General features: G+C 46.0%; 3 protein-coding genes across 3 annotated transcripts; all 3 read left to right on the forward strand.

Annotated features, from left to right (window-relative positions):
* Positions 1 to 7,038: 7,038 nt before the first annotated feature.
* On the forward strand, positions 7,039 to 13,990 carry LOC103714349 (profilin-2). Its single transcript, XM_008801557.5, has 3 exons — positions 7,039 to 7,230; positions 13,022 to 13,159; positions 13,642 to 13,990. Exons 1-3 carry the CDS (start codon positions 7,108 to 7,110, stop codon positions 13,774 to 13,776), a joined length of 396 nt encoding a protein of 131 aa, XP_008799779.2. The 5' UTR covers positions 7,039 to 7,107; the 3' UTR covers positions 13,777 to 13,990.
* A 9,927-nt stretch (positions 13,991 to 23,917) lies between these two features.
* Positions 23,918 to 27,405, forward strand: LOC103714350 (uncharacterized). Its single transcript, XM_039125368.3, has 2 exons — positions 23,918 to 24,874; positions 26,381 to 27,405. Exons 1-2 carry the CDS (start codon positions 24,249 to 24,251, stop codon positions 27,042 to 27,044), a joined length of 1,290 nt encoding a protein of 429 aa, XP_038981296.2. The 5' UTR covers positions 23,918 to 24,248; the 3' UTR covers positions 27,045 to 27,405.
* Positions 27,406 to 32,739: 5,334 nt separating this feature from the next.
* On the forward strand, positions 32,740 to 34,156 carry LOC149768764 (uncharacterized). The gene is made up of 2 exons (XM_089925926.1): positions 32,740 to 33,406; positions 33,504 to 34,156. Exons 1-2 carry the CDS (start codon positions 32,740 to 32,742, stop codon positions 34,154 to 34,156), a joined length of 1,320 nt encoding a protein of 439 aa, XP_089782052.1.
* The last annotated feature ends 37,472 nt before the right edge of the window (positions 34,157 to 71,628 follow it).

Here is a 71,628-nt window from a genome sequence, read left to right on the forward strand (position 1 = left end):
CACTGAAGCCGTCATCCCGCTAGAGATCGGCCTTCCTTCTCCAAGGGTGGAGCACTACGACCCTGACACCAATTTCTCCCAGCTCAGGGGCAACTTGGACCTCGTTGAAGAGACACGAGAGGTCGCCCGGGTTCGTATGGCAAGATACCAACAGAGAACGGCCCAATACTACAACTTCAGAGTCAAGCCCAAGCTCTTCAAAGTGGGGGACCTCGTCCTCAGAAGAGCCGAGGCTTCTCAACCGACCGAGCAAGGAAAGCTCGCCCCAAATTGGGAAGGGCCGTATCAAATCGCCCGGGTACAACGACCAGGGGCGTACAAATTGAAGTCCCTGGAGGGGACTCTGATCCCGCGAAGCTGGAACTCTGAGAATCTACGAGTGTACTACCAATGAAACCCCATGGGGTTTAAGATGATCGGGACCATAGATTCAATCTCTTTTCTGCGAATGAATCGCCTATTTCAATGATTACAATTCTCTTCTAATGTTGGGTCGTTTTGTGATCCTCAGATTCCTCGACTGAGATCGGGATGCCCCGAGGCTCGACCGTAGAGTCCCAAACTCCCTCGACCTCGGAAAGTATCGCAGGACAATGAGACATCGGCTTGGCGCAAGATTCCCTCGACTAAGGTCGGGATGCCCCGAGGGTCGACCGTAGAGAACCAGACTCCCTCGACCTCGGGAAGCGTCGCAGGTCGGTAGAGCGTGCCCAGACCCGCCGACCTGACGAACGATCCCTCGACTAAGGTCGGGATGCCCCGAGGGTCGACCATAGAGAACCAGACTCCCTCGACCTCAGGAAGCGTCGCAGGTCGGTAGAGCGTGCCTAGACCCGCCGACCTGACGAACGATCCCTCGACTAAGGTCGGATGCCCCGAGGGTCGACCGTAGAGAACCAGACTCCCTCGACCTCGGAAAGCGTCGCAGGTCGGTAGAGCGTGCCCAGACCCGCCGACCTGACGAACGATCCCTCGACTAAGGTCGGGATGCCCCGAGGGTCGACCGTAGAGAACCAGACTCCCTCGACCTCGGGAAGCGTCGCAGGTCGGTAGAGCGTGCCCAGACCCGCCGACCTGACGAACGATCCCTCGACTAAGGTCGGGATGCCCCGAGGGTCGACCGTAGAGAACCAGACTCCCTCGACCTCGGAAAGCGTCGCAGGTCGGTAGAGCGTGCCCAGACCCGCCGACCTGACGAACGATCCCTCGACTAAGGTCGGGATGCCCCGAGAGTCGATCGTAGAGAACCAGACTTCCTCGACCTCGGGAAGCGTCGCAGGTCGGTAGAGCGTGCCCAGACCCGCCGACCTGACGAACGATCCCTCGACTAAGGTCGGGATGCCCCGAGGGTCGACCGTAGAGAACCAGACTCCCTCGACCTCGGAAAGCGTCGCAGGTCGGTAGAGCGTGCCCAGACCCGCCGACCTGACGAACGATCCCTCGACTAAGGTCGGGATGCCCCGAGAGTCGATCGTAGAGAACCAGACTTCCTCGACCTCGGGAAGCGTCGCAGGTCGGTAGAGCGTGCCCAGACCCGCCGACCTGACGAACGATCCCTCGACTAAGGTCGGGATGCCCCGAGAGTCGACCGTAGAGAACCAGACTCCCTCGACCTCGGGAAGCGTCGCAGGTCGGTAGAGCGTGCCCAGACCCACCGGCCTGACGAACGATTCCTCGACTAAGGTCGGGATGCCCCGAGGGTTGACCGTAGAGAACCAGACTCCCTCGACCTCGGAAAGCATCGCAGGTCGGTAGAGCGTGCCCAGACCCGCCGACCTGACGAACGATCCCTCGACTAAGGTCGGGATGCCCCGAGGGTCGACCGTAGAGAACGAGACTCCCTCGACCTCGGGAAGCGTCGCAGGTCGGTAGAGCGTGCCCAGACCCACCGGCCTGACGAACGATCCCTCGACTAGGGTCGGGATGCCCCGAGGGTCGACCGTAGAGAACCAGACTCCCTCGACCTCGGGAAGCGTCGCAGGTCGGTAGAGCGTGCCCAAACCTGCCGACCTGACGAACGATCCCTCGACTAAGGTCGGGATGCCCCGAGGGTCGACCGTAGAGAACCAGACTCCCTCGACCTCGGGAAGCGTCGCAGGTCGGTAGAGCGTGCCCAGACCCGCCGACCTGACGAACGATCCCTCGACTAAGGTCGGGATGCCCCGAGGGTCGACCGTAGAGAACCAGACTCCCTCGACCTCGGAAAGCGTCGCAGGTCGGTAGAGCGTGCCCAGACCCGCCGACCTGACGAACGATCCCTCGACTAAGGTCGGGATGCCCCGAGGGTCGACCGTAGAGTCCCAAACTCCCTCGACCTCAGGAGGCACCACAGGTCAGCAAAGCGTCCACAGACCCGCCGACCTGACGCGAGATCCCTCGACCAAGGTTGGGGCGCCCCGAGGTCCGACCATAGGGTCTCAAGCTCCCTCGACCTCGCAAAAAGCTACAAATCAATAAAGTCTCCCGAAATCCTCTCAACCTCGGCGGGTGCCGTTGGGTCCGTGAGAAGCCCGAGCCCCCTTAAAGTCAAAAATGACTCCGGAGGTCGACGAGGAAGGGAGGCAACCTACTCCGCCATGTGAAGCACAACTCTGAGAAGGCAAGAGGTACATCTAATTCGATGCCCTCCTTGTCAAATTTTATCTACATACTGCTAAGCGGAATCTCATCCAACGTTGGAGTCTTATCTCGCCCCAAAGCCGGGCTTCTCCAATGGGTCGGCTTAAGACCGATCTCCTAACCACATTATGCATGCTCCGCTCATCAAGTCTCCACAATTTGTACAAAGTCTTCATAAATTAGGGCCCAACACGGCCCCCATGCGTAAACTCCGATGTTTAGCTGAGAAAGCGGTCCCGGCCGTGAGTGTACCAGCCAAACACAGATACCAAGGCAATCTTTGAAAATCCCAGTCTTGCTCACCGAAATCTCGGCAGAGTCCGAGAACGATAACTATGAAAACCTTCGGCAATAACTTGATTATTAGCCCACGTTCCCCGCGAAGGATCCGGAGTTGAGTTCGGGAACCCGACTAGACCCCCCGAATAACGGCACGCACAGACCTAGCCCGATCTTACTTGAAGGGCTAAGGCCCGACTCTCATGCCTTAGTAGCCTAAAGGCCAGGCATGGCAGATTCTGCGATTCTAAGATCCGAGTTATAGGACTTAGAGAAATTTTCTAGAAACCTAAGCTCGGAGCTCCCTTTGGTCGGAATAACTAAAATCTGAGAAGGCCAAGATATAACTCAGGAAAAAGGGCAACTTCGTTAAGCAGCCCGAAAACTAAAATACAAAGTTAGAGGTCGTCAAGGCGGTTAGCTAAGGCTCTAGCCTCATTCACGACAAGAAAGGGAAAGACGAGCACAGAATGACAAAAGTATTTTTTCATTGACAAAGGGCCAGAAGGCCAATTACAAAATTGGAGGTCGGCCATCCAAGAGCCGTCCTCGGATACAATGAAAAAGAAAAAATACGCCAAGTCTTAAGCGGCGGCAGCAACATCCGCGGGGTCGTCCACGGTGATGACCTCGGGACCTTCAGCCAGCACAGGCTCGGGGTCTTCTCCAACTGGCTTAGCACTTCCCAGATCATGCCATCCCCCTTCCACTCATGTATAGAGGAAGGGGCCCCGTGAAAGAGCGACATACCGCCTCGGAAGGCAAAGTATAGCCACTCCGCGTCCGCTGGGTTCTTCTTTAATAAGAAACACCGACGGAAGACGCTCACGGTAATCGGGATCCCATGCCCGAGACACAGGGAGAGGAACCCGATGATGGTTCTCCACGAGTTCGGAGCGAGCTGTGCTGGGACGAGTTGGTACTCGACCAGCAAGTTGCTCACGAACTCGTGAACAGGGAACCGTAGGCCGGCCCAAAGCGTCTCGCGGTAAACCGCGATTCGACCTGGGGGCGGCTGCATCACCCTGTCTTCCGGCCCCGCAGTTTCGAGACGAAATCCGGGCTGGAAGAAAAACCGGGAGCGGATTAACTCCAACTCCTCCCCTGATAGACTTGACCCTACCTCCTCCGGACCAAGACCCATTTCACAGGAGAGCGAAATAAAATTAAAAGCAGAGGATGAAAACTGGGAGGAAAAGAGAAGAGGAACCCTAGCAATCACAGGGTAGGGACCTACTGGACATCGCCGGAAATCGCTCCGGGCACCGACGGCGAGGTTCGGTTGAGGAAGGAAGCAAGGGAGAAAGACAACAAAAATAAGAGGCAGCCAAATAAAACCTTTAGGGCAAACTCGAGGGGCTTATATAGACCCCCTTGACGGCCCAAATCGGCAGGGTCGGTTCCCATCCCCCGACCGGATTGCGCCACGTGTCGACCTCGGAGGCCGAGGCACCGTATTCACTCCGGATCAATAAGTCGGGTACGAAATCGAAGCCCTGTCCCATCGGACCTCGGGGCCTCATTATGGGTCCGCAGAATCGAATCGCCTTGAAGAACGAGCGGACGACACCTCCGCTCCCCTCATTTAATAAGGCCCTGGGGCACGTGGAGCCCCGATGTAGCCTCCACCTCGCCGGATCCATGATCCAGTAATACGAGATCGGAAGCGTCCGACCCTAGGTCATGCCGCGTGTCCGTTTTGAACCCCGTAACGGCACACTCATTGATAAGCGGGGAGTCTCGATTACGGGATCGAGGCGCCGCCTCGTTGAGCCCGAGGACCCTCATCATGGGTCCGCCGCACGAAGCGATCTTGGCGATCCAGGAGACGCCACCCCCGTTACATCCGCTCCGAGAAACGTAAGGATACGAGCTCCACCATAAGTTCGCTGAATAAAGCAACCTCGAAACGCCCAAGGGCGCAGGTCTCGCCGTAAAAACTCCGAGAAACACGTGGGCGCGGACGAGATTCGCCCCCCAACTTTAATGATAGACTTTACTTCCCACGTCTGAGCCCGCAAGCCGCTCGAACTCGGAAGTCGGGGGGTAGTGTTGGGGGAATAAGATTTTTCCCCCCAAGTGATACGAATGCCCCCAAGAAGCCGCACAATCGCCGACCCTGAACAGCCAAAGTCGGCGTCCGACCTCGGAACGCCCGACCTCAAGACATCCGACCTCGAGACCTCCGACCTAGGAAAATCCTGATGCTCAAGGTCTACCCTTGTCAGCCACCTACTACGGTCGTACTCCTCCGAGGTCCAACTGAGGACCATATCCTGCTGCTGCTTCAGCATTTATTGCGCATGGCTACTGTAAACCTCCAGTTCACTCAACAATCAATGCGGATCTCCGGCTTACTCCACAATTAATGCGGATCTCCGGCCTACTCTGCAATTAATGCGGATCTCCAGCTTACTCCACAATTAATGCGGATCTCCGGCCTACTCTGCAATTAATGCGGATCTCCGGCTTACTCCACATTTAATGCGTATGGCTCCTGTCATCTACGGACTCTCAGCTCTCCACGGCAAGTTAGCCCAGCAGAGTCTGGTCAACCATGATAAGTCTCTGATCTCGGCCATACCTCCGACACCAATGCAATGATTCGCCTGGTAGCGTACTGGTTCGGGTCGTACGACGCCCTCACCGCCGACATCAGCACAATGATTCGCCTGACCGTGCGCCGACCTGAGCCACATGCCGAGCCGTACTATGGCCTCGCCCTGTTACATCACAGGTAAACCGACCCCCACCTATAAAAGGGAGCCTTGGTTTCTCAGGAGGGGGTTGGGGGAGAAATTCCGTGCCCTACAAATACTGTTTATCTCCTCTCTACACACTTTGCCCCCTCCCTGACTTGAGCGTCGGAGGGCCGGCGCCGGAAAACCCGGCCACCGGCTTGCCTGCAGGCACCCCAGACGGTGGACGCCGCCCGCTGACGGATCGCCGCCCCGCCGTGAGGACCCCCTGCTCCCTCTCTCCGGCCACCCCAAACGGAGGACGCCGCCCGCCGACTGGTCGCCGCCCCGCCGTGGTGACCCGCAGCTCCCTCTCCCTCGACCAAAGATTGCCCCCGGGTCCAATTTCCAGCAACAGTTCTCTCGGAAGCCCTACGATTGGTTGATTGGGTTGCTTTTTTTTTTTTATTGCCCATCATTCCGAAAAAATCTTATAGACATAGACTGATATTATATCTTTATTTTTATTCCACCTATTGTATCTTGACTCAGTTAATTGCATTCATGTTAGATTAACGTGAGTAGTTATTAGAGATCATGACTTCAAACTAGTGGCGATGAGAGACCAGTAGATCTTCGATTCCTCGGTGGTGTGTGCCGAGCTCAGAGCCGCCTGAGAGAACATATCCTATGCCCAACGGATACTCGGTGCTGACCGGATTATCCTCGAGGGTGTCTTGGCCACAGTGATTAATTAGATCAAAAGTCGGAGATGTGCAGACGAGGGCAGGCCGCTGCTACCTGACATTCGCGGGCTACTGTAGGACTGTAATGCCTATCAGACTACACACATATACAAGAAAGTAAATAGTATAGCTGACTGGGTTGCTTCCTATACGGTTCATAATTTTAGAGATTTTGTTTGGAGAAAGCGTGATATAGTGCTATATTTCTTTTCTGCTTTGATGTTTTTGTATTTTGTTGGCTATATCCAAGCGAGCAGGGTGTGAATTATCGGGGTACCCAAAAAAAAAAAAAGGAAAAAAAAAAAAACCGCCCTCCCAGATCCTGACGTGGAGGGCGACGGGGACATGCATCGTTTTCTCGATGGGGGGAATCGGGCCTGTGGGCCGTTGGCCCCACCGGTGAGAGCTGTGTCGCTGCTGTCGCTCGTACTGGGTGTCCTCTCCTATCCTCTCCCGCACTTGACGACGGTCTTAGCCTAAGAACGCTGAATGGCTTCGAGGCCCAATTCTCGCGCATAACAAAGATCTCCACGTTACGCTTCGCGAAACTATTGGTCATCAAGCCACGAGTGCTAAAGTTCTGACCATTGACATTATGCCATGTGGCTATTAGCCTATTTGGTATATTTGTTTTTTTTATTTCGTTGGGTTCCATAGGATTGGACCTTTGGATTTCGGACGCCTGCTCCTCCGCGTCCGGGATATAAAGGAAGGACATAATAACAGTCGAACCATTTCGGCGTGCTCGCGACGCAGAGTGAAGGGCGGTGAGAGAGGGAGAGACGATGTCGTGGCAGACGTACGTCGACGATCATCTGATGTGCGAGATCGACGGCCAGCGTCTCACGGCCGCCGCCATCCTCGGCCACGACGGCAGCGTCTGGGCCCAGAGCGAGACCTTCCCCCAGGTATCCAGCTAGGGTTTGACCGATCGATCGTAATTCCTCACCTAGATCGTGCTAAAATTTCTATTGAATCTGTTGTTGATCTACCGGTGCTACTTGATCCGGATCTTCTGTTATAGTCTTGTGTCATGGCTAGGGATCGGATTGTTTTTTTTTTTTTTTAAAATTTCTTGGGTTGATCTTATAGATAGATCTAGCAAAGATTTCTGATATGTTCTGTTTTCTCTGTTGGAGTTTCCTGTAAAACTCATTGTTTCTTGATTTTCGTTTCTTAGTCTAGCGCTGCTTATTCTGCTGGTATTAGTTTTTTTTTTCTTCTTATTTTGTCGTGGAATGAAACTCTCTCTCGTTTTCCTTTATATATATATATATATATATATATATATATATATATATTGGATATTTGTGGTTTTCTCATGTGTGGCCTTATACATATTCAGAGAAAAATCTTCGATTTTTTTTTTTTTTTTGGATCAAGAATCCTGCACCACGGTTCGTAGAAATCATCTCCAATAAACCATCGAGGATCGCGGTTTGGAATTAGAGGTTAAGCCCGAGGTAATGCTCGAGTCAGCGTTTAATGGAAGCTCGATAACATTTTCTGTACTACAGTCGCTCAAGTTTCGGGGAACTGTCTCAAATAACTGCCATGAGCGAGTTTGACAATCAATACTAATTTGAGGGCTGGTTTAAGGGAGTATGGAAGATTTGCGACGGTGATCCTCCATTGACAGGAGGTTACTGGTGGAAACCGAGTCTTGGGCCTTCCCTTGTGCGGTGCATTTTGCTTTATGAGGGGCAAGGCGATCCAGGTTGATGGTTTTCTTGATCATTGTTTTCCCTTTAGTTTAATCACATAAAACTAAGGGGACGGCATCAAATGGTATGCTGGCTTCAATAATTCCATAGAGTTCCAAAATGAGAGGAGTCCAATAATCCAAAATGAGAAGGTCTTCTCATGCTAGAGGCAAGTTCGCAAGAGTCCTCTAAATGATTGCTGTTTTATACTAAAAATATTATGACTAATAATCTGGTTATATTATTGTGGCAGTCCAAGTGATAATTAGTGAAAAGAAAGTAATGTGCTTAGGCATTTTCCATGAGATCAAGATGTATAAAACTAACATGATTCATATTGATCGCCTCCTATGCATAACCATTGTAATGAGGCTTAGTGCTGATGCAAAGGGGTAGAGAAATGGCCAAGTAAGGCATTTCCAAAAGCTTGCACTGAGACGACAGGGTCCATATTGCATAATGCTCCTGTCAAGTGGATGATGTAAAGGACTATCCACTTGTTGCAGTGCTGGATTGTTAGTACAAATCCTCAGGATTTGTTGGTCGTTTATATATGCTGTTGGTCATACATATTGAAAGTACAGAATTGTGCTTTAAAAAGCATGTTTTGAAAAAAAATTGTAACAAAATGTTTTCGAAACAAAATATGTAAGATGAGGAAAAGTGGTAGACATGCTTGAATCTGTGGTGTGACAAGCATTGTTCTAAGAGCTATATTTTTCCCTTTTGTGTGATTTGTTTGATCATACTCACAACTTTGATATATGGGAACAATTAGCCTAGAGGTACAAATTTGGAGTTCGGAAAAAATCGGGCAACCTAGTCAAAAATTTAGATTATGAAAAATAGGAACAATTAATAAAAAACATAGACTTTTTAAAATCATATAAATTTATTTACTTGAGGATAGATATGGGCGAGACATGAATAATAAACAATAACTAAAAACAACTGCGCAGGTCAGAATATCTTTCCAAATTGATTTTTTACAAAAAAATTTGTAGCAAATGCAGCATTTGGAATAATTAAATAATTTTTCCTCAATTTGGAGAATATTGTTACTATATTGGTGAGTAAGCTCTCAAGGTACAAGTGATCTCCAATTTGGTCTAGGAAGCCTCTAAGTGCAGCACAAGCATATGGTGGCGGATGGCTTGATAACTCCCTTGATATGCTTGAAAGAGATCAATCAGAATGTCACAAAATGATAAAAGGAAAGGATAAATTCATTGTAAGAAAAAGGAGAGAGAGAGAGAGAGAGTGAGAGGATAAAATAGGAGAGTTGTATCACAGGTTAATGCAACAACACTTGGAACATAAGGAGAATAGCTTCTCTTGTAGGGAAACTTAAATCTAGGCTGTTTATATAGAGGTTCAATTTGGTAAGCCACAAGCACTCATAATGGGCTCTTGTGGCTAGCCTTAGACCAGCTTATCAATGATCTAATTAGGCTGGGCGGTTTGTCTGGAATTAGCTATTGTTTACGGCTAACAATTAGCCTATGCCGACAACCAAGTATATAGGTGTTTAGACCACATCCCAACTGATAATGACGTCTGAGGATGAACGTGTGCACGTCCCCATGTTAGCACTGGAGGAAAGCAATGATGAAGGGATCTCGAACTAGATACCCGGAATTGATGGAGCAAGATGACAACTAAGCTCCTGAAACCGCCAGTGAAGTGGAGGTGGTTATCTGACCATGTAGGATATATTGTACAAATACTAGAATGGAATGCGGGAAAAGGACCTTTGGGCTAATGAAACATTTATCGTGTATCTTATCTTTGCATTTACCTTTATTTAGCTTGCTTTATCTTAGTTTATCTTTAGCTCAATAGTTCTTAGCTTAGATCTGTGGCCTCGGCTACCTGCACCTCATTCTCCGAGAATGTAGTACCTTGGTAATGAAAGTCCTTGAAGCTCAAGGTGTTAGGAGCCATACTACCATCTTTACCTCTTTCTGGTTTTAGACACCGGTGGATGCTGGCTGAATTGCACGATCCAACTAGAGATGCATGTCTTGATGGCTAGTTGCTCATCAAACTTGCAGCTATCTTGGGAAATAATCCAAATAAGAAAATTGGCCAAAAAAGGAAGATAAGAGTGTGTCTCAGATGGGCAACTTGTTGGACTGTGCTGCCATTCATGCCATATATGTGCATAGCATATCCGAGCCAAGATGGCTGCATGACTGTGGTCTTTGGCCCAAAATCTATAGGCCCAATTGGGATTCAAAAGTTAGGGAAGTAATAAATGCAAGACCACTTGCATTTACACTTCCTATGTGGGACTAAAATAAGAGAATGGGTAGATACACTAAAACTTCGATGGTTGAAATTTTTAGCCTGATCCAATTTTTTGACAAAACAACAAACACCAAAGGATAAGGCTCATAAAAATCAAAAAAATCTGAAAAATTATTAAAGATTTGAAACATCTAATGTAGGCTATAATAACTCAAATCTTAAGAAAGCAAGTCTCAGTCTAAACCAATTATTAGATTAGATTAATCTTGATCTTTAATATTATTTATACGTCTAATCACATCTCTGCCGCTTCGGGCCAGTGGAACATTAGTTAAAACAAGTTGTCTTGATGCATTTAGCAGTTCCAGAAAATAAGCTCATCAAGAAAATCATAAAGTATTTTTAATTTGGCCAAAATGAATTCCAGAATCCCAGGTTTAGCATTGGAAAATTATGATTGCTGTCACTAATTCAGAGATAGAAAAAGACACAAAATTAAGTAATAAAGATAAGATTCGTCAATTTGTTTATTAACTCGCTCCATGCTACATCATATGTCTACCTGTAATATATGTGGAAATATATCCATGGGCTCTTGTGGATGGATTGCCAATTTAGGACCCTGGATTGACATGTATTGTGCTCATTTTTTGCACACCATCCATCTTAAATCACATCAATTATTTTCAAGTTTCTGGTGATAATACTATCAAGTTGCATAGTTTGCATAGGTTCATAGGAAGTTTCTAAGATATGATTTTTGTCAGCAATTTCTGTGACGGTCCTTTTTGAGCTTGCAGTTAACTATTGTACTATTTGAACCCTTAAACAAAGACCCGACCGAGGTGGTAAGTTGGTGCTTGCAAAACTACCTGTTTTGAGCTATTAATGGTAGTTGAAAAGAACATTGCTACAATGGTATTTATCATTTAGCTATATAATTCATGCCCTAAGCCTAAATAGAACATGGAGTGGAAACACATCGAAGTGAATGACTACTTGAAGCGGGTGATTGTTTCTTTTTAACAGCTTTCTAGGCAAGTATGATGAATGTGGTTTCCATAATCATGGTGTCTTTATGACTATATGGATGATACAAAGTCAAAGCGTCTCAAGTGTATCAGTCCTGTTGCTGAAGAGTTATTTGAAAGGGGTGCTGTCTCTCTCTTGGATAAATTTATTGCATAATCATGTCTCCACACAAGTATTTACCAGCTTTGGCATCTAGCTTAGAATCAATTTTGAAGCACATGCAGTCTGGACCTAGGGTTCCTGAAATCAAAATGGTAACTCTGGTCCTTGTCTGGTTGCCAAAATTTTGTAATCTAAGATGCCATATGGTAACCTCTTAAAGCCTCAAAGAAAAGTGTGGGAACTTATTTCTGATTAACCTTTGTGGCAAGGTTGTAATAGTGGGTGGAGGAATGATACATTTTAGTATATTTGCTTTCCTTGAGATTATGGTGGCATTAAGTAATTTTGCAAGGAACTAGTCCCTCATTGATCATTTCTCTTATATTCCTTTTAAAGTTTCTCTGCCTTCTGGTGTTGTAAAATCAAAGAGCTCCAAATCTTTAAAGTGTAATGGAGCAAATACCTACTTGCCATCAATTCTAACAATGAAAAGAAATGGCTGAAGGCTTTTGGAGGTCCTATCTTTTGAAGTGGTTAATCTCGTCTCCTCTCCCCTCTGCTTAACTTTTTCCTGTAGTGTTCTATTTACCATTGATAGATACCTCAGGTCATATCAGATTTATGATTACTTGAACTTCTATCTGTAAAAATTAACCATCTGTGAAGAAAAGTCCATTTCAATTCTGCACTCTTTATTGTTTCAATATCATAGTCGTTGAATCCATAATTTCATATCTATCAATAACCTTGAGCCTGAATGTTGCAATGGATTTGATCCAGGATTCAAATATCATTGGAAGTTACAGTAGTAGACCTATTTGCTCCAGGAATTTAAAATTTTGTTGGCAATTATAATAGTAGGCTTTTAGGCCTACCACCATATTTTTTTTCCCTAATGTTGGTTTTCATGGTATAGACTTATATTTTCTTGTTTTATTAGTCGTGCTATATTGTTTTACCAAATTTCTTCTAAGATTATAATGTATGGACATCGAAGTTCTGGTGACAAGAGATTTATCTCTTATTGTGACATCAATAGACATGCCCTGTATAATTATCTGAGGTTTCATGTCATAGTGCTTTATTTGACTTATGTGGTATCATTTCGATTATCACTTGGGTATGTTTCCATATATGGCATATATGTTTTCTTTACATTCAATGCAGGAGAAATTCCTCTATGGTAGGGTAGAAAGTTAATACGATACACTATGCTACAGCTTGCTAAATGCTTTTTATTGCCAGTTAGTTTGAGATATTTCGGTGTGCTGCTAGTTCAGTTTATCTGGTGTCGTGCACTCATTTTTGGGGTATCTAAGTTTGTTTTGCACACACGTTATGCTTCGATCTACCTGTTAGATGTCCAATTCACGTAAAACATTTCAATCTGATGCTTGATTGTCTGTTGGATTTTTACAAATCACTCTCTCTCTCTCTGTGTGTGTGCATTTTTGAAACACCGGCCTTTTATGGTATTGCCATTCCACTCCCCCCATTATACATGGCACTTAGTTAACCAAATCAGTTGTATTGGTCCAATCATGCACGAGCATTTTTTCACCCAGATGTTTCTCTGTATATTTCTCATGTTTTCTTTAATCCGTCATTGTAGGTCAAACCTGAAGAGATTTCTGGCATTATGAATGACTTTGCGGAACCTGGATCTCTTGCACCAACTGGTCTATACCTTGGCAGTACAAAATACATGGTGATCCAAGGTGAACCAGGGGCTGTTATTCGAGGCAAAAAGGTAACTGGATAATTCGTTCACCATTAATATTTTTCATGCATGAGGCCATCTACTTGTAATTTTGGCATGTCAATGGTTTTTTAAATGCATGAGATTATTCTTAATGGGTCAATTTTTTGCTAGTGATAGACAAATGCACATGTACAGGACATTGCAAAAAAACCTTTTGACACCCATGACATATTCTTTCTTCTCAAAATGCACTTCCCTGGTATCTGCTATCTATAACATTTTTATAAGTTGGAGCTGTTGTATTGGCATCTTGATTGTCGAGGTGGAGGTTCAAAGCTTTGCATTTTTGTGTTGATTGTCTTTTTTTTATATATATTATCTACTTTGACTGTCTTACACCAAATTTATGAAGGTGGAAAGAGCCTCTAATCTTTAACTTCATATTACTTATCTCTTGGTCCACCGGGAAATGATAATGATACTGATTTAGATAATCCCGACTGTTGATCTGACTCTCCAATTGCTTGCAGGGTTCTGCAGGTGTTACCATCAAGAAAACCAATATGGCTTTGATTATAGGCATTTATGATGAGCCAATGACACCTGGACAGTGCAATATGATCATTGAGAGGCTTGGTGATTATCTTATTGATCAGGGTTTTTAGGTTTGGTATGTGGTCTTGGAAATTTTATACTCTTTTTTGTGTTTGTGTTCTTCAGACATGGACATGCATCTGTATTGCATTGCAATGTTGGGGCAAAGTCAGTTTGAATCTTGTGGATTCTTGTCGGGGGAGTCTGCTAATCAGACTCTATGTTTTATGGAGGCATTGTGACTTGAAAAATAAATGTGATACCTAAAAACCTTTGAATCGGTTATTCCCTTGATATATGTGGATTGACTTTGTTGCATTTCTGTACTTTTTGTTGCTGTATGCAATGTTTAAGCCTTCTTGAATTCGTTGAAAATGTGGTTGCTAACTTGCTATCATAGGTGATACAATCTTGCTCAGGCCATTTCATTATTTGGATATAAATACATGCTCCGGATTTGGTTTGTTTTGTACACTCCTATGGTATCTAGTTTGTTTGTCTGGAGTAACTTTCATGTGCTTCACAAGCTTAAATTTTTGGCGAACTTCCAGGATCTTGTTGATTTTTATGCTTTTTTTCTTAAAGGAATGTTTTCGATGTTTTTTCTAGACCTGCAGAGCCGAGGAATAATAGGATGCTAGTTTTCTTTATCTAAAAAAATCTTGAAAATTATCCTTCCATTTTCTTTATCTTGTTAGCTGCATGCTTCAGTGGGTTCATCCAAATATTGGAAATGTTTCAAGGTCATTTGAACTGCCAGTCGAAGCGATTGACCATTCAAAAAACCATTGCACCTGTTGCTCTCGAGGGAGTGGCGCAAAACAAGGGGGGAAACTACAAGAGAAGCCTGATTCCCCGATTTCTTCTGTGTGGTAACCAAAACGAGCTGCTGCTGCTGCTGCTGCTGCTGCTGCTGCTGATGGATATCAGTTTAGCATCCGGCCAAAAAAAAAATATCATTCATTGAAATAAAATGATTTCATGTGCTTCCAAAATAAAATAAAACAAAATTTGGGATGGGGAAAGATGGACTTCAAGTCGTCTTCAATATTTCTGGATTTAGTGGGAGTGGCAGCTGGAAAAGTAGGCATGCTGTTTTTAAGTTTAAAATTAATTAAATTTGAAGAAATGAAGATATTTTAAGGATAGAAAAAGTGTTTTGCTTTTCTCCTCCTGAGTTAGGATGTCATAGCCTGTCGGTGGGACGGGGATAAATGTCGGATCGTGAGAGTGGGAATGAAAAGAGAAACTTGAGTAGAGTTGGGCCGAGGGATGTTCTTGGTTCCCAGGCGGCGACGGATTTTTTAATAGAAATGGAATAATGTGTTACCTGACCAGGGTACAGGATTCAGGTGGGAATGCAAATTGTTCTGTTTCATTCGTAGGCACCAACAAAGGGTAGTTACCCAACAATCCCACGTAGTGTTTACTCAATTAATTCAGACCAGACAGTTTGATTCATACCAAACTAAACCAACATGAAATAAAATCAGGATATTTCGCTTATAAAAACCATTGAAAGCTTTTGTTGAATTGATCGATTTCTCTCTCTCTCTCTCTCTCTCCTCTCTTCGGCACTAATTGATGTCGCCACCCTTAAACAACTCCAAAAATGATGCTATTATCCTCGATTGATGCTGATGATGATGCTATTGTCCTCAATTGATGCTATGAGAGCCCTCACAAATATTTTGAGTTTTGATCGACAATTAAAGTCAGAATTTGGGACTTTCGGCTATCACCATCGACAAAATAATTCCTTTTATCTCTCCCCCTCCTTCCATACACCTCGGCTCAATATGGTACTACCAAAGCGATTGTTGCATAATCCAATGGCGGATTCGCATGGAGGAAGATGAATCCTTCTTTTATGTGAAAGATACAACTGAACCTTCGAAATGCAAATTCGAGCAGTACTGTAATTGTTGCGCTAGACGAGCTTTGCTGTTAAACGGGATTGGATTGGCTCTTTCGTGTGTAAGACCACCGGCTTTTTTCGCTTACACATAACTGCTCGGTTATGCTTTGAGATATGGGATCATGTACCATCACATTGGATCATGCGCTCTTACATACGATCACTCATCTCAAAGCTTGTCCATAGAGCAACAGGAGAGTCTCGCGTGAGTGAAAGATACCCACGGCTTCGTTTTTATGTCATCTATAAATCCTTTCGAAGGGAATGGTCACATTTCGTTGTCTCGAATGGCCCATGTATGCGAAGCCAGCTCGTTTATAGCAGCGTCTCGCCTGCTCGCCTTTCGTTGTATGGCAAAGTAGGGGGAACAAGGTGGGTAGTAGTGCTTCACCATGAAAGGTTCTTTGTCGAGATTTTAAACCTTGAATCCTATCTCTGTTTTCTTGCTGAACCCATCCTCTCTCCTGGTGGAGCAGGGCCTTCCCTCAAACTTCTTCATGTACAATTACTTCTAGTTGATGCAAGAATTGGGCTATTCTTTGGTTCATGATTGGAGAGAACAGGTTCTCCAATCACAACCGTCTGTGGGTGATGCTATTGCCCCATGCCTTGCATAGAGCAATGTGTCGGTGAGGTTCATCAAATCGCAGCTTCTGATCATGGACAACCATGATTGGAGAACTGGCTCTCGGGGCAAACTGGAGAGGATCCCAACTTTTGATTGAATGTATGATGTATTGATTTTTCCGAGTTCAAATCCTCTACAATTTGGGGTTCAACAAGAGAGGTTAACTTCTATACATTCATAACCATCTGTATACGGTGCAATGGCTGCCGTTCTATCATGCGGAGCCCATGCATCATGTAGCTCATACAGGAGGCTCATAAATGACCCTTATTGCAAGAAGTTGTATTATTTTTAACAATTTGTGTATTGAAGGTTGCATGTAGCTGATGTTGTCAAATTTATCACATTAAAAATGAAGGCTTCTTGAGGTGAGCAATGCAACGGATTAGGTTGCCTCTTATATGGCCAATCATTTCGGAGATCTCGTCTAGGAGAACATTTCGAGTACCTTCTGTATGGCTTTGGCTGTATTCATGCTACAATTGTTTGATGTTATACCATCCAAAAGTATATAAAAGATTTCTTTGGCCAAGAAAACATCCTAAAATCGATCCTAGACAGACCCAATGTAATGCCTCGCCTACAATGGAGAGTAGGATTGCTCTAGAGGCTCCATCTAGCGTCACAATCTAAGGCACTAATTGGAGACTTGGGCCATCACCCAAACACAACACACTCACTTATATTATGCCACCTATCATTTGTTCAGGGCTATGACAAATATCAGAACATATCCTGGACCATGCACCTAGCAACTGGGGTCAAATCCAGCTGCTAAAAGATTAGTCCATCTACTGCCATCCAGATAACTACTTTCAGCTTCAATGGATATATTTCTTTTTCTTCTATTAGTAGTCACTTGAAGGATGAGAAAGCAGAAGGTGAGGAGGATCAAATAATGGTAGTGCAAGTGTACTTAAAAGTAACACAAATAATAGAAATTCTTTAGGAGGTCAAGGAATAGTGCAACTTACATTCTCTCTCACTAAAACTCCACTTACTCCATACACCCCGAGCGCTAGTTGCATACATCAAATCCTAGCATTATTATGCCTATACCTGATGTTATCCAATAAGCTAGTCTATCTCCTGTTCGATCTACTCATCAACATAATTTTGGGTCAATAAAGTGAAAATCTAATGAAGGTGCAACCATGATTGGCTGCCTATATAAGATCACAAAGAGCATTAGACAGTACGGTCAAATCAGTCCACTCATCAATACATCGTAAACCCTAGCTCGCAGTTAATCCAATTTATAGGCTGATTTCCTTCCCAATAAATATCTGTTAAAGTTCATTTTTCATACCCCAAACATTTCTTTTTTGAAAGAAGGCGAGGCAAATTATTAAAGGAAAAAGTGCTGCAAAAAGAGAGTAAATAAAAGCGAAAAGAAAAAGAGAAAGTGAAGACGATATTTGTGATGATATTCCACAACTTAAAAATGCTGGGAGGTGGCCTTTTAGGGCAAAGTATGGATTGGGTGCTGTCCAACTTCGGTCCTGTTTGACATATTTGATTAACCGAAGATCTTTAACCATACAAGAAATTCATTATTGACCACAACTGATCACTTGGCCATGCTCTTTTGGTGTCCTTATATCGAAATCTTGTCTCGAACGCTTGTCAAAATGTAATGGCATATAAATACCCACAAGAATCACCCTTTTCTGTTTTAGATTTATACAGTCGAAACATTTACAATTATTCTAAAAATTTGATACAAGGCATGTCAAATACTTGGAAAAACGTCGACTATTTTTAATTGCAACATGCACGATTATTTGACTACCATGAGTGAATTAGCAACAGCCGGCCGTGCTTCTTTCTTATTATTATCAGTTGTGTGACCTGTTAATTACCAGAATTACGTACTAAGGCATTAGTACAGACTATAACAATCCAGAACTTCACCCAAAATGGCTAATCAGAAGGTATTATTTAGATTCCTTGATACTGTATAAGTACCTAAGATCTACCTAACAGATAACCTATGTAGGACTAAATACACGCCCGCACTGGCCCTCACATACTTCTCCTATTTAAACTCCGACGTCCTCGTCCGGCTAAAAGTTCAAATCCATTCAAATCTAATAACAAACATCACGATTGCCCCGTGGTCAACCCTAATGAATATGTGCTGTCGTATTCCCTAGTCCACATAGGTTATGGGACGGATCTGCTCTGATACTATTTGTAACAACTCAGGATCTCATCCAAAATGGCTAGCCAGAAGTTATTATTTGGGTTTCTTGATCCTGTATAAGTATCCAAGATCTACAACATTGGGACTAAACATATGCCCGCATGGGTCCTCATAATTATAAATTTCAAGTGCCAAATTGATGAAATGTTCACATAAAGATGAGTGCTCGTTGGTAAAACAAATCTCCTGGAACATAATCCAGTTGGGATGTCCTCTAGTTGTCCCCAATGATTGCACATGCCCGTGGCTTGACCACATTTATCCCATCTGTGGGGAAGCACATGTTTCTCGAAGTTGGTGGCTCCCGTGCATGGCCGGAAGCCGAGATGAGCGATAGAAAACAAACTACAATGCCGGGCTCGTTTGGACCAAATCAGGGGCTCCATGTGCAATGAATTGGATACACCACACACTCACATGTAGAGATGGGCACTGGGCCGGGCCGCGGGCTCGTTTGGACCAAATCAGGGGCTCCATGTGCAATGAATTGGATACACCACACACTCACATGTAGAGATGGGCACTGGGCCGGGCCGCCCACGGCCCGGCACGGCACGGCACGAAGCGGGACGTGCCTGGCACGGCCCGCCAGCAGCTACAGTGACGGGCCGTGCCAGGCACGGCCCCTTTGATAGGGCCGTGCTGGGCTAGCGAATCCTGGCCAGCGGGCCGTGCCAGGCACGGCCCGCTTCGGGCCTGGGCCGGCACGGCCCGGTCTAGGCACGCGGGCCAAGCACGGCACGGCCCGCGTGCCAGCACGGCACGGCCCATAAGGGCCTGGGCCGGGCTGGCACGCGGGCCTGGCACGGTCCGGGCCTGGGCCCGGCTCGGTCCGATAAATTTTTTTTCCCAAAATACCCCTCAATTCAGCCGTTATAGGACTGTTGGGAGGGGCAAAACCGTCTTTTTCCCGAAAATAGCCGTTGGAAACGGCTATTTTCTTCCCCCCTCTCCAGACGGGCCGTGCCAGGCACGGCCCGTCTGGAGCCGTTACGGGCCGTGCCAGGCACGGCCCGTTTAGAGACGTTGCGGGCCGTGCCTGGCACGGCCCGTTACCGCCCGTTACGGGCCGTGCCTGGCACGGCCCGTGCCGTGCCGTGCCCGGCCCGGCTCACCAATAGAGGGGCCGGGGGCCGGGCCGGGCTTGCCTTCCGTGCCTCACGGGCCGTGCCAGGCACGGCCCGTTTAGAGTTTTGGCCGGGGGGCCTGGGCCGGGCCGGCCCGGCACGGCCCGTTGCCCAACTCTACTCACATGGGCACACTATCTATCCCGTGGACCCGGATCTCTGCTCTTGGTTATCTAGGCCTTAGCAACCAAGTTTTCTATTTGTTAGTTGCCACGAGACACATGGGATTCCATGAACATTGAGTTTGACTGTACGTCAGACTCGATCCAGAAATTGTTATGCTGTGTGTCACCTGAAAGAAAATTATTTCCTACCGAATGAAAACTTTATCCATCCTTACAGAATTTGTAACAATGATGCGCTCACTGCTATCGGTTTTGTATATTTATAGAGAAGCTACTAGTGTAGCTGATTGGATGATATCTTATGTGACAAATCATGTGGATCTACGGCATATCTTCCTATTTCCTTTTTTGATATTTAATTTTCTAATCCTCGTGAATGTATTTATATTCGATTAATTTAGATCATCCGATTTACTGGCCAAAAAAGATATTATGGGATTTGCAGGAGGATCTAGTAGATTCTTATTCCATCCTGAACAACAATAGAAAGCCAAAAAAAAAAAAGAAAAAAAAGGTGGCAATGCAATACTGAAGTGCAGCGGTCTGAATCCAGAATGGAAGATGCATGTTTGAAAAAGCCAGCAAGGAGGCTACAATGCTCAATCTAATGGTAGCAGAATCACTGCAATGGAGGATGTTAGTGATGACAGCTTTCTTGGATATATTACAGTCGGTCAAATTAATCCTGGGTATCTCAAAGTGCAGGTCTGCAAGTATTTGTGATGCAGTTGAAGGGCAAGACGAGAACGTATATATTCGACAAACCCACAGACGCAGCAGTAGCACGGTAGGGCAAGACGAGGTTGGTCGGAAGGGGCAACGGCATCGAAAAGCAGGGGCCAAACGGTTCTCTCGACCGGCTTTTTCTAGACAAAAGGTTATGAATTAGTCAATCAGCTTCTGAGTAAGCTCTACGTCAACTTTAACAGTCCTACTTTCTGTGCCTTCCCACACCCGCTCCTCACTCCCACTTCTCGTCGACGGCCGGTTCGAGCCGGCCATAATCACAAGCATGGAATGCCGTACTGGCCCGTACCGGCCGGTACGGGCCGGTACGTACCGGTCCGGACCTAGACCGGTACCGGAACGGATAAAAAACCGGTATTTCCCGGTTTTTTATCCGAACCGGCCGGTACGGGTGCGTACCGGCCGGTTCGGGCCCGTACCGGCCGGTTCGGAGCCCGTACCGGCCGGTTCGGAGCCCGTACCGGCCGGTACGGGCCTTGTACCGGTGCGAACCGGCCGGTTCGCACCGGTACGATTTTTTTTTTTTTTTTTTAGAATCACAGCGCCGCGCGCTGTGGATTTTGAAACCACCGGTACCGGCCGGTACGGACCGGACCGGACCGGTACCGTACCGATCCGGCCGGCCACCGGTACGCCGACCGGTACCGGTACGGCGGACCTTGATCACAAGACTAGAAAACCGGTCGGCAACCCACTGCGTACATATTACTCTATAAATAAAGCAACGGGTGGACCTACTTGCCATTCAATCAAAAAATTGATGCAGTTGAAGGATCTCATGTCCGCTGCATACTTAAATCAGGAGTCTAATCATCCAAAAGAGGTCTCTTAAAAATAGTACAAGTCATGATGGGAAGCTACCAAAACTCCAGGGGATTGGATGGTTACGTAGAAAATTGTTCTTGAATAAGCTTGAAAGGCAGATCCTATTCATATTAAAATCTATCGGCGGGATAGAATATAGTCTGAAAGACTACCAGGTTGTTAAACTCTTCACCAGGAAAGAATAGAAAGTTACATTTGACTTACAGTTATACGATAACAATTTATAACCCAACTCATCAAAATGACTTAGAACCGACCCACTCTAAATATATATGGATTTATATAAACAGATTTGGAATATAAACTGGTAAACTTATTTGGATTCTTTCATTAAATAGGTTGAATTTGGGTTTAAATCTTCGACTCGTTTTACCATTTTAGCAATCTAATAGTCAGCTTGAATCATGACCTTTTAACATATTTTAGTACCTGTTTAATTTATTTAAAATCTATTTAACTCGACATGTTTATCCTATTCAAGACTCACTTAACCAACTTTAAACTTATTTGATTGGTTTATTCTGATTTGATCTATTTATTATACCGATTATATAGATGTGATTGGATTACCTGTTTAATAAAAAAAAATATGGTTCGAATTTAGAACATTAATAAATTAAAGAACAACCTTACAAAGAACCCAAAAATTAATATAATAAAAAAAATTCTTAAAGTTTCTGCTTATAGAAATATCCGCCATGGGAGCACGTTTTTAAGTTCCTGCTCATAGAATATCCGCTATACGAGCACGTTTTTCCTTCCCAATTTCAATCAGCAGTTGGATACTCATTTTGCCTCCTTAGGGTTGTCATTTGTTAACGAGGGCTTTCATTTTATCAGCATTTTTTCGTTCTTCTTTGTACCCTTGAGGGCCTGATGGTGTTGCACCTGTCAACTTGTCCTCGTTAGGTCTGAAGCGATAGAAAAGATGCATCAACTGACGTACGTACATGCACAGTCTCCATGGAGTCCAGCTAGCTAGGATGACTGGTCCAAATTAATTGGTTACAAAGATGGAAGGTAGGGCATTAAATCATGTGGAATCTAACTTATCATCTAATGTCCTCAATGGGTGTACCAAATTTATTCATTCTTTGGATATTTCTAGTAACTCCTCAATAGGAACAGTTTAGATTCAATGCTCATTTAACCATTCGGCCACATACACGACTGGTGCATCATGAGTCGCTGCATTGCGACTCTACAGAGCGCAGATGCATACCATATTACCATGCATGCATGCACTGTCAAAGCATTAAAGGGTGTGCAAAGACCAACGTACCATGCAACCCATGCTTCTCCAAAACAAAGATTCATGTCTGGCCTGCAGCGCGGTACATCGTCACCAAATAATTCAAAAAGCAAGCATTAGTTTCGATTCGCTTTCTTCATAACTTATAATATATATCTTTTAATGCATGTACGAAACGTAATAATCTTGTATCCTTGTGTTTTTGAAACTATCAGTTGACTCTGAGCAAATATATGGCTTAAAAAAGTTGAGTCCAGGTGGTGGTATATTGAGAACTGAACTTATGAATCAGCTTCCACATATGTTGGTCTCGCTGAAAAGGAATAACTAATAACAGATATTCGTAGGAGTGGTTATCATCTATATATATAGTTCAAGTTCCCATTTGTTTATCTTCTTAACCAACCTAATCGCTGTTAGAAGCTTCACGGATAAGTTTAATCTTGTTAAATAGAATCTAGAACGTTAAGTCTACATCTTCCACACCAAGAACCTTCTCTTTCTCTAGTGGTATTATTTATCTTTCTAAATTCTATCCAATACAAATTACATATATATGGGTCAAAACATCAAAGTCTATAAAATCAGCACAACCACCACCAACTGGAATCCCATCATCAATACCTCGAATCTTTCCAAGTCTTTGACTTGCCTTGATGAGCTGCCGAGGGGCAGGGTGGATACGATGGGATGGCAACCCGGCCAACCTCGCTTTCTCTCTATCGTGTAATCCCATTCCCAACAACCTGCCGCCAACCCATCATCCAGAGAGCAAATCAGATGACATCGAAACGCTCAAATCTCCGTTCAGAGAAAAGTGGGGGTGACGGCGAAGTTAGCGAGGATTATTAAGAATGCTCTCCGGTCCACCACACAGCAGATAACCATTGCATGGCCCACTGCATGTCGTCGGATGTGGACACGTTCACATGTTGGACACAGCCAGGATCCAGCTGTGTGTGGGCCCGTGACAGCACACAACACCGACCATATCCAGCCTAGCCGAATCCCCTATTCCGGCCCATCTCTATCTCCTTTCTCCTTGGTTTCCTCTATTTGCATGTATTATACGCTACAATGATCCATTTCCTTCTCACTCCTTTAAACTTTTAAAATGGTCCTAATCATGGGTCATCCATTCTTTACAAATTCTGCTGATTGTTCGGATTTCTTCAACCGTAACCAAATCACAGTGTAAAAAAATATATAAGCTTTGCATCTTAACAAATGAAATTCCGACACGTAGCTCAAGTCCAGGAATGCTTACCTGTCGTTAATGGCTGGAAACGTATCCGCTTCATGTTGGTTTTAGAGGAAGTTCGACAAACCACCAATCTCTCTCGTGGACCTACACTACTACGCCTATGCTTTTGGGCCCAGTGACAGAAATACTGGGCGGCCTCTGGGTTATCGAGTGTGTGTTGGTCTGTGACCTGTCTTCCATTGCTGCTCTCTTATATAGCAAATACAACACGGCCATTTTATGCGTCCACTAAGGAGCAGGCCCGTCAAATATCTATCCGCCGGCTCCATTTGAAAGTTTCCAAGGCGAAAAAATGAATGCTTTTATTCCCCAACGACATCAGCAACACTAACCTCTACCACACAACCTTCCTTCCCTCCCCCTGAGAGAGAGAGAGGAAGCTTCCTTCCCTTGAGGGAGAGATAGGGAGAGGAAGAGAGAGAGAGAGAGAGAGAGAGAGAGAGAGAGAGAGATGGATCCTTGCCCCTTCGCTAGGCTGATCGTGGAGTCCCTCGCTTTAAAGCTACCGACGGTGTCCAAGCCAGCCGGTCCGGGCGTCCACCCTTCGACCACCCCGTGTTTCTGTACTATCCGACTCCAAGATCATCTCTCCGCTGCCCAAACTGCCCCTCTCCCCCTCGCCGCCCCCTCATCCTCCGACCCCTCCCTCACTGCCTCCGCCGCCGCCCCAGTCGTCTTCAGCCTCGACCCGGCAGCCCTCCAGAAGCTCTCCTGCAAGCCGGCGAGCCTCGTCGTCTCGGTCTACGCGGGCCGGACAGGGAGCACGTGTGGGTTCAGCGCGGGCCGCCTGCTGGGTCGAGTGCGGATCGGGGTGGACCTGGAGGCGGCGCCGGTGAGGGCGATGGTGATGCAGACCGGGTGGATGAGCGTGGGCGGCCGCCGGTCCGCGGCCCGGCTGCACCTGGTTGTTCGGTCCGAGCCGGACCCCCGGTTCGTGTTCCAGTTCGGGGGCGAGCCGGAGTGCAGCCCGGTGGTGTACCAGGTACAGGGGAACGGCGGCGGACACAGCAGCTGCCTTCGGCAACCGGTTTTCAGCTGCCGCTTCTCTGCCGACCGCCGGCGGAACACCGGATCCGGGTGAGCCTAAAAATATACCCTTTTTTCTTTTTTCCTTTTCCAAACTTTTATATTTTTATTTATTGGCGAATCCAAGAAAACATCTACGTTATGTGATCTCCATTAAGGTCAACGTGTCGAGGAAACAGCATTTGCTCAGCTGCCGCGCGCAATCTAGCTGTATATTTTCTGCATACGCCAAGCTGCTAATTGTCGTATGATTTGAATCTTTTTTCCCGAAAATGCCCTAGAATGAAAACTTTTGAACAAAATCACCAAATACATCGAACTCTTTATGAGGAAATATGATAGGAGACTGTTCAAGTCGCGAGGGACGAAGGGTTTTAAAATTCACAATCACGCTAATAGCGAGGGCAAAACGAGACTGAAATTACAAGTTAATATAATTTTCTTTTCAAAAGAAAAATAAGAAACCGGAAGATATAATTAAAATATTATAATGCCAAGATACTGCTATTCTTCTTTTTTTTTAATTGAAAAAAAAGAGAAAACAGTGAGAATCACCTCTACTTCGCTTAGTAAGCTTTGTTGTTATGGGAGTTTTTGTCATACGTCACTTTTCATCAGAATAGTATTTTTATTAGGGCAAGCAGGTGACAAGTTGATATGTGCAAGTTGCCAGGTCGAGCACATGGTGGGCTAGAGTTTACAAGGTTACAGCTGATACCATAGACATTTAGATTTGAGAGCTTTATGTGTTATAGTGACTATCCGACATATAATCAGAATTTAGAATTGACTAATTTATCAAGATAACTATAGGACAAGTTGCAGCAGATGATAAACATTCCTTGGTGTTACTGAGGATGTTATTCCAGGGATATCCCTCTAGTTATACAGCATCCTTATGTTTTCTTGGTGGAATACAACATGCTCATTTATTAGCAATCAAATATATGGTTCTGAACATGTACACAAGGCCACCATAAATGTGTTGCTGTTAAAAAATTAGAATCTATCAACTATATAATTATAATTGTGAAAAGTTTGCATAACTATTACAACAACCACTATGGCATATGCATAATGAATACTATAATGACTATTATCTGCTTATCCTATGCAATATAGAGTTGTTGGATATAATTGTACTTATTGCTATCACCAAAGTGTGAAAAATTTAATTGATGTGAAGCAGGTTGATATTTTCTTTATTGCCTTTTGTTTTGTGAAATTGACCTTGCCAGAGGTTCATAACCTGGAAATTAGATATATTTTCTTCGATAAGGAAACTAGATTTTCACTCTGAAGTCAGAAATTCTTCTATAGTTGACCTATCAAGTTGAAGAAAATGTTTTTACTAAGTAATACTAGGGAGTTTTGTCATCAGAAAAAAAATGCTAGTATGCCTTGTGACATTAGATCTCCACAAAACCTTACCAAAGCTTTCAAACAAAAAAATTGTTATGCGAATCTCAACCTTATGTTATTTATTGCATTGTTTTATTATGTTGTTCTAATATAACATCACTTCAATATCAAACTTATCGCTCCAATCATTCACAGACCACTGCCGCCCCATTCCTCCAGCAGCTCCATCAGAGGCTGGTTTGGGAGCGAAAGAAACCATCTAAGGCGGGAGCAGCGCAAGGGATGGACGGTCACGATCCACGATCTCTCAGGCTCCCCAGTGGCGGCCGCGTCCATGATCACCCCATTCGTCCCCTCCCCCGGCTCGGACCGGGTGTCCCGGTCTAACCCGGGGGCGTGGCTCATCCTCCGGCCCACCGGCTTCTCCGGTTCGACCCCCAACTGGAAGCCATGGGGCCGGCTCGAGGCCTGGCGAGAGCGGGGCCCAGTCGACGCCTTGGGCTACAGGTTCGAGCTCGTCACCGACTCCGGGCCCTCCGGCGGGATCCCGATCGCCGAGTCCTCTTTTAGCGTCCGCAAAGGTGGTCGGTTTTGCATCGACCCGGACCCCGGCGTCGCTGGCGACACCGTGTCCAGATCCTGGCCGTTCGTTGGGGGTTTCGTTATGGCGGCCGACGTAGAAGGGGAGCGAAAGGTAAGCAAACCAACGGTTCAAGTTGGGGCGCAACATGTTTCCTGTATGGCTGATGTGGCCCTATTTATAGCACTATCAGCAGCCGTTGATCTCAGCATCGACGCCTGCCAATTGTTCTCTCAGAAGCTGAGGAAGGAGCTGTGCCAGGACCAACAAAACCTTTGACTGTCCATCATCCAATGTAATTGTGAGGTGATAACTAATGGCTTCTACTGTAGTCTTGGTTTGATCACAATGGAAAAATTGGCTACTTATATTCTTTTATCGGTTTGCTAATTGTTTTTCTCTTTTTTCTCATCTGTGGTCGTCCCTTGACTTGTGATGAATGCTCGTAATCTGAGAAGGTACAGAGCTTTTGACGTTTTTGTTTTTTTTTATTATTATTTTAATCTTGGCTTGGAGAGTGTTGTAAATGTTAATGGACAGAACATTGTGAGATTTTTTTTTTTTTATGTTGATATACTGATCAAGATTTATATTTTGATGCATTTTATAAAGATTTTCATCCTTATAGTTTGATGTTAAAGTTTACATGTCTGTTTTGGTTTGGTTATCTCTCTAGTGTAAATGAAGGAAGCAAGGCACTTTCCCCAGTCTATCAAGAGAAGCAACAAGTTCGGATTATCTACAAGAGATAATCTTAAAAATAAGTGCTGATTTCCCCCGTCTCCCTCCTCCCCCTTCCTACACTTCCCAAATATATCATCACCATAAATCTCCATGTTATTGAAGAATTACTACCGTGTTCGTAGCTGAATAATTGTAAGTATTCTCAAGCTATCAAGTTAATCAAGAGTCATTAAATTAATCGTAATTTTGTATTATATAATGACTTATTCAAGAAACACTCTGGTGCTGCTATCTTCTGTTGGTTTTAATTAATTATTCCTAGTATTTATTGTACAAGCCTACTATTTTTAAAAGAATAAATATGACTTTACCCAGAATATATTGTATTTAGTAATTTATCATTTGGTTTTGCTGCTTTATTTCAGAAGTTTTAATAAATCTTTGAATTGTTTTCAAGCATGTTTCCAATTCTCTATATTTTGATTAACTGGATTTTTAATCCTGAGTATCTAGCTAACTTGTGACCATGCTCAGTAGAAGTCAAATCAAGCTTGTCTTTACCCAGATAATTACTGCAAAACCTAATTAGATCATATTTTCGTTGTTAGAGCTAGTTCCTGGGGACTTCTGTAGCCGTTAATGGGCTTTGCTTTGTAGGCTGGCCCTGGACATGACAATTTTCAGGCTACGTTGGATCATGTCTCGTTCTTTATTGATATTAGTGTGCGCCAACCACAAGCCTACTTAAATATTAACTCCTTGCACCAACAAAACATAGATTTCCTTCAAACTGGTTTTAGTGCAAAGACGCCACCTAAATGTTCAGGTCTTGCTAATATTTAGGGCATATTTGATTGGGGGAAGTTGGACTCTCGAATGGGAATGAGAATTACTGATTCCCATTCCAGCTTTTTGGTTGGAGGAAACATATTTTTATTCCGATTTCGAAGGAGAATGAAAATGTCCCAATTCTCTAAAACCCAATTTGTACTCTCATGTAGTATTCAAATTTTATTCTGATTCTGTTCACGAACCAAACACGTTGAGAGATATAACCATGTCGATTTCCATTCTAATTCATTCCAATTATGATTTAGGTAGTGAACCAAACATGCACTTATAATTGTCTCTTGCCAGTTTCGCAAACCTTTTGGGGTCCTCGTACTCCGTTGCAAAAAAAAGACTAAGATTATGGAGACATTGAGGGTGTGTTTAGTTTGCAATCAAATTGAAATCAAAATAGGTTGGAATGAAAATCAAAATTATTATATTTTCAGATGTGTTTGGTTTGCGAATGGAATTGAAATCGGAATCAAAATGAGATTTTAGTATCGAGGGAGAGTCGGAATTGAGTTTTAGAGAATTGGGGCATTTCTATTCCGTCTTGGAATTGGAATCGAAATCGGAATAAGATTGCCTCCAACCAAATTGTTGGAGTGGAAGTCACTCATTCTTGTTCCTATTCGAGACTTCAATTTTTGTCGACCACATGTCCTTGGATACCTAAAGAAAATAGAATCTATATTCGGTACTAAAAAATATTTTTTTATCCATTAAAAAGGGTTGAAAGTGTAAATCACCAAATGTATTATAGAGATCTCTTTCAAATTCTTAAACTTCTTGCAAATTCTCCCGTTTCCGGATTCTAAATTTCTCACTCTACCAGAATTTCCGTTGATCATGCATAACTTTTCATATTTGTAAATGTATCTCACCTATAGGCCTAAAAGGCCGAACAAGAAAGGTCCAAACTGACATAGCCCCAAAACTTCAATATTTTCGTTTAATAACGACTCTGTACTTCTTTCAAAAAAGAAATTTCTCATCATTGACATATAGTAGTTCCGAGGAGATCTAATTTTAAGCTTCATAATATCAGATTAGATTTTCTGTACAAAACTCCCAAACCATCCCCCCCAACCCTAATAAACCTTCACAATTTACTTTTTTAAATAAATATATATTTCAAAGTAAACCAAGTTATATGTGTTGGAATAAAATGATAGTCAAAATATTTATTTCTTCATACCGTAAGTCAAAAATCTAATAGGAGGAATATCCATACGAAAAATAAGATGTATTGGGAAATGTGTGTATACATATTGTGTATACATAGATAGAGAGAGAGAAAGAGATAGACTTTATTGAACTTGAATGGATCTCTATTTAGATCTGGTTAGGTCTAGATCGAATGATGAAGGTTTTTTTATTGATAATTAGAGCCGTTGGATGTAATCTGCCCACTTAAATGTAGCCAAGTATGTTGGAGTGTCCATATACATATAGTAATTTTCAATATGTAAATATGCAATAACTATATAGGCAAGGGTATATATGCAAAAACTTAATGGTTTTTGGGGAAACTAAACGGACAAATAGTTTGGTAATGCTAGATTTAGGCCCCGTTTGGAGGGGCTGTTGGTAATAAAGCTTTTGGAAGTAGAGTTTTTATAAGTAGAGCTTTTGAAAGTAGATCTTTTATAAAAAGCTGTTTGCTGTTTGGTAACTATATTTTTAAACTGCTACAACTTTAACATGTGTTTGGTAAACAAACTAAGAAAATATTTTCGGTATGACAAAATGACCATAAAAGACATTGCATAGTGTTGCGGGATTTTCACCCCGGCAACAGCCTTAGTCCCAACCGAGCCGAGCAGAAAGAGACCGCGTCCCCCACGAGGTATTGTCCGCTTTGGGCGCTCCGGTCCGCGCGTCCAGCGCTGACGGAGGGAGACGTTTCCGGCCCGCGCGTCCAGCACTGACGGGGGGATTGCCCTCACGGTTTTGTCCCACAAAAGGGCCCTCGTGAGGAAAAGGCTTCGCCCTCCTCATTATAAGGCACGGAACCTTTCCGCTCTAGCCGATGTGGGACTAAATTCAAGGCCCCCTCCCCCCCACAACATAGCCCCCCCAGCGGGAAGGTTCCGGCCAGGTTTTACCCCAACGGGCCCCCACAGTCCTGGAGGGTAGTCAATGGAGAGAGGAGGCTGGCCCTCCTTCTAGCGCCATCTGTTGCGGGATTTTCACCCCGGCAACAGCCTTAGTCCCAACCGAGCCGAGCAGAAAGAGACCGCGTCCCCCACGAGGTATTGTCCGCTTTGGGCGCTCCGGTCCGCGCGTCCAGCGCTGACGGAGGGAGACGTTTCCGGCCCGCGCGTCCAGCGCTGATGGGGGGATTGCCCTCATGGTTTTGTCCCACAAAAGGGCCCTCGTGAGGAAAAGGCTTCGCCCTCCTCATTATAAGGCACGGAACCTTTCCGCTCTAGCCGATGTGGGACTAAATTCAAGGCCCCCTCCCCCCCACAACATAGCCCCCCCCCGATACGCCCAAAGGACATTCTCGAGTTCTTCGACCCAAGCTTGCCCCGTCCGACCGATTCGCGCTTTGATTCCTTGGAGGATTGTCCGATTTGTGACCTCGGCCTCGCCGTTGGTTTGGGGATGCGACACAGATGTGAACCGATGCTCGATCCCGAACTCCTCGCAGAAGTCACGGAAATGCTTGTTGTCGAACTGTCGGCCATTATCCGAGATGAGGACCCGAGGTACCCCAAATCGGACAATGATGTTCTTCTTCACGAACTTCCGGACTTGCGCCTCCGTGATAGTGGCCAGCGGCTCTGCCTCCACCCACTTGGTGAAGTAGTCGATTGCAACAATCAAAAAATTCCGCTGAGCTGAAGCGACGGGGAATGGTCCGAGGATATCCATTCCCCACTGGGCGAAGGGCCAGGGTGCAGTGATTGGTGCCAAGGGGACAGAAGGGACTCTCTGGACGTTGGCGTGGCGCTGGCAGGCGTCGCATTTCCGTACATGATCCTTTGAGTCCTCCAACAAGGTAGGCCAATAATAGCCTTGCCTCATGATCTTGTGCGCCAAGGACCTAGCCCCCAAGTGTGATCCGCAAACGCCTTCGTGGACTTCGCCGAGGACGTAGGCCGCTTCCGAGGGGCGGAGGCACTTTAAGAGGGGGGCGGTGAACGAGGTCCGATACAGCCTCACGAGGCACTGTTGCTGGTGGTCCAAACCGAGAACGATTGGCACAGCGGTGTGAACGGGGTTCCATTTGGGTTGCCTTGGTTGGTGTTGATTGCGCTCCACTTTCCACCGGAAAACCTGCAAGCAAGCCTCGCACCACCACTGGGGTAGTGGGGGCCCTCCGACGATCAAGTCAGAGGAGATTGGAGGAGAAGGAGAGATAATAGTAGCAAGTAAGAGAATGCACTGGAAGTTCTTGCTTACCTCCCCCCTTCTCCCCCCAGCCGCATATATACCAGGCTGGGGGGTCCTTCTGGGGGGTTGGTCATCGTGTGGCACGATGGAGTTGCCACTGACATGGCCGTTACAGGGCGTCGTGGGGTAGCGCTGGGTACGGCCATGACAGGGCGTAGTGGAGCTCCGCTTTGTACGGCTGTTACAGGAGATCGTGGAGCAGCGCCGGATACGACCGTTGCAGGGAGTAGTGGAGCAGAGGGTCGCGGCGTGCTTCAGGGGAACAGCCTGTCGTTGTCGAGAGATTGCCGACTCGGGGTCGGACTGCTGGATCAAGGGGCAGCCGACTCGGGGTCGGGCTGCGAAGCCGAAGATATCCGACTCGGGGTCGGACTGCTGGATCAAGGGGTAGCCGACTCGGGGTCGGGCTGCGAAGCCGAAGATATCCGACTCGGGGTCGGGTTACTGGATTAAGGGGCAGCTGTAGTCTTCTTGGGCGCGCGTGCCGGTCACGTGGGGCATGGTGGCTGAGTTCCCCCATAACAGTAGCCCCCCACTTCCGAGCCTGGAACCAGAAGGGAAACGGGTGAAGGAAGTGATGCTTCGAGATTGCCGCCATTCCTCGGAGAGGCGCGCGCGCTTCGAGCTCCCCGCCTTCTTTATGGCGTATGGCGGTTGTTGCTGACCTGGCAGTCTGAGGATTTCGGCGGACATCCTTCCTTAATGGCGTCGATTCGCCTTTGGGGCGCGAGCGACCCTTCGGCAGCCAGGCGTCCTCTGGCGTCACCGAGGCGTCACCCACCTTTCCGCCTATTTAACCGGGGGTCCTCCTCCGTCCGCCTTTCTCTTTACAGACATCTTCGAGTTTCTCCTTTGCGCTGCCGTCATCGCCGTCGGACTGTTCACTTGCTCCTCCTTTGACGCTCTCGGAGCCGTTCTTCCTTCTCTTCCGGTGAGTTGCCCCATTCTTTAATTTAGGGCTCTCCATACTCTCCTTTTGTATTAGTGTACTCCAGTCGTTCCGGTCCTTTCCCCCTTCTTGACCCTGTCCTGACCGTAGATTCACTGGCCATTAGGGATGGGCGAAGTGAGAGCAGACCGCATTAAGTCGGAGTTGGTCGCCGAAGACCTAGATAGGTTCGTGGCTCGATACCACCTTCCCGAGGCCTGCAATGTTACACTCCCGGGGCCTGAGGAGAGGATGTCCCATCCTCCTCCAGGGAAGGTTGCCATCAACGAGGGCATTCTTCAGGCCGGGTTCCGCTTTCCCCCCTCGGACTTAGTCGTTCAGGTGCTTCGGGGTTTAAGAGTGGCGCCGACGCAACTGGTGCCGAACTCATGGCGCGCCCTGACGGCCTTTCAGGTTCTCTGCCGCATGCACGAGGTTCCCGCCACCCTGAATGTCTTTTGGGAATGCTACGGCCTGAGCGGCCACCCCCAGGATAAAGGGTGGTGGTGCTTTGCGGCGCGGCGGGGGTGCGGCCTCGTCAAGGAGGCTCCTACCTCCATTCACGGCTGGAAGGGGCGCTTCTTTTTCGTTGACGCAGATCCCTCTTGGGGAATCAGGGCAACCTGGGAGACGCCGATGAAGTCCCCGATTGGCCTATCGAGGTTGTCGAGGGAGGAATCCGATGGCGTCGCCGTCTTGAAGGAGTTGGTTGCCGAGGGCCGGCTCCCCCCGGTGGCTCGCCTTATTTCCGAGGATACCTTGGTGAACGTCGGTCTGAGCTCGGTCCCCGCTGACCGTGAGCCCGCCACCATTTCTTTTTAACTCTTCTCTCCTCTTTCGTCTCGTTCTTTCCTTCAGTTTCTCAACCTCCGACCACCTCGTCCTTTTTGCAGAGATCGACGACGTCATGCGGTCGGACAAGGCAACGGCTGTTGGTAGGACGTCCCTACTGGAAGCAGTCCGGAAGAAGAAACGAGCTCCTCCGAGCGGGGCCCCACCGGCGAAGAAGTCCCGCCGGCAGGCAACTCCGACGCCGACAGACGGGTCCGGACCCACCGATCAGGGGGACGCCGCGGGCGCGGACCGGGAGTTGACGCTGTATCAGCCCTCCGATGCCGAGACTACCGTTTCTCCGGAGGCATCACCCGGACGCGCCCGAGATGGACGGGTCGGACGTGATCGGTCCCCAGCCCAGCCTTCGACTCGGTCGGCTCCGGACGATACGAGGAGGGACGCGCCGAGGCCCCGGCCGAGCGGGACCCTGTCAATTCCAGGGGCGGTCCCCGCCCCGAGCATGGTCAGCATGACTCTTCCCCAAGCGATGGGTAAGGGTAAGGCTGCAGAACCACCGTCCGACTCCGGGGAGAAGTCGGGGTCGGCCTTCACTTTCGCCGGCGCCCGAAACCTCATCGAGACGGTGCTGCTGGAGAAGGACCGCAGGCGGGTCCGGGAGATGAGGGTCCCTGACGTTGGGGCTGCCAGCTGCGTCTGTCTCATGTCGGTGAGTGCTCTTTTGGTCACTTTTATCATTTATAGGCTCTGTTGATCCCCGCCTGACGCCCTCGTTTTTCCTATCTCTTAGCTCGCCCAGTACATGATCCGTCTGGAGGAGTGCTACGAGGAACAGGCGAGGCTTCTGGCGAGGGCCGAGAGCCAACTGAAGGCAGTAGAGGAGGGAGGTCAGGCTGCGGCGGGGAGGACGACTAGGGACCTCGAGACGAGGCTCCAGGTGGCCGAAGAGCGGGCACTCGGCTTCGCCACCCTCGAGAAGCAACTGTTGGAGGCTCAGGAGCAACTCAAGGTTGCCTCGGGTCTCGAGGGCGAGATCAAGAAGGCGGAGGAGCGGGCCGAGAAGCAGTCCCGGAAGGCTGCCGACTACCGGGAGAGGTGGGAGAAGGCTCAGCGGTCAGCCGACAACGCCCGCAACCGAACCCGGTCTCTTGAAGCCAAGCTGGGCGAATTGGAGTCGGCCTTGGAGGAGTTCCGCGCGAGCGACCAGGAGCTTCATTCGCGCCTGGAGGAGGCTGAGGCTGCTCGCATTGCCGCCGAGGCGAAGCACAAGGAGGCTCAGGCTGATCTACTGAGGGTCTCCTCTGAGGCGGACGACCGGATTGTGGCGAAGGTCTTGGAGGCGAAGGCTCAGATTATGGAGCGGGCAGAGGCGGCGCTGGCCGAGAAGAGTGCGGAGATCGGGCGTCAGGCGGTACAGGCTTATCGTCAGTCCGCCGAGTTCACCCGTGATATGTCGGAGGCGGTACAGGCCTATCGTCAGTCCGACGAGTTCGTCCGTGACATGTCGGACGCGGGGTCCGACTCCTTTGTCTTAGGCTTCGAGGAAGGCCTGGCAAGGGTGTCGGCTAAGTACCCCGAAATTGACCTGAGTGGGATCTCCCTTCTCGACTCCCCTCCGACGCCATCGCCTGCTGATTCTCCAACCGTCTCCCTACCCCCTGCGGACGTGCCCGGCATTCCCGACCCGGGGTTTCCTCCAAGCTGACCTTCTGTATTTTTGTTCTTTTCTTTGTGCGTTGGCATTTTGCCAAGTTGTATGGGTCTCGGCCCTGAAACAATGAAAGTTAATGCAAATAGAGTTTCTTCATTTCACTTTCGTCCTTCTTCTTTTTAACTCTTGATAGCGTCTCGCTGACTCCCGACTCTTGAAATTCTTCCGGCGCTAGGCCAGGCATCCGAGGGTTAGGCCTCAGGAAATTCTTCCGGCGCTAAGCCAAGCATCCGAGGGTTAGGCCTCAGGAAATTCTTCCGGCGCTAAGCCAGGCATCCGAGGGTTAGGCCTCAGGAAATTCTTCCGGCGCTAAGCCAGGCATCCGAGGGTTAGGCCTCAGGAAATTCCGCTCGTTGGTCGGCCAAGGCTGGCGCAAGCCGAGGCGACCGGTCGGGGCTTCAGGCTAGTCTGCTCCCGGGATGATCATCGGGTTAGCCTGGCATCCGAGGGCCGAGCCTCGGGAGATTCCGCTCGTTGGTCGGCCAAGGCTGGCGCAAGTCGAGGCGACCGGTCGGGGCTTCAGGCTAGTCTGCTCCCGGGATGATCATCGGGTTAGCCTGGCATCCGAGGGCCGAGCCTCGGGAGATTCCGCTCGTTGGTCGGCCAAGGCTGGCGCAAGCCGAGGCGACCGGTCGGGGCTTCAGGCTAGTCTGCTCCCGGGATGACCATCGGGTTAGCCTGGCATCCGAGGGCCGAGCCTCGGGAGATTCCGCTCGTTGGTCGGCCAAGGCTGGCGCAAGCCGAGGCGACCGGTCGGGGCTTCAGGCTAGTCTGCTCCCGGGATGATCATCGGGTTAGCCTGGCATCCGAGGGCCGAGCCTCGGGAGATTCCGCTCGTTGGTCGGCCAAGGCTGGCGCAAGCCAAGGCGACCGGTCGGGGCTTCAGGCTAGTCTGCTCCCGGAATGATCATCGGGTTAGCCTGGCATCCGAGGGCCGAGCCTCGGGAGATTCCGCTCGTTGGTCGGCCAAGGCTGGCGCAAGCCGAGGCGACCGGTCGGGGCTTCAGGCTAGTCTGCTCCCGGGATGATCATCGGGTTAGCCTGGCATCCGAGGGCCGAGCCTCGGGAAATTCCGCTCGTTGGTCGGCCAAGGCTGGCGCAAGCCGAGGCGACCGGTCGGGGCTTCAGGCTAGTCTGCTCCCGGGATGATCATCGGGTTAGCCTGGCATCCGAGGGCCGAGCCTCGGGAGATTCCGCTCGTTGGTCGGCCAAGGCTGGCGCAAGCCGAGGCGACCGGTCGGGGCTTCAGGCTAGTCTGCTCCCGGGATGATCATCGGGTTAGCCTGGCATCCGAGGGCCGAGCCTCGGGAAATTCCGCTCGTTGGTCGGCCAAGGCTGGCGCAAGCCGAGGCGACCGGTCGGGGCTTCAGGCTAGTCTGCTCCCGGGATGACCATCGGGTTAGCATGGCATCCGAGGATTGTCAGGCCTCAGGAAATTCCGCTCGTTGGTCGGCCAAGGCTGGCGCAAGCCGAGGCGACCGGTCGGGGCTTCAGGCTAGTCTGCTCCCGGGATGATCATCGGGTTAGCCTGGCATCCGAGAGCCGAGCCTCGGGAGATTCCGCTCGTTGGTCGGCCAAGGCTGGCGCAAGCCGAGGCAACCGGTCGAGGCTTCAGGCTAGTCTGCTCCCGGGATGATCATCGGGTTAGCCTGGCATCCGAGGGCCGAGCCTCGGGAAATTCCGCTCGCTGGTCGTGCGCCTGTCGCTTGCCGCCCGATGGGATTTCTCCATGGCCAGCTGCGATCGTGTTTCTCCTCCTCTCCAAGCGTCGCCTGGGGAACACCAGATGGGCATTAAATGCTAATTAAGGGGTTACCTGGGAAATCGGATCGCCAGTTGCTGCTTGCGAGGAGTGTCAGTTAAGCGGCCGCGATACGCGCGTTCTTCAAGGCGGATGCGGCCTGGGGCGCGAGCGGGGATACGTGGACCTAGGGGTACAGGCCACCCGGAGTTTCCTGCACAAAGAATGCGATTAAGGAGAATGACGCTTAGGAAATCGCGGGAAGATACGCCTCGAGAGCCGGATCGGCTCCGGATTCAATGCGCCCGCATTTATTGGAGCCACCCGCATCGGAACGACCGGGGGGCCGCAGTTTGGCTATAAATATAGGTGCAGGTGCGATGAAGCCTGCCAAGCCGGAGCTGTTCAGGTTGCCATGGATCGTGGGCCTCCTCTCCGGCGCATGGTTGAGAGACCCCTACCGAAGGAACGGGAGGCGCGCCCTTCGCGACTTCCGCCAACTAGCCGTTTCATCTGGGATCAACAAGGAGGTTCTCCCCGGCGGAACTCCGCTCTAGGCGTTTCATCCGGGATCACGTCTCCCCTCCTTGAAGTTCGGCCTCCCGATTGAGCTCCGCACCAGGTGCTTGATCCGGGACCGCGCCTCCATATGCTCTTCCCCCTTGTATTCCTTCTCTCCCCTAACACTGGGGAGGACCGGAATATCCCTTGGAGGTGGCGTTCCCCTGGAGGCAACGGGAGCTTCGTCTGCGGCGGCTCCTCGTCTTTTTCGTGAGACGCCGATGGCGCCTCCGGTTGGAAGCACCCACTTCCGGCGGGATTGCAGCCGCTTCGGATGGAGGTTTCGGGATCCCAGATCTTCAGCTCCTCGGAGTCTCCGCCTCTTCTTTACTTTCTTTACACCCTAATTCCCCTCTGGGAATTCCTTGTAATCACACGAGCACGCCATTGTAACCAGAAATTATTGAAATGAAAAGTGTCATACATTTTTGGACTGTCTTTCTGGCATTGTCGTTCTACTGGTAATACATCCGCAGGTTAGCGGAATTCCAGCTCCTTGGAATTTTCCGACCATCTAGGGCCTCCAACTGGTAGGAGCCAGGTCGGTTTACCCAGCGAACCCTATACGGGCCTTCCCAATTTGGCGCTAGCTTCCCACCTTCCGCAGGTTGAGATGCTTTAGCTCGCCTTAGCACCAGATCTCCGACTCTGAAAAACTTCGGTCGGACCTTGGAGTTGTAATATCGGGCCACCCTCCACTGATACATCGCCATCCGAACCTGCGCCATTTCCCTCGCTTCTTCCAAGAGATCCAGGTTCCCTCGGAGTTGCTCCGAATTGGCTTCGGGTCGGTGCGCGGCCACCCGAGGTGAGGGGAGTCCGAGCTTCACGGGGACAACGGCTTCCGTGCCATAGGTTAGGCTGAAAGGCGTCTCCCCGGTAGGGGTCCGATGCGTGGTCCGATACAGCCTCCCTTCATAGAGTACGTAGTGGGCGGACTTCATAACAAGTCGCCGAGCTTGATCTTCGTCTTCAGGGAGGATCCCTTCGGCGAGGTAGGCGACAAGCGGGTCCATCCAAGACGGCTCCGGATCAATCGCCATCACCGCTCCAGCCTCGCCGATGCTCGGGGCATCCAGGGTCTCCAGGTAGATCGCCCTCGACAAGTTGTGCGCGTCTGCGCTCACTAAGCGGGACAACCTGTCGGCCCTGGCATTTTTACTTCTTGGGACCTGCTGGATGTCGACACTGCCGAGGTCGGGAATGAGTGCTTGCACCTTCCGGACGTAATTCTGCATGGTCGGGTTCCGGGCTTCGAACTCCCCACGGACCTGCCCGACTACCAGCTGGGAGTCGGTGAAGACCTTCAGGCGCCGGATGCCGAGCTCCTTGGTGAGTTTGAGTCCCGTGACTAGGGCCTCGTACTCCGCCTCGTTGTTGGTCACTGGAAATCCGAACCTCAAGGCATATTCGGCTATCACTCCATCAGGGCTGGTGAGGACCAGCCCGGCCCCTCCACCTTCGGGGTTTGACGACCCATCGATGTGAAGCGTCCAAATCGGGAGGTCGAGGCTGGGTATTTCCGGCGACCTAGGTTCCGCCTCCTGCACCGTGCACTCAGCGAGGAAATCCGCGAGCGCCTGGGCCTTGATGGCGGGTCGGGGCCGGTAGCGGATGTCGAACTCACCAAGTTCCACTGCCCACTTCACCAGCCGTCCCGCATTCTCAGGATTGCTGAGGATCTGCCGCAGCGGTTGATCGGTCAAGAGGGTGACAGAATGGGCCTGGAAATAGGGGCGAAGCCTCCTGGTCGCGGTCAGCAGCGCGAAGGCGATCTTTTCAGCCTTCGTATACCGCGTCTCGGCATCCCGTAGGACCCGGCTGATGTAGTACACAGGCTTCTGGAGCTTTGCCTCTTTCCGAACCAGTACCGCACTGACTGCGGTTGGAGAGACCGCCAGATAGAGGTAGAGCATCTCCCCTTCTTGCGGCTTGGACAGCAGAGGAGGAGACGCCAAGTATTCCTTGAGCTGGTCGAATGCTGCTTGACATTCGGCCGTCCAGAGGAAGTCTTTCGGGCGTTTCAACACCTTGAAGAAAGGTTGGCAGCGTTCGGCCGATTTTGCCACAAATCGTCCGAGCGCGGCGACCCTCCCAGCGAGCTCCTGAACCTCCTTCACTTTGGCCGGAGGGGACATATCTTGGATGGCCTTGATTTTGTCCGGGTTGGCTTCGATCCCCCGCTGGTTGACAATGAAACCGAGGAACCTCCCGGCCGAAGCGCCAAAGGCGCACTTCGCTGGGTTCAGCTTCATGCAAAACTTCCGCAAGGTGGCGAAAGTCTCCTCCAGATCCGCGATGTGCTGGTCTGCATGGCGGCTCTTCACCAGCATATCGTCCACGTACACCTCCATGTTCCGGCCGATTTGCTCTTTGAAGATTTTGTTGACGAGGCGCTGGTAAGTGGCGCCAGCATTCTTCAGACCGAAGGGCATTACCTTGTAACAGTACAGCCCCCGGTCTGTTATAAAGGCAGTTTTCTCCTCGTCCTGTGGAGCCATCATTATCTGGTTGTAGCCGGAGAAGGCGTCCATGAAAGACAGCAGCTGATACCCGGAAGTCGCGTCGACCAGTTGGTCTATCCGCGGAAGCGGAAAGCTATCCTTGGGGCATGCCTTGTTCAGGTCGGTGTAGTCGACGCACATCCTCCACTTTCCGCTCGCCTTCCGGACAAGTACGACATTTGCCAGCCATTCGGGGTAGCTGACCTCCCTTATGAATCCTGCCTCCAAGAGCTTGTCTACCTCCTGGTCGACCACTCGGATCCGATCCGGGGCACAGTGTCTCTTCTTCTGCTTTACTGGTCGGTGGGTTGGGTCGACGTTGAGGGCGTGAGAAATGACCTCCGGGTCGATCCCAGGTACATCGGCCGCCGACCAGGCAAATACATCGGCGTTGGCTCGGAGGAATTCCACCAACCGAGCCCGAGCTCCCGGGTCGAGATTGGTGCCGACCCGGACCTTCCTCGAGGGGAACTTCGATCACACCTTCGGCCGGCTCCCCGTGCCGCAAGGCCACCTCGTCTCTGGCGTCGAGGGACTCGACGCTTAAGGCTTCTACGGGCTTCTTCCCTTTGAGAGTTGCTAGGAAACATTGCCTTGCGGTCGGTTGGTCACCTCGGACCTCTCCAATCCCGGCCGCCGTGGGGAACCGCATGAGCAAGTGGTACGTAGAGACCACCGCGCGAAGGGCGTTCAGTCCGGGTCGTCCGAGGATAGCGTTGTAGGCCGAGGGAACACGGACGACCAAGAACCCGAGCCGCACCGTGGCTTCTGCGGGTGCAACGCCCGCAGTCACAGGCAGCTCAACGACACCTTCGGCCGAGACAGCGTCACCAGTGAATCCTATGAGGGGGGTGGATGTTTTGTGCAACAATTGTCTGGACAAGCTCATCTTTTGGAAGGCCTCGTAAAACAAAATATCAGCTGAGCTTCCACTATCCACAAGAACACGCCTTACATCATAGTTTGCCATAGTGAGGGAGATCACCATGGCGTCATCGTGGGGGGTCTGAACCCCCTTTACATCTTCATCACAAAAAGTGATTACATTACCGACCCTCTGCCTCTTTGCGACGGCTGCCCCTGATGCTTCAGTCGAGCCCCCTGCGTTCCTCTCGGGCCGGGGGCAGCCCCCAGTGATAGTATGGATCACGCCCGCGACGGGTCGATTCTGCTCCCGAGGCTCCGGAGGGGCCGGGTCGGCCGGACGCGAGTCTACGGGGGGACGTCGGTCGTTCACATATCGACCGAGACGCCCTCGGCGGATGAGAGCCTCGATCTCGTCCCGAAGCTGGAAGCAGTCTTCGGTGTCGTGGCCGTGGTCCCGATGGTACTCACAGTACGCCCGAGAGGGCCTCCTCCCAGGGATCTTCTTCATCTGTCTCGGGACCGGGAGGTCCTCCCGCCCCTTGATTTCCATGAGGATCTGGGCCCGGGGAGTCAGGAGAGGAGTGTACCGGTTGAAACGTCGGGGCGGAGAACGAGGGCGTAGGGCGCCGTGGTTCCTCGCCGGCGACAGGCTTCTGCGCCGACGTTGAGGCGTCGGGCTCCTCCTCTGGCGTGCCTCTTTTCGCCTTTTCTTTCCGAGCTTTGGAGGGATCTCGGCGGCCTCCTTGCTCCGGTGGGCGGCCGCCTCCTCGGCGTCCGCATACTGGTTCGCCCGGGACAACAGCTCCGGGAAGCTCCGCGGCAGGCGTTTGTCCAGGGAGAAGGTGAGTCTGCCCTTTCGGAAGCCACGCTTCAGGGCTGAAAGAGCCACTTCCTGGCTCAGGTTCCGGACTTCCAGCGTAGCCTTGTTGAAGCGGGTAAGATAATCCCGCAAGCTTTCTCCCTCGTTTTGCCGGACATCAAAGAGGGAGTCGGAGACCAGTCGCCGCCGGCTACTGACGGCGAAATGGGTGATGAAGAGGCGAGTAAACTGGTCGAAGGACCGGATTGAGTTAGCCTCCAAGCCGGCGAACCACGCCCTTGCCGGGCCACGGAGGGTCGCCGGGAAGGCCTTGCAGAGGAGAGGATCTGATGCTCCGTGGAGGAGCATAAGGGTCCTGAAACTCTCGACGTGATCCCGCGGGTCCGCCGCCCCGTCATAGGGCTCGATCGCCGGCATTTTAAACCCCGGCGGATTCGGGGTCCGCAGGATCCTCGAGGCAAGCGCCGGCTGGGAGGAGATCTCCAAGTCGGCGAAGGGATCTTTGGAGTGGCCCTTCAGGACCTGGAGTTGTCGGTGGAGATCGTCCACCCGCCGGTCCAGGGAGCGCAACCGATGGGTGGGAGACAAGGAGCACCGAGAGGGGGACCGACTGGAGCGCGGGTTTCTTGAGGACTGGGGGGTCTGGGAACGCGCCCGGGCCCGCCTCTCGTACCCCGCGCAGCTCCGATGGGAAGGTCCCGGCAGAATGGACCGTGCTCGAGAATCTTCCTCGCGCCGGCGCTCCTCCCCATGGGAGAGGAAGGAGCGCGGGTTGAGGAGGACAGGTGAGCGCTCAGGGAGCAGCGGCTCCTGGGCCCGCTGCGGTGCCCGAGACATCACACCCTGCAGGTTCTGCACTGCCTCCGCGAGGGTGCGAACCTGCTGGGCTAACTGGTCGAACTGAGCGGCTTCGACCATCTGAATGGGGGGTGGAACGGTGGAGTGTTGCTGAGAATGTGTTGGAGACGCAGCGGCCTCCCGGCCGGAGGCGCGAGAGGCCCCGCGACCGGAGGCATTGGAAGCTCCACGACCACTTCGCCGTGCCATTACGATCGCTCTGAGATTCGTGCCCTTCCTCTAGCGCCAACTGTTGCTGGTGGTCCAAACCGAGAACGATTGGCACAGCGGTGTGAACGGGGTTCCGTTTGGGTTGCCTTGGTTGGTGTTGATTGCGCTCCACTTTCCACCGGGAAACCTGCAAGCAAGCCTCGCACCACCACTGGGGTAGTGGGGGCCCTCCGACGATCAAGTCAGAGGAGATTGGAGGAGAAGGAGAGATAATAGTAGCAAGTAAGAGAATGCACTGGAAGTTCTTGCTTACCTCCCCCCTTCTCCCCCCAGCCGCATATATACCAGGCTGGGGGGTCCTTCTGGGGGGTTGGTCATCGTGTGGCACGATGGAGTTGCCATTGACATGGCCGTTACAGGGCGTCGTGGGGTAGCGCTGGGTACGGCCATGACAGGGCGTAGTGGAGCTCCGCTTTGTACGGCTGTTACAGGAGATCGTGGAGCAGCGCCGGATACGACCGTTGCAGGGAGTAGTGGAGCAGAGGGTCGCGGCGTGCTTCAGGGGAACAGCCTGTCGTTGTCGAGAGATTGCCGACTCGGGGTCGGACTGCTGGATCAAGGGGCAGCCGACTCGGGGTCGGGCTGCGAAGCCGAAGATATCCGACTCGGGGTCGGACTGCTGGATCAAGGGGTAACCGACTCGGGGTCGGGCTGCGAAGCCGAAGATATCCGACTCGGGGTCGGGTTACTGGATTAAGGGGCAGCTGTAGTCTTCTTGGGCGCGCGTGCCGGTCACGTGGGGCATGGTGGCTGAGTTCCCCCGTAACACATAGTATTATACATAAATACTATTAATATAATAATATATAATAATATATATAATATAATACTACTGTAATATAATATAATATTTTTATAATATAGTAATATAATATTATATACTATAGCATAATAATTTAATATAATATTTAATTATTTAATATAACATATCAATGTATTATGATCTAATGTAATATAATATTATATTTATTGTACAATACAATAATTAAGATATAAAATATTATAATTATTAGCGTAAATTATTTTTTCATAATATAATAAATTTTCTAGCTAGGTGGTAAAATTGGTTAAACAATTATTAAAGGGATATTTTGTATAATTGTTATATTTTATCACAGATATTTTGGTAGAAAAAACAGCTTTCCAACTGGGCCTAAAAGTGATTTTCCAGAAAGCTACAAAATAGAGTTTTTCCCAAAAAGCTATTTTTAGCTTTCTGAAAAAGCTAAAATATCTTTCCGAAATTTTTATCAAATACTCCTATTTCATCTAAAAGTACTTTTAGAGGGCCAAAAAGCACATCTAAAAGTACGTTTAAAAAGTGCTTTTTGGCCCTCCAAAAGCTCCTCCAAACGGGGCCTTAATCTACATAAGCATGATATTTATGTCTCACACACCCTACCATAGGTGGTATATGTTTACTCAATTTTAATTTTAAATTTATTATACTGACACATGCTTATCTCGCTCATTTGTTTTATTTATTTTTTTTTTATTTTCTTTTTCAACTTTGTTAATGCTCATAAAAAAATTCTAAGATATGAGGATAAGGACTCTGCCAATTCCATTAACGCATGAGCCTTATAAATATGAGACCCTACAATCCATTATCTTGCATGGATAGTTTACCTCGATAGGTTTATAGGATTGTAAGGTGCGTCTCTCTTTCATCTTTGCCCTGTCCTCTTTTATGTATGTGCAATTTTTAACATGTTACTGCCTCTCCTAGGTTTACTGATAATCTTTCAAAAGAATTTCCATTGATTGCTTGTATATTTTTATTTTCCATCAGTTGATTGCTGGTTTAAACTTCCAAACTAGATTCTAACATTGCATTCCTTTCTAAAAGCATTTCTTTATGAAAACATGGGGTTCCTTGATGCATTCACCAAGTATTTCATTCATTCCAAATGGTTGGGGTCCCTTGCTCTTCGTAGAGATCAAGATTTCAAACCTTGGTGGTGGTGCTTCAGTACTACTATACTTCTTTTGCCTTGCTTTTTCTTTATTATAAATCAAGGCCACTTGATACAGAGTTATGGCCCCCAAAGCTATAGGCTAGGGTTGTCATCAAGAGGTATAATTGTTATTTAGTCTTCTTAAAGGCAAAATTTTGTTTTCCCCATCACTTTATCAAAATAGCTCCATTTTTTTGGGGAGACAAATCAATTTCTTGAAGCAAAATACAAGAGATGTTGAAATGCGTATCTGTGGATTAAAGAATAAATCTTAGGCACATACTTGTACTAGGAATTTTTTCTTTTGGTGTATAACTGGGTGAATGAGATATGCTGAAAGACTTTGCATGATAAATTAGAGAATGAACTTAAAATTATAAAATATTCAAGAAATTATACTGGTGATCACATGATCTTCTGGTGAAAAAACTAAACATGATGCATTACCCCATTATTCTGCTAATGAGTATACCTTTTTCCTATATATCATCAGGTCATGCCAAATTTGGTGCTTTGTGAAAATCACACTTTCTACAACACATTAATTATGTTTGCAACTAAGATTAGTCTATTTAGATTATAAAACTTTTCCATGCTTGTATATCCTGAAGCTCTTTTGTTTGCTAAATCCAATATCTTTCTTTCTTCCCTCCATTAATCAATTGTTATTTTATGTTTTTCTTTTGGTAGAAAAATAAGAACTAGAGAGAGAATGTTAACACTACATGATATATGTATCTATCCATCTTTGTATAAGAATTAGTTTAATAGTTGGTACGATGGTTGGTTGCTTCCTAAGACCTATGTAGGATAATTTTTTTAACAATTCGTTGCAGAACAAGTGGTCCTGGTTCCTTCTCACGGAAACCGGTTATAGCCGGTGAAAGGCCCACGTACGCATGGCAAATACCATAATTTGGGGGGGAAAAATCGACGATTGTGGTTATTACCATGCACACCCTTTGTCTTCCTTCAGATGGTTTATTTGGACAAAATACGAGAGCGGCAGCTCCACCCATCCATGCTTGACCACAAAAAGGCCATCGCTTTCTCCGACCATGCAAGCTGGTGCAGGTGTATGTTTAGTCCCACATTCATTGCTCGTTGAGGTGGTTTTAAATACTTATACAGAATTATCCTGAGATTCCATAGAAAATACTTAAAAAAAATAAGAAATATATTACCAGATCCCTTGCATACCCACTAATAAAAAAAGGGCTAGGATGAGTCTCCATTTTTTGACAAAACATATAAAAAACACCGTGATGGTTACATATAAATCATATTGACATTTAATATATCAGTTAAGGTTGTAAATGGGTCGAGTTGATCTGTGACCTGACTCACTTAGATCCGATCTGACCCGTTTTGGAGGACCCGTGGGATTGGATCGGGTCCTAAAATTAGATTTATTTCATTTTTCGAATCAAGTCTGGGTTTACTAAATTTATATCCAACTCGGCCTATTTAAAATTTGGATAATTTTGAATTTTCAATCCTACGATCCGATCCGATCCAACTTGACCCGACTCTATAAAATTATTTGGGCCTGCGAGGGTGCAAATAAGTTCTGAAGCGATGGATGGGTTGACCCAAACCGGACATGACTTGGATTTGAACTAGATCCGAATTTTTTGAATTGGGTCCAGGTTATACATAGACCCGGTCTGACCCAAACGACATGTTGGGTCAAAAAGTGTAGCGGTGGACCCAACCCAACCAATTTTCTATTGGGTTAAGTTTGGGTCCAAAATTAGGATCCGAGCAAGAAACTGGGTTAGATTGGAGTCACTCATGACCCGACCCGACTTGACCAATTGTACCCCTAATATCAGTAATTAATCATTATCTATAATCAGTAATATCCCTTGAAAATCCATACAAAACCGTTAACTATACTTCATCAGCTCAACAAGATAAATATATGCAACAAAGACGTGTTAAAAGTAATCAATAGAAGTAGACAACATTCAGACATCCATCCTCCGATGATTGCTGAAGGGTGCAAGCTACAGCCATATTCGTGCAACCCATAAGCTATCCCAGTTTGCCGATTGTTATGTTTTCTTAAAAAATACTGATTACTTGATGATTTTTACAATTACAGGACATATAAAGCCCAAATGGACAGAGACGTTTTCATCCGATTCTTGGCTGGTTTGGCAATCCAACTTATCAGGATGCATGAGTTGGCAACTTATGCTCTCGAGTCTCGACGGTGGTGCAGCAGCCATCGCTACTCTGGATTCGCAAACAGTTGATGTAACTCTCGACCTGATGACTGTCAGAGGAATTGCACTCAGCCTCCCTGAGGGCTGGCCACTGATCCTGTGAATCTCCACCATGGCTTGTCCAAAAATATAAGAACGTCATCACCAGCTTCTTGTGGCTACTTGATTGCGGATATTTGGAAGAGACTTGGATTGGCGAAGAAGAAGAAGTGGACAGAATAGATCCTTGTGAGGTATGCGATGTGGAGTTCAAGCCCAGCACGGTTGCCGTTGCGATGCGGTGTCGCCACCGTTTCCACCCGGATTGCATCAGGATTCAGGAGTTGGTACTTGGGAAGCCTTTCATGCCCGGCGTGCCGACACCGTGTCTTGCCAAGCTCCGACAGCTCTGAAGACGACTCCGATGGATTTGGTCTGCGTATAGGCTCAATTTTTCTATCTGTTTTGCGACAATAATATAGAGCTTGGTGTTCGACTTAAGTTTCTTCGTTGCAGCGTTTTGAAGTGGCGGAAAGGTTGTCTCATATTTACGTTATGGTTTTCAAGCGCAACTCATGCACTATGATCCAACTATCTATCTATTATCTATCTATCTATCTATCTATCTATTTATGTATTAACCAATATAAGTCAATCCACGATGCTTATGATCCAACTAGTGCCACAAGTTGAGCTGAAAGTACCAAGTTGAGTGCAAAATTTTGAACCCGGTGGATTGCTAAAGTGGATTTTAGAGGCACACAAATTAACTTACGTAATTTGACAATTTCAAAATCTTTTTAGCGTACGAGTTATCCATTGTGAAAATAAGGGCAGAACTTTTCTTCTAATCCGATAATTATAAGAAAAGGTCGATGCAAGTAGTTTGATTTTCAGAAGTGGTCTTTGAGATATCTCCACTACTTTGTTTGATAACAGTCACATTTAGAGGAACTATGAATCGGATATGTGCAATACATATTTGAGAAAAATAGAAGTTTAAATTATATTTATATAAAATTATAAAATGGCATCTCTCTCATATTTCTTTATATTCTATTATCATCCTTAAAAATTGTGATTGAAATTAATTAGTTATTCTTTTTCTTTCCTTGTTTTAAGAGCTCGGGATTTTTGACTATTTGATTTTTTAATAATATCCGGAGCTATTTAGATAGGATTTAATAATTATGTATTGTAAGAGAATTGGAAGGGCCATTTTTAAAGGAAAAAGGATAGGATAGCTTTTTTTTAAAAAAAAAGTTCAAAACTGTTATTTTTGTGTACTATAGATAAGCTTTTTGGAGTTAGGGCTTATCCTTGTGGTCCGGCCCTCTATTTAGAAACTAGGAGCTATAGGTTACACTCTCAGGAACTTGAAACTAGGTAATAATAGTGTGGGTGGGTCTCCATCTTCATCTCACAAAAAAACAAAGAAAAAAAAATACCATAAGCTCAATAAATTAGTCAAAATGAAATAATTTTCACCTATTATAAACAACAGGTAGAATGGAGCAGATAGAGTTCCCCTTTCCATTAGTTTGTTATCCTATTCTGGAAACAAAATATCTCTAAATTGAATACTTTTGTTCTCCTTGCAATAAATACACTCAAATACCAACATTATCAGAAAGAGATTTACTTGCCCTACCCTGAGAAAAATCTATTCCACTGGCATGATAGTGAATTGCAAACGACAAGCCCAACCCAAATAGTAAAATAGTTTGTTAATTGAATATTCAACCCATAAATGCACTGAGCACAAGGTTCAATGTAACGGAACCTGCTTACCTATATTGAGTTACATTTGCATATTTTTTTTCTTTTTTATAATTGATTTATTTTTTTTTCTCTTCATAACTCAATCAATGGATGTTTAACATAAAATGGAAAAATTTATGTCATTGGTTCATGTTTCTTGTGTTTAAACCTCTATCGGTGGTCCATGGCTGGCAAATTTAGTTTGAATTAATTGCCTTTCCATTCCTTTTGCGCTTACTGTACTGAACAGCTGGCTTACGTGTATTTAACTATTTTTTTTTGGATTTTTCTCCCGCTAATTTAATAACCATATAACCTATAAGATTGTGTTAGATATTCTTCAAACGTTATAAATGTTTGAGTCCTTTAAATAAGGTCCCTAGTCCATTATCTTGTGTGTACAATTCTCACTACAAGGATCGAAGGTGCGCCCCTCCCTCTATTCTCTGTGTATGCTCTATCTTCTAGGGTTATCGAAGATCAGTTATAAGCAGGATATGTTGTATCGGCTTGAACCGGACGATACCAGACATACTGTACCATAACGGCTCGGTATCGATATCTAATACTCAGTATGGGTGGGTACCAATACTCGATACACCAAAAAAATTTCGTATCATACCGTAATGATATTGTGCTAGTGTGGTACTGGTATGGAATCTGGTACCGAGATAGAAAACCTTGGCCGTAAATATTTCTATTAGTTGTTTCTACATATGCAAATCATCATAGATTAGGATCCTCTTCAATTTGTAAAAAGAGGCTGGTTAGGGCTAGTTCTTGAAGTTGATTTGTTCGACTGCTGCATGAATGACTCATGATTTGAGCAGGCTCCATGTTTTATATGGAAATTGATGATTGCAATTCATCAAATTTGTTGAAGCATAGGCCGGCCATCTATGTGGTAGTTAGATAGCCAAACTTTGAGAACTGACCCTCTTTGACCTTCATACAAATTGAAGAGGAGTTTGGTTCAGTCTTTATTGTATTTTCCTTCTTTATGGTTGGTTATTTATTTCAGTCTATGCTAAACCTTTGGACCTCAATCTTTTGTAAAAGTTTTATTGTTCAAAAATATTATCGTAATTTTGGGGATTACCAAAATCTTGTTAGAGTGATTTTAGGGATCACATAACAACTTGTATCGGCGAGTATTATTTTTCTTTATTAGTATGATTATATATCGGCCTATATTATTTTTCTTCTATAGAGTATGTACACGAGTATCTATAACTCTTGAGATGTACTGAATGTGATAGAATAGAGAAGTAAAAAAACTTTTTCTCTTGTTTTCCTCTTCTTCTACAAATATTTTAACAAAAAAAATAATTTTTGAGGGATTGCAAAATTCCCATCAAGTATTTTATTCGCAAATCAAGTATACAAGGATACATAAAGGAGTGGGGTTTTTTTGTTGCTAACATAGTTGCTCTTAAGCCAAAACTATCAACAAGATCTCTAAGACTCTCAAAAAGAACAAAATTCAAAAAAAGACACATAATATAAGAGTCAAGATAAACAAGGGAGTGCTGATGTGCATCCCCAAAAATCCCTCAGTTAATCACTTATTATTCCTTTCTTAAAGGGAGGGGAGGCAAAATTTTTTATTTCATCCTCATAAGTAGTTCATCAAAACCCTACTTAATCTCTCTAAGTGATGCAAAAGATTATGCTAAAACAAAAAAAATAGAAAATCTAAATCATGTAGGTCTGAAAGTGGATTGGATAATATCTATCTAGATCTATTTTTTGTATCTGAATTTATCCAAATATGGATAGAAATTTGAGTATCGAACTAATGTCCACATGCATATTCAAATTCATCAAAGAAAAACAAATATGAATACAGCTAGATAACTGTCGGATCTATATCCGAATATTTATTCTATTTGTAATTATATTTAATTTAGTATAGCACCCATGAACTTTTAAGGAAAAGAAATAACCACACTAATATGATACTAGCTTGATTTATCTTTCATTTTGTAATATCTTTGATTATGCAGTCCTAAAATTTAATTATCCAATTTATATTTATACTTTCACTATTCAATTTGTATCGGCATCATAATTGTAATCGTTAAACAGGACAAATATGGATATATATATATATATATATTGGTATTCGATCCAATTTTATTTCTAAGATCTTGAGTATTGATGGTTGATATCTTTCTCTATGCTAAACTTTCTGAGTTGATTTAGGTGTTATTTCTCTTATGCTTCTTAAAAGAGAGAGAAAAAATTAGTAAATAGGAGCTTTTGAAAATATTGAAATAATGTTCATAGTTTGTTGACTAGAAGGGGTTGATCCCCACCTTCTATGCATATCCACCTCACTTCATATAGAGTTGATGGGAGGGCTAGCACATCCTAGAATGGAACCTCTATCCTCTTGCTCAAGGAGCAAGAGATAATTATACCATTCTAGCAAGCATCTAGTGGTCATTTATGCTGAATTGTTGATCCTGTCAATGAACGTATGAGTTCAAATGATGAAGTGTCATCCCACTACCTCGCAGCTGCTATGGTACTTCTATCCTATATATTATTATATCATGCGAGGTCCTTTATTACTGTGAAGAAGCTTGCTCCAGATAACACGTCTTTGTGTCCGTAATTTGACTTGTGAAGGTTCTTTGCTGGCACACGGTAACTTTTAACTCTACTAAATCTAATATTTAAATTCTCCTTCCCTCTCGATGGCTCCATGCATTAGTCCATTATTACATGTTTATCTTCCTCATGGAAAGGTGAATTAGAGGCAAAATACATGCATATAGCTAGATTGCATGCAGTGCTATGCTTAGATGACATTATATAACAATAAGTACCATAAATTATTATTACGAAACCAAAAGAATATAAAATATATTTGCATGCGCTGTGATTTTACTTTTTAGATTTTGTATGCGTGTCTGCCCATAGGTACATACATACATCCATACATATTTCAGGTCATGAATGATTATGTGGGGGAGTCATGAGGAACAAGCAGGATGGTCCCTTTTTTCGGACATGGATATGGGCAGTCCATGCTGATTCAGTAGGAACATGAAAGATTAAATCGAAGAGAGAAGAGAGAAGAGAGAGAGGAATAAAGAAGATATTTTTCCAAAGCTCCTAAACAGTCCAAGGTTTCTCCTACATCGCTAAAACCCAAGAAAAAACAAAACATCCCGATGAGTTGCCGTATTGACCGTGCTTCCTCATGTGTTCAAACCTCACTGTAGAAGATCCTGCCGTTCCTTCCGAGCTACAAGGAGATGAACAGATTAGCCTCTTTTTCGCAAGGACAAGATGATATCGTCATATGTTTTCTTATGTACATAGGTCAAACAAACATGCTCCACATTTTTCATCCTTCGCCGTCAACTTTTATATCACTCTGTATTCAACCATTAAGTTTCGCTTACATATTCTACTCTTTTTCACACAATATTCTTCCTTCTTGATCAATTGCAGGAATATAAACCGAGACGAGCAAGCATACGCTTTGATCCAGTGCTACTTCCGTCCCAAACTCCTTTAAATTCAAATCATACAAAAAAGAAGAAAATAAAAGCAAATGGATATGGTTAGGAGAAACTACTTGCTCTACTTGGCTGCGTTGAAGCTACTGCTCAATCATATGCGTTCTTTCATGCTAGATCATTTGCATGAGAACTACAGGCAAGAGGGTGAAGCCTTAAACCAGCGGGCAGTCGAAGTAATAAGATACTTGGGGTTGGTTGGGCGCCATGCCCTCACATTTCCCCACAGTGGAAACCATGAATTGCCTGAGTGGCTCGACCAGAGATACAGAATGGTCATTGCCGACATCGACGGGTGTATTGCTCAGAGCAAGTTCGAGTGGATGTTGGAGTTCGGATTCCTCCGACGGGTTCAGGTCACAGCCGCCGAAGCGAGCTCCGCCGAAACCTGCAGCATCTGTCTCGAGAGCTTTCAAGCGGGCAGTGTAATCGGTATTCCGCAATGTGGCCACCGCTACCACTGGGATTGCATCACTCAGTGGTATGATAGAGCAAATACATGCCCGCTCTGCCGGCGCTACGTGCTGGAGAACGCCGACGTACGTCGAGTCTGACTCTGATAGCAGCGATCGAGGAGCACCCTGAGGGAGGTTGACGACTGTGGCCTGTGTTTTGAAACTTTGACGTCAAGGTTCTTATGTTCTAATGTTATAGTAGTTCTTCATATGCATCAATGTGGAACCTGATGACAATTAAGTAATGTAATAACAACCATATGATGTTGCTTTTTGAAATGTTAATTTGCATAGGCCCAATGCAGTGATGAGCTTTCGTTTTTGAGTTGTTATAGTTGCTCTGCATAAAACACTACAAAAAAAAGAAGCAAAGCCGACCTTGAAAGCCGACGCTAGGGAAAAGCGTCGGCAAATTTGTCGTCCGTGCCAAATTTTGCCGACGCTTCTAATGAGCGTCGGTAATTTAAAAGAATCGACGACGCTTAAAAGCATCGTCATAGTCCTCAATTGAAAACGACGCTGGGAAGTGTGGGAACTGGACCTAGATCAACGTTTTTACACGTCATTGTTTTCCCCGACCTACAACAACGGTTATAAGCGTCGGGCTAACACGACGCGTATAAGCGTTGATCTTAAACGACACATATAAGTGTCGTGGAAGCTGAGCACACCTCTTAACCTAGCGCCCGACCTCGATCGAGCCCTCATTCTGCCCTTATTTCTCCTATTCGGTGCTGCCCTAGCTTCCGTCTTGCTCCTCTCTGGCGCTGCCCTATCCCCCCATCTTCCTCCTCTCCGGTGCCGGCTGTTCGACTCCAACCTGTATGTTAATTTGCTTACTATTATAATTTTACTTTTGAGGTTTAATATTATTATAACATTCTGTATCTTATTGTAGGGTAAGTGATAAGTGCTAAATAAAGCATAAATTAATATCTTATTCATAGCACTTATCATTATTTTAATTCACATATTTTGTAAATTCAACTAAAAAATGTGTTATCTTCGTTATTGCATTTTAATAAATTATTCGAGTTTTACTTATTTACTGATTAAGCTTAATGAATGCAGGTCAAGTCAAACTTATTTGGGATGATCCCTGAACCCAAATCGTATGCACCCCGCAAATTAAATCCTCTCAAATTCTGATTCAGTCGTTGAGCTCATCCCGAACAAATTTCTTTCACGAATCTCCGTGCATCCCAAAATTGAGTCCCCTCCCCTTCTTCCCACGTCATCCATCCATCCCTTCTCCACATTCCCTCCACGTCTCTCTACCAAACATCCCAGCGTCCGCGTTTGATCGAATTCCAAGTCCCAGATTTTACGAATCCTTTCCAACTCCCTTGTTCCACGACATTCATCCAGAATCGAAACATCCCCTGTTCTCCGTCATCTCCTCCACGTTGATCCTCCCAACGTCTCTCCCATGATATTCTCCTCCGTGAACGTCGCATCCCAGAAACCACTCCCAGCCATCAAATCTTCCTTCACCTCACCAGGCATTCTTCATCCCGTGTCCAAACAAAATCCCTTGATGCCAGCTGCTTCATCCTCCCGAACTCCGTGTTCATCTTCCAGCCTTGCATCCGTTCCCAGCTGTCAGCCGAGATCCCAACTTCTCTCCCCTGATTTCTTCACCCGTTCGAATCAAGCCGAGTCCCAAGCTTCATATTTCGATCAATCCCTTCCGCATCCCCTGCTCCGTTATATCTCAGCTGCCAACCTTCAAATCCCAAGCCTCCCAGCCGTCCGCCATGCCCAATCCTCCAGTGATGCATGCAAGAGATCCCAACATCCCAGCTTGCAAAACAGAGCCAGCTCGTTCATGCCATCTTCCCCAACTTCCGGATGAGATCCACTTGTGTCGCAGCATGTATTCCATATTTTCTCTTCCAAATCCAAACCAGCTTGATCTCTAGCATCCACGGATTAGAACTCCCCTTCCGGATTAACTCCCAGCCATCCCCTGCTTCGAAACTATCATCCTTATCTTCTTCCAAACCAAATCCAACGCCTTCCCAGCATTCAGATTGACCCCAGCCACGGGAACAGAACCAGGATATTCTCAACATCCACGCCATCATCTGCATCCTCGGATCAAGCCAACCTACGCGTTTGTTCCCAGCATCCGAGCTTCACGTGCTCCTCCCCTGTTTCGAAAAAAATCCCAGCCGAATCCAAACCCCTCCCGTGATTCAACCCAGTGACAGCATTCAACCATCTCCGCGTTCCATCCGCATCCATTCCAGCTCCCCTGTTCCCAACCGAATCTAGCTTTCCATCACCCATGGATAAGCCCAAGCCAGCCTTCATCTCATCCGCGGTCAACTCCCAGCTGCCAGCCGCATCCAAGATCTCCTCCCACGCGTTGAAGAAGTGGCGATTTCTTCCACTCATCCCATGAGCTAGCAGCGTCTGAGATCCTCTCAACATCCACGTCTTCGCCATCCTCTGCATCCAAGGGAGCAACCGACTTCTTCAACGAAATCAGTTTCCAGACTATAATCCCAACGCCCGGATTAAATCTGCTACGCGTCTCGCCCGTGTCAGTTTCTTGGCCCTTATCTTCCCACGACGTGATGAGATAACAGGGGTCGACAGAGGCTATAAAAGAAGGAGATTTCTCCTCTTCGGGAAGGAAGCTCGAGAGCTCATAGGCCAAATCCCATAGAAACAGAGGAGGGAGAGAAGTTTGGGTCTTTTTGGGAATGCCTTCTCAAAAGAAAAAAATAATGAATTGCTAGAGAAGGAAGGAGAGATCCAGGGAAGGAGGAAGAAAAGAAGAAATGGGAGCTCGCTACTGTGCCACTGCTGCTATCGCCCACGACTCCATAGAAGGCTGATCTCCTCTCTAGGGCCGGATGCAGCCCTAACAAAGGGACACGGATTTTATGTATTTAATTTTATATCTTTGGAGTTGTATGAACTTATTGTTTTTAATGGATATCCTCTTTTATCTCATATTTAATTTCTGTGATTTTAAATATGACGTTTATACAACTGTTCTTTATGATCACTAAGTTAATAGAAGATTACCCATGCTTAGGGAAGATGCAGTATCCTGCCACATTAGTTTAGGGTAGACATTTCATGCCAACCGAAGATGGATGTTCTTAAATTACTTTTGTGAGATTTTTATTTAAATGCTTATTAGGCTTGTAGCCATTTTGCATGTTAATCCAAGAATAAATTAAAATACAATTAATCCTTGTTCCGATGTTAGTGGTGAATTCCTTGCCCTAGATTTTCTCAAACTGATAATATTTTAATTGTATTTTTTATTAAATTTCTTAGTTTAATTTTCTTCACAAACTTTTTCTTTTAAATATTTTTTATTTTTAAGAAAACAACTGTATCCCAACCTCTGTGGATCGATATCCGTAATTACTATCCTACCAGATACGTGCTATTGCGTGGTCTTTTAAATTGTCTATCAGTAAGTTTGTACTCCCTCCAGAGAGCCATGATTGGGTGCTAAAGTCCCTCAACCACAAATGAAAAGAATATAAAGCAAAATTGAAGATGGACTTCAAGCGCGAGGGTATGACAGAGGAGGAGGTTGCTCGTGTTTCTCCTCCTGATGTATACCCTCAGTAGTGGAGGGAGCTTGTTCACTACTGGTTTTCTGAAAGAGGACATGTCACGTATATTGTTTCAATATCTTATATTATCTTTATTATTAATATGGATTGCAAATATATACATTGAATCATATTATACTGTGTACTTTTATTTTGGCAGACATATTCTAATATTGGTAGAGCTGCACGAGCATCTCAAGCAGTTCTTCACACTTCAGGCTCGAAGAGTTATGCGAGACGTAGAATGAATTCGTAAGTTCTTTTGAAACTATTTGAAACTCTACTAACATATAGCACGTATTATGATATATAGTTTGCCAATATACTTTCCATATGTGTAGATAGTAGAGCATGGAAGGGAGCCTGGTGAGGTAGAGTTTTATAAGATGACTCACACCCACCGAGATGACAGCTTTGTCCGGGACGAGTCGAGAGATATAGTTGTATGTATTCATTTTTTATTTGTTCTAATTTTTTTATTAATTTTACTTCTTTTAAAATATTAATGTGACTTTTTTTTTTGAGAGAGAGATATAAGAAAGAGCTACAACTCTTATTTCATAGCGCGTCAGAGAGTCATCATCATCCGACGCGGCCAGTCGCGTCGAGGCTCAGGTCTATGCCGAATTGATGGGCCCAGAATGTTATGATCGAGTGAGGAGTTATGGTGTCGGAGTTACCCCCACTCAGTTGTCTACAGTGAGTCGATATACCTAAGATGCTAGACAAGGTAGTAGCACTGCAGAGGTTTGTAGTTTGAAGACAGAGATGGCACAAATAAAACAGTCATATGAGACAAGGATAGGGAGATGAGGCAAAGTCATAGGACCGATATGGAGGAGTTGAAGCAGAGCCAAGAGTTGAAGATACAATCTTTGCAGGATTAGCTTGACCATATTTTATCTTTTTTGCAGAAATTTGCTCCTCCGGTAAATAACTGAATCTATATGAATGTTTTACATAATTATAATATATTCTTGTATGAGCATGATAACATTTGTATTCTTAGTTTCTAAAGTATTTTTTTTCTTCTTGTAGGTTGCTTATACTTCATCTACTCATAGAGATGATGATGCCATCGACCGTTGATATATCGTAGATTGTTTACTTAGAAATTTGAGATATATGTTTTTAGTGTGTTTTTGAAGTACAATGTAATCAAATGATAATATACACATTTTGAATAAAAAGTTCTTGTTTGTCACGTGCATTTTGATATCTATGTGATTTAGTATATTTGTTTTGTTGGAATCTAATGTATACAGTATAAAAAATTGCTTTTACGAATTTTTTTTAAAAAATCCCTATTGTCGTTGCTTTTAAGCGTCGACAATAGCAAGTGGCATGGAATCTGGCACGCCTTTACCGATGCTTTATAACGTCGGGCAAGAAGAGCATAAGCCAGCGCTTTTAAGTGTGGGCCCAGTCCAACGGTTATAAGCGTCGGTTCATATTGGCCGATGTTTTCTGAAGGCGTCGGCATAGACTATGCCCACCCCCACCTGCCCGATGTCTTACCCACGCTTTGGGGGGCGTTGATAGGAAATCTACCGATGCTTAAAAGTATCGGTAAAGATCAAACAAAGCGCCGAGATATATTATGTCTTTTGTAGTGAAAGCACAACAAATATTACCTGCAACTCGGGAATTTCTAAGCAGGTTCTTAGATTTGTCGTCTATGTGATTATATCCACTTAATACTCTTTACTCTTCCGAAATAAAAAATGGTTACATTAAACAGTGCATTCAGTTTTTCTTTTGTTTTTTCTTTTTTGTTTTCCAGTAGATGCCTTCTTGTCCGCTACCACTTAATTCCTTGTTGTTTCTTCCTACATGCATCCCAGATGTTGAATACCAAAATTATTTCTGTTAAACCGGTTCACTTGTAAGGTGCGAATTGCACACTAACAACTCCAAAGCTAGCCTATAAAAGAGTTTTCTAATTAATGGTAGGCTCAATCTAGAAAGGCACGAGTTTTACTACAAATAAACTATTGACAGATATTAGATAATTTTTGCTTCTTTTCTTTGTTGCTCAATTAATATATTTCTCGATATATATGGAAATATTTATTATGTATTAGTGACTCACGTGCCTAAACCCCAGCAGATCGTCTATATACAACTAATGTTGTTGGTTTTTTTCTTTTGTTCAGCTATTAGCGATTAACTGCACTGACAAACTGCATGAATATAAGCTTAACTGGCTTATTTATATCTAGCTAATTTTGTTCAGACTATAATATGGAACTCGTAAATGCCATTAATACTTGTGTCTTTTAAAAAAGGCTATGTCTTCTCTCTCTCTCTCTCTCAATGTGTGCACCATTTCCCCCCGAAAAAATGAGGATTTTGAAATTTTCGCTGATTATTTGTAAGTTTTCATGTACTTGGACTTTAATCCAAATTAATAACCATTTTTGATCCCAACAAATGAATCTCAGTGCTATATTATATATAGGTTTAAGCAAAAAAAAATTTCTCTCCATTCTCTTTTCTTTTTATGGAACATTATATGTATGTATTTATGAGTGCATGCAAGGGCAGCCCAAGCCCAAGGCGACCGAGGCGGTCACCTAAGGCCTCGGCCCAAAGGAAGGCCTCCGGCCCTCCATTTTTCCGCCTCCAGGGCATCGCCATTTTGTGAATTAGGATTGCCATTCGCCGCCGAAGAAGAAGTCGGAAGAGTCACGGAAAGAAGTCAGAAGCCTACGAGCCTTAGCTGCCTGCCTGCCTACGAAGTACGATCCAGCCTCCAGCCTCCAGGCATGGTAGCATGGCCAACGTGGCAACGCTCAACAGGCAATGGACAACGGGGCTATGGAGGGCCCTATGCCCCTACGATCCTCCATAGCCCGTCTTCTCCATCCGCCGGCCGTAGTCACCAGAATGGCAGTCTTGGCATAATCCCAGATAAGTAGATAACCAGAGAGAGTCCTTCTCCAGTTCTCCTTCTAAACTCTTCTTCAATCTTCAGTTCTTCCTTCCCTAATCCCCAGCCCTAGTTGTTTCAATCTTCCGAGTTCCAAGTTCTGAGTTCCGTCCTTCGTCCGTTCGCCATCCTCGGCTCGGTTCTTCCGAGTTCCGTCCTTCGCCCGTCTCTTCTCCTTCTCGGCCCAGCCCTCCGTCCTCGCTGCCGTCGCCGGAGCCCAGAGGTGAGCTTCCACCTTCCGAGAATGGGTTTAGGCCCTTTAGCCTTTAAAGTGTTCTATTTGTTGGGTTACTTGGGTAATGGATTATTGGATAGTTATTACGTATTTTTTTTTTGTTATCATATATACTCATAATCATATTGCAGAAATCCAATCATCCAAAAGATTTTGATTTATTTATTCTAACCTTATTAAATCACATCATTCTTCTTGTCCTAGTAATGACACAATCCTATTTAGCAACTAGAAGTTTTGGGATCACACCGTACCTACTTTTAACATATTTAAGAAATAGATATACCTCCAGTTTTTCATTGAGATTTTGTATAAGAAAAGAGAGCTAAGCAACCAAGTTCCTTTAAAGTAATTACCAATGATTCAATAGCAACCAAAATTTTAAAGGTCATACCTGTCACCTGCGTATCAGTGTATCTGCGTATGCAGGTGATTGAATAATATAAAGATGAATTGAGATTGCTTTATGCCAGCCAAGATGGAAGGTAAAAGAAATCCAAAATATGTTAGATGATTTATAACAAGTGACTGAGTGAGGCATCAAAAATTCAAGGGATATAGTTTATGAAAGATTAACCATCGGAAGCCAGAGTAAATCCTACCAAAAACCTTTCACTATTAAAAGTTTTAACAGATTTCCCTTCTTTCCCTGTCTGTGAAAATTCCTGGAGCACCTATTTGAAAGAACAGAATATATGATGCAATGACGTGTGAATGCAGTTTGCCAAAAGTTGATTGAGAATTTTCATCTAGTTCACCTGCTAAATCATCCAATGATCTGATCCCAAAACCATACATCTCTCTCAATTTTCCTACACACCCTTGCAGCTCTTTAGTAGCCTATAAAATAAAGCATTTAGGGTCAATTCCTATACATAAGCTGAATTAGTTGTTTCAAGACATTTCCATTGATATACCTCGGCCTTTTTAGAGGCAAATAACACCCTTGGGCCGCCCCTGAGTAGTGACACCGTGTCATCTAAGAACTCTCACTATTAAAAGAAAGATCCTTTCAAAAGGGGGAAAAAAGAAAAGAAAAATTACTTTTCGATTATTCATCTTTTCCTCTTTTATGCATATTTTATTGTCTATTGCTTTAAAATTGACAATAGCTTTTCATATTTAGAGTTCCTATTAAAATTGGCAGTAGCTTCGGTACCACTTCTCGCCGTTGAGTTCGGCATCGCTTGTCGGAACTTGAGTTTGTCGTCGAATCCGAGCTGTCCGACACCGCTTCTGTTGACATTTTGGATTTTATTATTTTTAACTATATTATATTTTAATTTGTTTGCAGTGATTGTCTTAATTGTTTTGTTTGATAATATTATTCTTAAATTCAAATGTCTAATAGAAAATTTGAATGTGGATATGAAAAACTCAAAAAGAAAAAAAAATCGAAAAACTCATTCAATCTCAAAAAGGTGCTTTAGATTAAATTATTGTCACAAATAAACAAAATACTACATCAAGTTCAACTCAGAACAAAATAGAGTTTGAAGATGACATAAAAAGAATGAAATAAAATAAGATTGACAACCAGATTCATAATAGTATTCAAACATTTACTGAAACAATCTCTAATGAAGAGCACAATGAGAAATTAGATGGAGATAGGATAAACAAGAATAGTATAGAGTTTAATGAAACTAGTTCTAATCCTACAAATATATATGATCCTTGTCTATGAAAAAATATTGATACAAAGATGAAAGATCTATTAGTGGAAAGAGGTCCAATTAGAGACTATGATCTTCACTTTCCTAGGGATGAAAATAATAAACACTTCTGTACTATACATTACATTTGCAAGCTATCTAATGGTGAAAAATATGATAGAAGATGGTTAGTGTATTTGAAGGATTTAGATAGAGTATATTATTTTTGTTCTAAATTATTTGATTCAACGCATAGCATGACTCATTTAGTCAATGAAGAAACTAGGGATTGGAAAAATATGGGTATTAAGCTAAAAAATTATAAAACAACTAATGAATATATTACTAGCATGAATAAGTGGATTGATTTAGAAGTGAGATAGTTGGAAAACAAGACAATTGACAAAAGTCTCCAAGAACAAATAAACCAAAAGAAGGATCATTGAAAAAAGTACTATTGAGAATTATTGCTGTTGTGAAAAATCTTGCAAAAAATAATTTAGCATTTCAGGAAAAGAAAGAAAAGATCTACCAAAGCAATAATGAAAATTTTTAAGTTTTATTGAAACGATTGCAGAATTTGATCCAATACTGCAAGAACATGTTCGACGCATTCAACAAGATGAAATACATAATCATTATTTAGATCATAAGATTCAAAATGAATTGATTCAAATGTTAGCATCTGAAATTAAAACTATAATAATTAAAAGATTAAAAAAGTAAAATACTTTTCTGTAATACTTGATTGCACTCCTAATGCAAGCCATCAAGAACAAATGGCCCTAGTTTTAAGATGTGTAAATACTACAACAAGTCCAGTAAAAGTAGAAAAATATATTTTAAAATTTTTAGAAGTGGATGATACCTCTGGAAAAGGTCTTTTTAGTGAACTTATAAATATACTAGAAAAACATAAACTTGAGATTAATGATATAAGAGGACAAGGGTATGACAATAGATCTAATATAAAAGAAAAACATCAAGGTGTACAAAGGAGATTACTCGATATAAATTCTAGAGCATTTTACACACCATGTGGATGTTATAACTTAAATTTAATATTATATAATATCACTAACTCATGTCCTAAGGCTATATCTTTTTTTGAAGTGATACAACGAATTTATACCTTATTTTTCTCTTCTACAAAATGATGAAAAATTTTACAAAATAATGTATCCACATTGACTCTTAAACCCTTTTCACAGATGCGTTGGAAAAGTCGTTTTGAAAGTGTTAAAGCAATTAAAAACCAAGCTCCTAAAATAAGAGATATCTTAGTTCGATTAGCAGAAACTAGTGAAGATCCTAAAACAAAGAGTGAAGCCATATGCTTAGCTACATATGAGATTGAGAATTTTGAATTCTTATTAGGCATGAATATTTGGTATGATATATTGTTTGCTGTTAACTCAGTTAGTAAAAACTTACAATCTGAAGACATGCATATTGATATTGCTATAAATCAATTAAAAGATCTTTTTATTTGAAAAATTATAGGAAAAATAGATTCATAACTACTTTGGTTTCATCTAAAGAAACTGCAATTGAAATAAACATAGAACCTACATTTCGTGAAAAACGTGTGATCCGTAGGAAAAAATAATTTGATGAAATTAGTAATGATGAGATAGAAAGATCAGCCGAAGAATCTTTTAGAATTGATTACTTTTTATTTATAGTAGATCAAGCTATTTCTTTAATTCAAAATAGATTTGAATAATTACCATATATGAAGATATTTTTAGTTTTTTGTTTAATTTTAGAAAGTTTAAATCTTTGAATGAAGAGGATTTGAAAAAATATTGTCTTAATCTTGAAAACTTTTTAAAGCATGGTGAAAATTCTGATATTGATGGTCTTGTTCTATTTTCAGAGTTAAAAGTTTTAAAATAAGTTTTACAAATAGAAACTAGTACCCCTATTGATACTTTAAGTTTTATAAAAAAAATAGATTCTTTTCCAAATGCATGCATTGCTTATAGGATATTGTTAACAATGCCTGTAACAGTTGCTTCTGCTGAGAGAAGTTTTTCAAAATTAAAGTTGATAAAATCTTATTTATGGTCTACTATGTCGCAAGAAAGATTAAATGGATTAGCTATATTATCGATTGAAAATCGTATTTTAATGAATCTTGAGTACAAAAATTTGATTAGTAATTTTGCATCTCAAAAAGCTAAACGAATTATTTTTAAATAAATTTTTAAAATATTTTACAGTTATTTTATAATGCCTAAAACATGATTTTCTAATGTTAGTTTGTAGATTATGAAGTGAACAAAATGAACAACTATTTGGATGGATATTCCTAATAATTTATGAAGCTAGATTTTTATTTATTATGCAAAACTATGTCTTCTTTCATGAATTAACCTTGAACATATATAAAAAAAAATATAAGAAAGTTTTTCTCTTAAGAAGACATGCTAAATTAGTGTCCATCCATTGGACTCTGTGTCTAAGCATGCAAATCTGTGCCCATAATTAGAACAGAATGGTATTGTCATAAGCGTGGTGCATGATGTTGGGAATTGTATCCTAAATATCAATCGTCAGCATGTTGATGATTAAATAAATTGACAAATTAATAAAGTATTATTTGGCATTATTCATCATTTCATCTTCAAATGAACTCTTATATGATGAAGTCCTTAGAACTTATGTTATGATAAAGGAGGATTTATCTTTGAGTCCATAAACTTGTTCGCGACCAAATGATATGTTGTTACTAGGACGACAACATTATCGAGATTAGGTCGTTGGGTGACATATACGTTGGTTGTCCTCTTAACCAAGGAGTATGGAGACACTGGTATGCCATACAGGTAAAGTGTAGGAGTACATTTCACTGAACGTGACCAATTCTGAAATGCTCTACTGTCGAGAGATGTTCCGAGTGGATATGGGTATAAGTTTGGCCCTCTGACCTGAGATCGCAACCTGTGACTAGCAAGCAACTCACTGTACTTTAGTACCGGACTATCTGAATTTCTAATTCAGTGACGGAAGGTCACTGGGTGCAGTCAAGTACTTGCGTAGTCAGTTGTGAGTCGAGATGGAATTGACGCCTCCTGGAAACAGAAGATAATGTCTTGTGATTAATTTAGCAAAACCTTGGCCAGGGTAATCCCAGTGAGGAGTCACGGGATATCTAAAGTTAATTACATAATGGATGTACTAATTATAGGGTTGACAGTGAGCTCTAAGTCATCCTGGCATTAGGAGTCAAAGGGATTGAATTATACAGTAACCATAGTCCAGGATTCTAGAATATTTGCTTCGCATATATTCGGCCTATCCGGACGTCGGGTACCATTGCTAGATGGTCACATCGATTAGTATAGGAAGACGTTCCTATACTACCGGCTTAGGTTCGAACCTATGAGGTCACACGCATAGAAGTTTCTAGGTTGATCAAATGGCTGATTGATGATTAAGAATCATGCAGGGGTAATTTGGTCAATTCGATTGACAAATCATCCTAAGCAAAAGTTGCATTAAAATAATTATTAAATTATTTGAGGATTAATTAGCAATTAGATTGCTAATGAACTCAATTTGATTGAGTAATTAAGCTTAGGTTGAGCCAAATTGAATAGGATTCAATTTGGGCTGCATCAGGGTTTGACCTAATTGGATTGGGTTCAACCCAAGTAGATGAGCTTGACCCAATTGATGGGACTTGATCCAATTGGATTGGGCTTGATCCAAATCAATTAGAAGACCTTATTTGATGAGGATTATGAGTCCAAATAATTAGAATTGGATAAGGAGAAGAATCCCTAAATTTTAGGAACCCATCCTTATCTTCTTGGAGAAGAATGACACCTTAATTTATCCCCAAAATTTTCTACTCCTATCCTCTTTATTTTTGGCCAAAAATTGGTGTGAGAAGAGAGGAGGCGTGGGGCTATATTTTCTATAAAAATGGCACCTTAAATCTTTCTAGAAAGATTTAGATGAATTTCCTAATTTGTAGGGATTGCATGATGCATGAAATAGGGTGGTCTGCGGCTGAACTTTGGATGCATGAATTCCTATCTTTTAGGGATTCAAAATGCACGAAATTTGGATATGTTTATCTTCTCTTAGCTGCCAAACCACCAAAATTTTTTGGAAATTTTATCAGCCAAATTAGTTGGTTAAAATAGGTGTGAGGCGTGGGGTGGTCTTTCGGCTATAAAAGACCCCATGCCTTGGGTTCAAGATATACCATATTTAGAGGTTTCAAAAAATTCTAAAAAAATTCTCTGAGGGCCTCCATCCCTTCTTCTCCTTCTTCCTCACGTTCATCCTCCATCTCCTTGAAGAACAATCAAAGGTTGAGTGTTTAGAAGGAGAAAGCTTCAGCCATGGCTGCGTTCCTGCGCGAGCTAGCACTCCCACGGAAGACGATCTACCTAGGGCTTTGCGTGTACTTCTCATAGAGGCCATTCGTGTGCGTGGCTGCGAAGTCAAGGATCAGATCCATAAGTTTCTTCCATCATAAAAGGTATTAATCCCACATCAATATTTTATTTTGGAGTCAGGGTCTAGGTCTGATTTCTCGAGGTTTTACCCTCCTTTGGGGCTCCTCACGGAGTTATCTCTAGAATCCATTCGATGGATATTCGGAGATTAATCGGATTAGAGTTCTTAAGTTTCAGATCTGATAGTTAATCATGCATAAAATTTTTAGCATAATTGTTTAAACGATTCCGGCATAATCCTATGTGTTCTTAAGGTGCTGATTTCTAGATTTGATCTTGTAAGCATGCATGAATTAAATTGTTTGATTCGATTTTTTCGCTGCGTTTTAAAACTTAAAAAGAACTACGTATGGCTTGATCCCCCTTATGAAGGGGTACGTAGGCAACCCGATCAGGTTCAGCCATGGTTTTTTTTAAAAAAAATGAGCATGCTTAACACTGAAGAACCTAGGATTCACTTTCAGTGGTATCAGAGCCAGGTTCATGTTTAAACTTTTATGTTTTAATTCTTGTAATTAAATCTGAAATTATTAACATATTTAGATTAGATCTAAAGTATTTTTTATGATTGATTTAATTGCTGATTATGCATGATTAAGTAGATCTGAAATTTTGGATGCATATGATGCATGTTTGTGTTAGGATTAGTAACATGAATAAATCTGAAATTATAATATTATTTAGATTAGATCTTGTTGCTGGAAATTGGACCCGAGGGCAATCTTCGGTCAAGGAGAGGGAGCGGGGAGTCACCACTGCAGGGCGGCGACCGGTCGGTGGGCGGCGTCCTCCGTCTGGGGCGGCCGGAGAGAAGGAGCAGCAGATCCTCGCGGCGGGGCGGCGATCCGTCAACTGGCGGCGTCCTCCGTCTGGGTGCCTGCACACGAACCGGTGGCCGGGTTTTCCGGCGCCGGCCCTCCGACGCTCAAGTCAGGGAGGGGGCAAATAGTGTAAAAAGAGAGATAAACAGTATCTGTAGAGTGCATCAATCTTCCAACCCCCTCCTGAGAGGCGAAGGCTCCCTTTTATAGGCGGAAAAGGTCGGTTTACCTGCGATGTAACAGGGCGAAGCCGTAGTACGGCTCGGCATGTTGTTCAGGTCGGCGCACGGTCAGGCGAATTATTGCACTGATGTCGGCGGTGAGGACGTCGTACAACCCGAACTAGCACGCTACCAGGCGAATTATTGCATTGGTGTCGGAGGTATGGCCGAGATCAGAGACTTATCATAGTCGACTAGACTCTGCTGGGCTAATTTGCCGTGGGGAGCTGAGAGTCCGTAGATGACAGGAGCCATGCGCATTAATTGTGGAGTAAGCCGGAGATCCGCATTTATTGTGGAGTAAGCCGGAGATCCGCATTTATTGTGGAGTAAGCCGGAGATCCGCATTTATTGTGGAGTAAGCCGGAGATCCGCATTAATTGTTGAGTGAGCCGGAGGGTTACAGCGGCCATGCGCAATAAATGCCAGAGGGGCGTCAGGGTATGGTCCTCGGCCGGACCTCAGTGGTGCACGGCCGTAGTAGGTGGTTGACAAGAGTAGACCTCGAACATCGGGATTTTTCTTAGATCGGAGGTCTCGAGGTCAGTCGTCTTGAGGTCGGGCGTTCCGAGGTCGGACGCCGACTTCGGCCGTCTAGGGCTGGAGGTTGTGCGGCTTCTTAGGGGCATTTGTGTCATTTGGGGAAAAAATCTTATTCCCCCCAACACTACCCCCCGACTTCCGAGTTCGAGCGACTTGTGGGCTCGGACGTGGGAAGTAAAGTCTATTGCTAAAGTTGGGGGGCGAGTCTCGTCCGCACCCTTGCGCTTCTCGGAGTTTTCATGGTGAAACCTGCGCCCTTTGACGTCTCGAGGCTGCTTTATCCAGCGAACTTATGATGAAGCTCGCATCATTACGCTTCTTGAAGCGGGGGTGGCGTCTCTTGGATCGCCAAGGTCGCTTTGTGCGGCGGATCCATGATGAGGGTCCTCGAGCTCGACGAGACGGCGCCCCGATCCTGTGGTCGAGGCTCTCCGTTCATTAATGAGTGTGCCGTTTTACGTTTCAAAATGGACACGCGGCATGATCTGAGGTCGGACGTTTCCGACCTTGTGCTACCGGATTATGGATCTGGTGAGTTGGAGGCTACGTCGGGGCTCCACGTGTCTCAGGGCCTTATTAAATGAGGGGAGCGGGGGCGGCGTCCGCTCGTTCCTCAAGACGATTTGATTCTGCGGACCCATGATGAGGCTCCGAGATCCGATGGGACAACGCTTCGATTTCGTACCCGATTTATTAATCCGGAGTGAATACGGTGCCTCGGTCTCCGAGGTCGACACGTGGCGCAACCCGGTCGGGGGATGGGAACCGACCCTGTTGATCTGGGCCGTCAGGGGGGTCTATATAAACCCCTCGAGGTTGCCCTAAAGGTTTTATTTGGCTGCCTCTTATTTTTGTTGTCTTTCTCCCTTACTTTCTTCCTCAACCGAACCTTGCCGTTGGTGCCCGGAGCGATTTCCGGCGATGTCCAGTAGGTTTTCACCCTGTTTTATCTAGGGTTTCCTTTCTTTCTTCCTCCCCTGGCTTCAGTTCCCCTTTATTTTTCTGTAAGAATGGGTCTGGGTCCCGAGGAGGTAGGGTCGAGTCTGTCAGAGGAGGAGCTGGAGTTAATCCACTCCCGTTTTTTCTTCCAGCCCGGGTTTCGCCTTGAAACCGCGGGGCCGGAGGACAGGGTGATGCAGCCGCCCCCAGGTCGGATCGCGGTCTACCGCGAGACGCTCTGGGCTGGCCTGCGGTTTCCCGTTCACGAGTTCGTGAACAACCTGCTGGCCGAGTACCAGCTCGTCCCGGCGTAGTTGGCTCCGAACTCGTGGAGGACGATAGTCGGGTTCTTGTCCCTGTGCCTCGGGCACGGGATCCCGATCTCAATAGGTCTTTTCCGCCGGTGTTTTCTGTTGAAGAAGAATCCGGCGGACGCAGGGTGGCTATACTTCGCCTTTCGGGGCGGTATGTCACTCTTTCAGGGCGCCCCTTCTTCGATTCATGAGTGGAAGGGGAAGTTTTTCTTCCTGGCGTCCGAGGCGCCTTGGGGGTTTGACCCGACGTGGGGGCACCCTCGGTTGAAGGCCCTCAACAAGCTCTCCGAGCCCTCAAGGAGGGAGCTGAGGACCCTGGACTCTTTGCGAGCCCTCGGGAGGGGCAACGACCTGACCGAGCTCCTGCGGGAGGACACCCTAGCAAGCGTGGGTCTGAGCTCGGCGCGCCCCGAGGGTAAAGGTGGTTGCGTTATTTTCTTTCCTTGTCCTTTGCTTTTACTGCCATTGGTCTGTCACTTAACGAAATTTTTGATTTCAGATATTTCCCATATGCCGACCAGCAACACGTCGCTTTTTTCTCGCCTGAGAAGGCGAGAGGCCGAGGCCGGGAGGGCCATGCCCCAACCTCGGAAGAGGGCGAGGTTGGACGGCGCTTCGACGTCGGCCGGGACGAGTGGCCCCGAAGCGGGGGCCTCCACAGCTGACCCGAGGCGGGCGCGGGTCGTCATCGAGGCGGGTCCATCGGCCCCTCCTTGTCCCGCCCCTATTGCCCAGCGGGAGGGGCCGTCTATGATCCGGCTGCAGCGCCCAGGGCCCGAGCCCACTCGAGGCCCCGAAGCGAGCGGCTCCGGGACCTCAGGCTCGGGCATGCCAGGCCCTTCCCGGGCTCCCCGGGAGGAGTCAGTCGAGCCGGACTCCCCTATTCCCGAGGGGAGCTCGGCTTTTCACGATGCCGAGGTCGCACGCTCCGTACTTCGGCGTGCGATGCTTCCAGCGGACCGGGCCGAGTTTCGGAACATTCCGCTGGGGGAGATTGTTGGCAGTGCTTATTGCAACACTGCCCGGGTAAGCTTTCTTCTTAATTTTCCTTGAGTTTTATTAGCGAACTCGCGTGCTTTTCGACTTACGATCATCTCTGTTTCTTCCTTTGCAGCATATTCACGAGCTCGACGCCTTGGTGTTTATCGCCCAAGGGTGTCAAGAGGAGGCCTGGCGGCTCGGCCGGCAGTTGGAGCCGGCCAAGAGGAGAGTCGCCAAGCTGGAGGCGGTGTTGGCCGAGGCCGAGGCTCGGCGAGAGGCCACCGAGGCCGAGCGCCTTGCTATGGCGGGGGCGCTGGAGGAGGAAAGGGCTGCTCACGCCCTGACCAGGTCGGCCATGCGCGGTTCAGAGGCGCGCTTGAGGGAGATCCAGTCCGAGGTCGCGGCCCTCAAATATGAGGACGGGGTTTTCCGCCTCCGAATCGAGCAGCTTGAGGCCCGAGAGAGGAGGGCACTCGAGCAAGCTGAACATGCCGTGGAACTCTTCAAGGAGTCGCAAGAGTTCCGCGACATGTTGGAGGAGGAGACGGTGGACGGGTTCCTCCGGGGCTTCGAGAACTTCCGGCTGCAGATGCGCCGGTACTGCCCCCAGTACGACCTTTCGACGGTCCGTCCGAGGCAGGACCTGGGCTGGGGGTCCGACGCGGAAGGCCTTCCTGCCATTTTGACATCCGAGGCAGGATTATACGAACAAGACCCTGCCGAGCCCGCGACGACGGCGGTCGAGACGGATGGCGTCCCAGAGGCGGCGACGGCGGCCGAGACGGACGGCGCCCCGGGGGCGGGACCCGAGGCCCCTGCCCCCGACCCTGAGCTCGTACCGGCTGAAGGTCCCGAGGTCATCACTGTGCCAGACGACCCCCCGGACGTTGCTCCCGCCGCTTAGGACTTAGCATATTTTTTTCTGTTTCATTGTATCCGAGGTCGGCTCTTGAGTGGTCGACCTCCTATTCTGTAATTGGCCTTCCGGCCCTTTGTCAGTGAAGAATACTTTTGTTATTCTGTGCTCGTCTTTCCCTTTCTTGTCATGAATGTGGCTAGAGCCTTAGCTAACCGCCTTAACGACCTATAACTATGTATTTTTAGTTTTCGGACTGCTTAACGAAGTTGCCCTCTTTCCTGAGTTATGTCTTGGCTTTCTCGGATTTCAGTCATTCCGACCAAAGGGAGCCCCGAGCTTGGGTTTCTAGCAAATTTCTCTAAGTCCCATAACTCGGATTTTTGAATCGCGAAAGTCGTCGCGTTCGGCCTTCGGAGAAGTCCCAAGGCGTTGAGGTCGGATCTTAGCCCTTCAAGTAAGACCGGACTAGGTCTGTGCGTGCTGCTATTCGGAGAGTTTAGTCGGATTTCCGAACTTAACTCCGAACCCCTCGTAGGGAGCGTGGGCTAATAAACAAGTTATTGTCGGAGGTTTTCATGGTTATCGTTTTCGGACTCTGCCGAGATTTCGGTAAGCAAGGCTGGGATTTTCAAAGATTGCCTTGGTATCTGTGTTTGGCTGGTGCACTCGTGGCCGGGACCACTTTCTCAGCTAAACATCGGAGTTTACGTAGGGGAGCCGAGTTGGGCCCCAATTTATGAAGACTTTGTACAAATTGTGGAGGTTTGTCGGACGGAGCACGCATAATGTAGTTAGGAGGTCGTTCTTAAGCCGACCTATTGGAGAAGCCCGGCCTTGGGGCAAGATAAGACTCCGACGTTGGATGAGATTTCGCTCAGCAGTATGTAGATAAAATTTGACAAGGAGGGCGTCTAGTTAGATGTACCTCTTGCATTCTCAGAGTTATGCTTCGCATGGTGGAGTAGGTTGCCTCCCTTCCTCGTCGACCTCCGGAGTCATTCTTGACTTTAAGGGGGCTCGGGCTTCTCACGGACCCAACGGCGCCCGCCGAGGTTGAGAGGATTTGGGGAGGCTTTATTGATTTGTAGCTCTCTGCGAGGTCAAGGGAGCTTGAGACCCTATGGTCGGACCTCGGGGCGTCCCGACCTTAGTCGGGGGATCGCTCGCTTCGGGGATCGGGGATCGTCGACCGCTCCCGGGGGTCCACTTTGTGGCGCCCCGGGTGGAGCCACCCTTTCCACCCCTCACGGCTTCTTCCCGAGGTCGAGGGAGTCTGGTTCTCTACGGTCGACCCTCGGGGCATCCCGACCTTAGTCGGGGGATCGTCCGTCAGGTCGGCGGGTCTGGGCACGCTCTACCGACCTGCGACGCTTTCCGGGGTCGAGGAAGTCTGGTTCTCTACGATCGACCCTCGGGGCATCCCGACCTTGGTCGAGGGAACGCTCGCTTCGGGGATCGGGGATCGTCGACCGCTCCCG

Source organism: Phoenix dactylifera, chromosome 1, assembly GCF_051530095.1.
Source record: "Phoenix dactylifera cultivar Ajwa chromosome 1, Ajwa_hap1_PhDact_Kaust_v1.1, whole genome shotgun sequence".
NCBI classification, from domain to species: Eukaryota; Viridiplantae; Streptophyta; class Magnoliopsida; order Arecales; family Arecaceae; genus Phoenix; species Phoenix dactylifera.

What these genes read in the sequence shown, in the direction of transcription:
- LOC103714350 (XM_039125368.3), top strand. Translation starts at nt 24,249, where the DNA reads ATGGATCCTTGCCCCTTCGCTAGGCTGATCGTGGAGTCCCTCGCTTTA. An exon ending in CGGCGGAACACCGGATCCGG is followed by an intron (nt 24,875 to 26,380) that starts GTGAGCCTAAAA and finishes AATCATTCACAG; the next exon opens with ACCACTGCCGCCCCATTCCT.
- LOC149768764 (XM_089925926.1), top strand. Translation starts at nt 32,740, where the DNA reads ATGGGCGAAGTGAGAGCAGACCGCATTAAGTCGGAGTTGGTCGCCGAA. An exon ending in GAGCTCGGTCCCCGCTGACC is followed by an intron (nt 33,407 to 33,503) that starts GTGAGCCCGCCA and finishes TCCTTTTTGCAG; the next exon opens with AGATCGACGACGTCATGCGG.
- LOC103714349 (XM_008801557.5), top strand. Translation starts at nt 7,108, where the DNA reads ATGTCGTGGCAGACGTACGTCGACGATCATCTGATGTGCGAGATCGAC. An exon ending in AGAGCGAGACCTTCCCCCAG is followed by an intron (nt 7,231 to 13,021) that starts GTATCCAGCTAG and finishes CCGTCATTGTAG; the next exon opens with GTCAAACCTGAAGAGATTTC. An exon ending in CTGTTATTCGAGGCAAAAAG is followed by an intron (nt 13,160 to 13,641) that starts GTAACTGGATAA and finishes AATTGCTTGCAG; the next exon opens with GGTTCTGCAGGTGTTACCAT.